At 37.1% G+C, this 72,089-nt stretch overlaps 1 long non-coding RNA gene across 1 annotated transcript; it reads right to left on the bottom strand.

Moving 5' to 3' along the window:
• Positions 1-49,412: 49,412 nt before the first annotated feature.
• On the bottom strand, positions 49,413-54,523 carry LOC120753425 (uncharacterized). The gene is made up of 3 exons (XR_005701097.2): positions 54,407-54,523; positions 51,241-51,398; positions 49,413-49,502 (listed from the first exon to the last, which is right to left on the bottom strand). It is a non-coding gene; the product is annotated as an uncharacterized LOC120753425 (long non-coding RNA).
• Between the last annotated feature and the right edge of the window lie 17,566 nt (positions 54,524-72,089).

Raw genomic sequence — 72,089 nt, 5'->3', positions numbered from 1 at the left:
AGCCAAGTGTCTTTGGTTGCTAATGCCCATTTGATACAGGGTAAAACTTCTCAGCTGCCCACTACTCTGGAAAGCTAGAATTCTGTCAGTATGTCTATTCTTTAAATCTCAGACATCTCATACAACTTTAAGATGTTAATTTCTGACAAATTTTCTTACCATCTTTATTAACAATTTTACTCTATATCACTTGTATATATATCTATGAAAGGTTGATGAATCATGAAGAAAGTCCTACAGCGATGGTACAGTGACTTTAATACTACAGATTGTGTGCACCTGTTTGTATAATTTAGTTTTTCAAATAAAAGTTATTTTTTCCAGCATCAGTTTGCCCCTGTTGTGACACATTTGTTGCAAATTTTTTTGTTTTGCGGAGTTTTTGTGTAAACCCAAACCCATGGTTTTCACCAGGCCTACTGCTGTTTTTCTTCATGAATCAGTTCAAAGAATGCCATGTAATTATTTTTTTACTCCTATTGAAACTGCACAGTAAAAAAAAAATTACATTTTCATCTTTATTTCCTGCTGTCCCAACAAACATCTTAATTAACATGTGTTTCAGATGTCTCTACACCTTCCTCACCTGCTTTCTTCTCATACCTCTGTGCTCTGCAGACCTTGTTTACTACCTTCTACTACTGTCACAGGATACTTTTCAAAAGATAGTAAAATTTTTTTCCTGTAGCTTTCCAAACACATGGACTTAGCTTCATGATATTAGATCTCCTTTACCTCCTTCTTCTAAGTAACATAAAGTGAAAGGGTCGCATCAGGTCCTGATTTACTTACGAATGCAGTCTAAATCATGTAATCCTTGGCAAATTGCTGAGCCCAAGATTAAAGCAGACTACTCTGCTCAGCAAGACTCTGTCTGCAATGGGAATTTGAAAAGTACAAGCCAGACATCTCCAGACATGCACTGTAAAAAATTTCATCAACATAAAATTTACATATCTGCTGAATAAATTCCCCGCCTGCCTTACATCAGGTGTTGGAATGCTGCTGTCATGAACAAGTGCGCAGATGAAGGGTCTTGGAGAACAGCAGAGTAAGAAATGTTTTAAATTAAGTTTTACACAGAAGTCTTGTCTTTTCTTTCACTAAAGGAGATGCTGGTAGTGTCCCTATGCTATCCTACATTTCTGTTACATAAGCTTAAGCATGTGGTCATTCCAGTCTACTTATTCACAAATATCTATAGATAAATAAATACATCAATTTTTATATAAACCTATAAAATTAAAAATGAGAGTAAAAAATGCATGAGCATTATTTTATCACAAGCTAGTAATTGTGTCTGGGAATGTGAGTTTATTAAGCAGTAACTGTCACAGAACCACACAATTTCAGATTGGTCGAGGTTTAAGGGGCCCCCACAAATCATCTGGTACGACACATGGAGTTACAGGCAAGATCAGCTAGAGCAGATGCTTCAAGACCACATCCAGTCAGATTTTGAGCATCTCCAAGGAAACATGACTGCATCTTTGGGTAATGTATTCCAAGGTTCAACCATCTTCACAGTAAAACAACTTAAATGAAATTTTTTTGTGTTCTGGTTTTTGCCCACTATCTCTTGTCCTGCCTCTGCATAGCATGAAGGATAAAATTACTCTGTCTTATTTATTCCCCCCACTCCCACCAGCTACTTACACACAGTGGAAGTTTTTTCTTTTCCAGGGTAAACAGTCCCAGTATTGCCTCTTCCTGACCATCCTTAAATGCTGTATAAGGCTGAGATGCTCAATTCCTTCTTTGTTTCAATCTTCACCAACAAGGTCTTCTAGAGCCCTGTGTTTAGGGAAAAAAAAGAGTCCAGGAGAAGAACCACTAGCTGTAAATAAGGATCTATTTGGTACTACTTTGAAAAAAATGACATAGACTAGTCCATGGCACCCAATGGAAGACAACTAAGGTGCTGAAAGAGATATATGGCATCCTTTCAAGGCCAATTTCTCTCATTTTGGAAAAGTTATGAAGAACATAAGAGATCTCTGAAAGCTGGAGAAAGTCATCAATCACTATAAACAATAAAAACTGTGACGTAAAAGTGAAAGGCTTCCATTGAAGCTTTTAAATTTTTTTCTCTGGTATGCTTATAATTTGCTGTAGATATTGTTTTTAGCAAGTAAAATATTTATAATTTGTTTATTATTCTATTATTGATTTAGACATAAGGTGAACATCCTTTGCTGCTGGTGTTCAAACTCTCACCTGAAGACCTTATTATACTGGTATTATATCAAAACTTTTTCATATGTTGACACAAAGTTTCTATGGTCACACACATCTCTGTAGTTCCAGCATTTGCTATTCCTCACATTCCATGAAGTGGAATATTTTAGGAAAATAATAAATTGTATCTGTTGAATGTCATTTTTTTTTTTCCCACAGATTTTGAGTCCTCATATTTTCCCACATTCTTTTATCAATTTTTTCTGCAATTGAAAATAAGTGTTTTTATGTACTGACTTTTACTCATTATCTGTCCATTTATTTAAGAGAGAGGGAAATGACTGAAAACTATTTTAATTCTGAATCCTGAATTTTTTTGTACATTACAGCAGTTTCGCAGAGTTCTGGGTTATAGTTCTTTCCAGATCATTCCCTATAAGCAGTTTCAAAACACTCCCCCAAAATTAATCTTGCATGTGTTTAAATTGTATGCAGTTTCTTTTATTAAAATTGTGTAAAAGTTAAGATACTCCAGCTTTATTCTGTTTTTTCATTATAGCATTTATTTATAGATTGAGTATTTCTAAAATAATTTCTGTTGTCTTCCTTTCTGAATGGAAGTTTCCAGTCCGCAAAAGATAATTTCAGGATATTCAGGTGACCATTTTAACATCATTGCAGCTTTTCTTTGGTTTTCAAATCTAATGTTACATCCATACACACACACACACACACACACACACACAAAAAAAAAAAAAAAAACCAACAAAAAACAAACAACACACACCACCAACCACCACCACCACCCTTTAGATTTCATGAACATCCATTTTAAACCAAAATATTAACTTGGGGGCTAATAACATTTTATTCACTGCTTAATACATGAAGAGCCTTGAGAAACTTTTAAAGACAACCATTGCAACTAGCATTTTAGGATGGAGCAGATGAAATAGACAAAATATGAAACTATGAGTAAAGGAAAAATTGATTCTAAGAACTCGAGGATGAGAGATTTGAACATCCATGGCAAACTGGAATTCATTGACCAAACTTTGTACTTAGTTTCTTTCAAAGAGGAACAAGATCAGTTCTTCTATTTTTGGTAGTGCTGTCCCTTTGCAAGTATGGGTTATAACAAAGAGTGTGTGGGAGATTTGGGAATAGAGAAATAAGAACATAGGAAGCACTGAATAGTCCAAACTGTGTCTAATTAACTGGTTTCTATGGTAGAATTAATGTAGAAGTTGCCCATTTCAAGACTCCTCAAGTTCAGTTTAGCTAGTCCTCTTAAGATGGTGTGACACCAAAACAGAATCATAATTTCCTAAGGAGTTTACCTGAAAAACATCCTTAGTAATTATGGATGAAAGTTTGTGATTTTTTTCTTTTGAATCATTATTCTAAATTCTGCTCATGTTCTACCTCCAAAGTATAAAACTGCTTTTACTTTGAAATTTCTAACCCCTGATTAGAATTCTGTTTTTATAAGGTATTTTTATTTGAAAGAAAGCATTTGACTTCCCTTGTTTTGTTTCCACACTATTTGTAACCCTTCCCAAGACTACTAAAGGGAGCATTTCCGTTCAGAGTAGAAGAAAGCAAATTGCTCTGTTTTGTCGATTAGTAATTTGTTTAGAGGAGGAAGAAGCCATTACTTACTGAATGTTCATGCATTTTACAAGTCCTTGTGGTTTTTCACTCCACCTTCTTCACTTTTCTATCTTGCCTGGAACTGATGGCAATATTCCAGAATGAATACCAGTGTTTGCTGATTGCCATTTCTGGTGGCCATCCATGAATAAATATTTAATTAAAAAATCCTACACATTGTCATTTTGTGTATTATGCAGTGTGGCACTGTAACAAGGACAGCTATTGCCAAAGATGTTGAAAGATGCATATAAAACATTTACATTATTTTAGAAATTATTCCTCTTTTGGTTTGGTTTCAACCAAAATGTTGCTGTTTAATGACTAAGTCAAAAAGTTGCTGAAGAGACAGCTTCACATCTGTTCTGATGTAACTGAAAATCAAAGAAAAAAGAAAAAAACAACCCACAATTTATACTGATATGTTCTATGAACATTTCAAAACAAAAATGTCCTTGGTCACACACAATCATGCCTCTACACAACTTTCTAACACTGTGGTGCAAATACATACTGTATTCCATGTATATACATTTATGAAGTACACTGAGGATGAATAGTCTATATAAGTGACAGAATTCAGAAATTTGAGTTATTCTTTTGATATTCATCTGAAAAATTCAATGAATATAAGTAGAGATCAGCTGAAAATTCCTTTGAAAATTACAGTACTTTGGGGTTTCAAATGAGATGAGAAATATTTCTTGGATTTACATAGCAGAAGCCTGCTTCCAAGACAGCTGCAGATATCAAACAGAATATAATGAGGGTGAATTAAATCATTCTAGGGAAATAATACCACATTCCCTCAATGAAGAAACAAACTATTTTAAAATACTTTCCCTAATGAGTTATTTTTCTGTGCTGATTCTCGAAGATGCCTATTTAGGGACCATTTATGCTGCAATAGGGTGTGCAGCACTTCACCCAGAAATCACTTTCAACACTTTGTATTTCTTTGATGAACTTATTTGCAAGATCAATAGAAGATACTTTAACAGGTAAGGGGGTTTATGGTTGCTATTTTCTTTTCTTGTTATATGAAGGCTATTACAGAAACTCTCTTTGGGATGCTCACTTTTAAAATTACAGAAACATAGTAATATTTTGTGAGACGCAGTTTGGTTTTATTCCTTTACATGTTTTACAGATTCTTAGGTCAAAAATTTAAAAGGGTTTGTCAAGTTCGAAATAACTAAAGAGAGATTTGCTAATCTCTGCAAATGAAATATAAGTTCCAGTACAGTGGTCCAAAAAGCAGTAGGGAGTAAAAACAGCTAAGCTGAGGAAACAGTAAAAAGGTTGTCCCTCATGAACAGTGTGGGGTATTAGTTGCACACCATGTTGATGTTTTTCAAGGCACAATTTCTGTAAGGCTCAATTCTCGGTGTCTTCTGTAAGAGGCAATATTTGAACTGATGTACTCATATACTCATGACATCCTCAACTGTTTTTGTTGGTCTTCTCTAACCCTGAAGTTGTAAATACCGCACAAGGTGACCAAAGGATAACTTCAGAGAAGGATCAAACCTGCTAAACTCTTGTGCCAGCAAATTCTTATTCCATGTAGCCAGCCTGTTGTAGCTCTGATTTGAAATGTCCACCTGGGCTTGGGGCTATGTTCAGGACATAAGCTGGGGAGCCCAGCTGGAGAGCAACCTGCTCCACCAGTACTGTCTCACAGCCCACAGTGAGACAGCTAAAAGGCAAGTCTAGAATCAAGAGCTTGAGCTTTTGCCCTTCCAGAGCATGGTGCTTGGTTTAAATCCAAGGTGGGAAAAAACATCTGCATGGGCTTTGATGCATGCTGAATGACCACTACTGAGTCCCCACAAAGCAAACTATTCCAAGAATCTGGTTTAGCCTGTTTCTTCCAGCAACTCAACTAGGGTGCTGGCATTTGAAGTCTGCATCTGTGAGGTTTTCAGGCACTCAGGGAAAATGTTCCTTTTCCTAACACACAAGTTTCTCAGACAGAAAACAAAACAGCCCGGCAGTTGACAACTTCCCAAGGTGTCCCTTAAAAAGACCATAGTAGGTCAGAATATGGATCCTTCATATTCTCAGTTGCCTCATCTGCCTGTTCATGTGGCTGAAAGCACTAAGAGACTAACACTTCTCTGTGAGCAATTAGCACAGACATATTCTCAGAAATAAAGAACATATGGTAAAACTTTACAGGGGATAATCTTGAAAAAACAGTGCCTTAAGACAAAAGACTTTATGTAATAATTTTTTTTCCTTTGCTTTTTTTTTTTTATTAAAAGGTTTTACAGAAAACTGCAGGGATAAAGAACTGTGGATGAATCTTCTTCAATTTTCAGCTTGTACTGCTGCTTCTAAATTGTTTTAATATTCAGGATGGGACAGATTCCTAAAATGACTCTGTGCTTTCTTAGACTTACCATGAATCCCTTTTGAGCACTCTTCACAATTTCTTTTGTGGAGGAGGTAAAGTATGGTTACTTTAGCTCTCATTTTTCTGGACATCAAAAATATAACATCAAAAAGCAGTAGATCAGCATTAGAAAAAACAGCATTTACCTCTCATTTCACCACAAGATGATCTGAAGATTCAGATCAGCCACTGTCTCAGAGCTGTGAGAAGTATGTTCACTTGAACATATTCGAGATTTGCTGTTTCACAGGATTACACTATTGGAATTATTTTATTTGGGGAATAGTAATTTTTAAAACAGTTGTTTCTTTCCTTCAGTTCCTTGCATGTGCCTGGTCCTCCACAGAAGTTAGTCCTAGGGTAGACCTCTCAGAGAAACAAACGAGCAATAATTTACCTAACAATATCATTGCAACACAGAGAACTGATACTAGTTGACTGGAATTGGCTTTTATTGACATGTAGTGACCCAAGAATAATGAATCTGCCTGTGCAAACTCTTCCACAGCTGCATGTAGAGGCTGATTTCTTTTTTTTTTTTCAATTATTTTTGGCCTGTCTCCACTCATCACAATCTGTCTGAACTTAAATAATTTTTTTTTTTAAGGAAATCCACAAAAATCAACGCCCCCTTAAAACAAGAAAAACATTAACTCAAATCTTTTTTTGCCACAGAACAACATCTAAGCTTTGTTTAGTTGAAGGCTGTAGGAAATTGGGAAAAACTACTGAGATGAAAATAAACATAATTCCCTTTTTTTCTCAGCAACATATTGTTGTAGTGGCTGTTGGGTAGTAAGAAAAAGAATTGCCTTAAAGAGATATAGAATATTTCTTATCCTCAGAAATATCCATTTTCATCCACTTGCATTAATAATACCCTTGTGCAATGGCACTTGCACTTCACAGAATATATTTCTTCATATCATAAGCAGAGAGATTTGTGATTCATCTGTACCAGTTTATGTAGATTTTACTTATGTGTGATGTTTTCATGATCATTGTATAAACTGATGGATTATTTCCTGTGTCATGGCTAGAATATCACCGTAGTTGAAGGCAAAACCTAACACAATAAACCAACAGAGCACAGCTCAGGATGCAGAGGGAAATGTCAGAGCAAGGCAATAAAACAGTGCTTCTGCAGAGACATAACTGTGATCGATATGCAGGCTTTCAGCAAGGGAGTTTTCATCCTGTGACCTCGCTGAATGAAAACAGCAGTCTGAAAACCAAAGAGCTGGAAAAAGGAAGATATTTTCATTTCTTGAGGGAAGTGACCCCCAAAATTATATACTTTATGTTCAGTTTCCAAGCACAGTCAATTCTAGGTGAAGTATTTTTTTAAGGATATGAGTGACACCTAGTTCCCAAGGAATGCACTTAGGACCACAGTGAAAGGGTTGAAGGCCTAGAAGTCTGATATAAATATCCAATGAACAGGACAGGGTTTTTTCCAAAGGGAGAAGTCTGTTCACTTCACACAGTTTCATCGGTTTGAAAATGGACACAGTGAAAGGCTGACTAATAGTAAGGTATTAAATTTTAATCATGATGTAGTCCATACTGGCATTCAAATATGCAGCAATTATGAATCCAGCAAGTTTAAACAGAGCAAAATGTATGCATACATATGTATAAACATATATATACAAGCATACTTTAAAATAAACAAGACAAAGTTTAGATTTACACTTGCTGCAACTGGAAAAATAATTAGACCTTCTATAAACAGCTATTTTCCAGCTTTGTCATATCACATACATTCAGACTGCTTTAGAAGTCAACTGTCTATGGAAGGCTCAAAATTCACAACAACAGTGGAGAAAGAGACAAAAAAATCTACATAACAAGGAATCAGCAAGAGAAAAGAAGCCAGAACTTCAGTAATGGGTTTGGTCCAAACTATGCATCTGCTTCATTCAGTCTTGAGCAAATGTACAGAATTTTTTTGAGATTTGGGGGTCAGCAGCTGCACTGTCTCTCCATGTTCTCTTTTTTATCTTTTCTTCCTTCTTCAGATTCTCTCCTTTCCACATAGCTCCAACAGGTTCAGAAATGAACCCAAGGTTTTTCTAATTATTCACCAGTTCTACAAAGAGGCACCCCTTTTCCCCCGTGTGCTGCAATTTGTGAAGAGCCCCTTGGCAGCACACCAGGGGTGCTCTGGCAGCAGGGGTGCCTCAAGCTCCAAAGTGAAAGGCAGCCACTGAGCAACAGCAAAAACAGCTCCTGCTGGAGACACATCTAGCTGGGGTGATGGTGGTGGGAAAGTCATTAAGGGAGAGACGGACAGATTTGTGTATGATTTAGCTAAAATTAGGATTTAAAAAGATCAGTAGTGTCTGCTTGTCAGCTTCTTACTGGATGGATGCATGATATTAGAAATAATTAAAACCTATGTAACTGTTACAATATGAACACAGGAATTAGGTCAGATCTACTCATTGTCTACAAATTTTAAGGATTACTCAGCTTGTTATTTAGAAGAAAAGCAATGTCAGGACCATAAAATCTGATTATGAGCCATTACACAAATTACCATGCTGTGAAGATAAGGTTTGGCTGATACCTCAGTTTTTGGTACCAGCGCAGTGTGCTAGTATCAGACCTGAGTAAAACCACAATGTTTTAAGAGACCAGTTTTGTTCCTAGATCTGAATTTGTGATTCACATTTTTCTACTTTTGTTTTTTTCTCTTTCACTTGCAGTCTCTGAGATTTCTGACATAACCCTTGAGATGGAAGTATTTCTGCTAAGCTTATAAATTAGTTATTACCTTTGCCCAGCTTCACTTCATCAGTTCCAGAAGCTCCTTGAGTGTGGTCTAGTGAGAAGTGTATTGCACTAGATTTTGAAATGCCACAGGGCACCTCAGACTGCATTTCTGTGACCATCTGACCAGAATGCCTAAATTTAATCAGGTAAAACTCAGTATGCCTCTGCTTTTCGCAACTGGAGAGAGGAAAGGAAGAAACTTCAAGTACAGATAAATCCTGACGCAGCCTTCAATTTTGTGGATGTTACCAACAAAGAGACACAAGTCCAGGTAAATGACATCAATTTTTTTCCCCTGATCCACCAGCATTGACGCTCCATTTTAAAATGCAACCAGATTTGTCAGTTGTGATTTGTACTTTGTGGAGCCATGTTGGCTGTCACCAATCACCTCCTTGTTTTCCATGTGCCTTAGCATAGTTTCCAGAAGGATTTGCTCTATGATCTTGTTATTCATAAAGGAGAGATGAGCCATTAGTTAACCAGATCTTCCTTATTTCTCTTTTTAAAAATGGGAGCTATAACTCCCCTTAGTTCACTACTTTATTATTGCATCCTTCATAATATAATTTTATGATTTATTATATTTAAATTGATAATCTCAAAGTTTTTTCAGCTCTTATTCAGAAAGTTTTGCCAGGAGAAAACATTTTAAAATTACCACCCCATTTTACTGTAATTGTAGTAGAAGACATCTCTGACCTCCTGGTAGCAATTTTAATTAGGTCTCTGAATGCCAGAGAAAATAAAAATGAATAAAGAATGCCATTGAAACCATTGAGCCAGAGTGGACTGGCTGACCCACACGACTATGGGCAGGCTAGCTAGACATCAGTCCTGGGGATGGTAATGAGAGGGCTCACACAGAATTCAAAAAATAATGAATATAAAGGACTGTAATTAATATAAGACAAAGAGTAAAAAAATAATGGAAACAATTGACATGCTTTCCAAGAAAATGTTTCTTGTCAAATGATTCTGTTTAATTATCTGAGAAAATTGCAGGTTTGATTATTAGAGGTAATGGCACCAGGCATCTGACATACAAGCACCCTCTGTTCTGATATTAAAGATAGGGTTTTATTTCAGATTTCAAAAGCTGTTCTCAGATGGAATGGCCAGGGAATATGGGCAAGGTTCCCCACAGACTCGAAAATGTTCAACAATTCTAGTCTTTATTCTGTTTGTTTGTTTGTTTTTGTGTGTTTGGGGGGGGGGGGTGTTTTTGGTGTGTTTTTGTTTGTTTTTTTTTGTTTGTTTTTTTGTTTGTTTGTTTGTTTGTTTGAAGTTATAAAATGATAAGACCACACTGGAAATCTAATAATTCATCATGAATTCAGAATAACCATGCAGATAAATTGGAGCCTTTGATAATTTGTCGAGTAAAATGTATGTTTAATGTAGCCAGTTTCAAACTTTTATGTCTAGAAAGACATGACAGCCATACTGGAGGAGGCTGTGAAGGGAAGGAGTGAATCTAAGATCAATTCACAAATCTCAAGGACCAAAGAAGGGAACATCAACTTCCAAGATGAGGAAGGGACAAAAACAGCATAAGAAATTGTAATGGTTTTACGTTTACTAAATTTTGGTCTTGGTACTTACTTTTTTTGTGAGAGAGAGACTAGGAGAAAAACAAAGTAGGTTTAACTTTAAAATTAACAAACAGTTTATTAACATATACTAAAAGAATAGAAAGAAAAGAAAGTTGGAAAAAAAACTAAAACAGAATGAAACTTAAAAAACACTCTTCTTTCCTCTTATAAATGGTTTATTATTTTACAAAACAACATAAAGAGACAAATCTTGTAATTTTTTAGTTTTACTATCTGACAGTAGTTTTTTATTAATTTATTAGGGGAAGAGTATTTTTTAGAGTCATGGATCTTACTGACAACTTAGAACAGTTCTCTTGTGGGTTTTAAACTGTCACAAAAACAGCCACCCGGAGAAACCTGCCTTTGTGACCCTCCCAGGAGCAGTTTTTTAAGCTGCTTATGGGTTATGGGTCTTAGACTTTTGCATACTGGGGTGTCACTTTTTAAAGATTAATAACTTTAAAGCAAAGGATTTTTTACTTTAAGGTACAGAGATATCTTCTCACTTCTTTACTGGCACAGGGGGGTTCTTATCTTTATTTTTGTTTAAGCACCTTATAGGATATTACTTAGTCTATTACAAACACTTTTGCTCAAGTCTACACATAAATTAAAACAATCATCTCCCTAAATGCATATCTTTTCTATGATTTAAAGGAATGATTTAAATATAAATTTTATTTTTATAGTTTAAGTAAGAATAAAACAACTAACTCTTCAACTTTCTGTCTTAATAGTCTTTTTACTCTTGCTACTGACTTCACGCTATTAGTCTTTATGTTTACTCTGTCTTTTCTTACTCTCTCAGAGAAAAGCTGAGTTCTAGAATCTTCATGTTGCTAAGAAAAATTTAAATTTGCTCAGTCTGTCTCACTCTCTGTAGCTCGTGGTGTTAGATGTTTAAGGCCGAGCTTTTGAGGGAGGAAGAACTTACAGAAACATTAGAAATTAAAGCACTTAGGCAGTCTAGAATTACAAAAAAAACTAGGCAAGATCATAAATGCCTTCTCAGCCCAGCCCTTGGTGTAAATCATGGTGGCTTTGGCCCAAATGGTGCCCATAGTTCGTATCAGGGGTCCAGCAGAGATCTCTCTCTGCTCCAGAGAAGTCTGAAGAAAGCAGCTGTTACAAAACAACAACCTCTCCTTCCACCTGCTTCACCCGGGAGCCGATGGAATCTGGCCAGGCCTCAGGCCAGCTCCCCCCAAAAGGGGGGAACAGCAGGCCCAGCTCGATGTTACCTGTCTCTCTCTCTCTAGCCAAAAGAAGAAAAAAAAAAGACTTATTTACAGGAAATTCACAAAGTTTTATATAGTACTTCTCAAAGTCGCAGCTAACAATTTCAGTAGTCAAAACAGACTCTAATATTCTAACTAACTCTCTGATAGGTTGATGTCTCTTCTAAAGAAATTCCTAGGTCCTGACCTAGAGAATTATTCTACATTCTTCTGTAACTAAAAAACTAAACTGTACTAACTTGTGACAGAAATTTTCACTGCACAAATAGACAGAATTAAATAAGTAGAGGAAAGCAATTTGTAAGAATGGTATGGAAAATATGCAAGGTAAAATGTTGTATTTTAAAAAGATAAAAGGTAATTATGACACACACATGCACACACATCTGTTCCTAAGAAATAGTTTAAAGTAAGAAAAAAAATCAAACCAAAAACCAAGGAATACAAGATCCTAAGGGTCTTCTTAAACAAAAATCTATAGTTACAAATTTACAATTATTTTCTTATTTGTGACTGCAAATGTTAAAAAGAAGTGTACATTATACTGAAAAAAAAAAATGGATTCACTATTTAATGTCTTATTCAATGGAACAATTGATTCCTACACAATGACTACGTTTAACACCTCTGGAAAAATATATAACCCAAAAGATACAGGAGATGAAACTAAGTAATCTAAGCATTCCTTCTTGATTTAACGCAATTCAGTATGTCAGACTATCCTCACTGACAGGACCTAGGATAATGAAACTATCCATAGACACAAAATTAATTTTAGAAAGAAACTATAACCCTCTTAGTGGGAAGGAAAATGAAATGCATGTAGAGAATATAATTGAAAAGACAGAAACAAAATCCATAACCTAGTGAATAGCTAAAGAAATTATTAACAATGTGTATTCTGCCTATTCTCTTGATCTTGCTTTGATTCTTAAACTATTTTTATCTAGAACTCTTGATATACTAACCTGGATTATTATCCAAGAAAAATGTAGAGATACAGCAATTTATAGAATGTAGGCTTCTGCAAAATGACTAATCACAGGCCAAGTGTATTATTTCAAGAGATAAAAGGAAAACTCATTCCAAAGTAAACAAGATTCATGTACTCATCCCACTTTCTTCTAAAGTTATTTTCTGACAGGAAAAGAAAGTGTCTGCCTTCTTCATCTTTGCTAATGCTTATTTTAGTACATGTATGAGGCAGGTATGTTTTATCAAGTGTTTTTCCATCTGGTGGTGGAGAGATTTGTTATTTTTTGTTTATGTTCGTTGACATCACTAAAAAGTAACAACCATGGTCAGCTACTAAATAAACCTTTAGGATCACACAGCAGAAGCACTCCACTATGGAGTTCGTTATTAATAAATGGATTTGTAATGTCTCACTGGGCTTTACCACAAGGGTAAATAATTGTCTGGTTTTGCCTTGCTGGCTGTCTTGAGTTCATCAATGTGGCACATTTTACTATGTTTTCCTTCTTTTTCTCACTCCAAAGAAAAATGGGATGGTTCCCAGCTGCAGAATGTAGAACTTAGTGCTTAGACCCATCCGCAGTTTACCTTACTGATGTATGTCTCCTATCATGTTCAAAAAAAGATTTTTTGATGGCTCTAGTGCACTTCACACATAGCAGATGAATGATTTTGATTCAGTGGCACCTTCCTGAAACCTACATAAAAAGAAACCAATAAACTCAGGCTGATTCTACATGGTTTTATTTTTTTATTTGCTTTTTTTTTCTCCTAATGGATGATTTTGCTCTCCCTGCGCCCCTCCTCCCCCTCCCCCCCCCCCCCCCCCCCCCCCCCCCCCCCCCCCTTCTCGTCTTTTAAAAACAAAATATCCCAGTTACAGGTGTCAAGATAAAAACATGTTCTAATTGAATGGGAAAACAGAGTAAACATAGGATGTTACCAATAGCAAATAGTACCAGATACGTACCCTTTCCCTTTCTGGCATGATGATTCAATTTCTTGGCAAGATTGTAGCTTCCACTTCTTCCCAGTTTTGTCACTCAAAAAAACCCCCAAAAAACAACACCACCAAAAGGAAAAACCCACAAAGAAACCCCAACAACCAAAAAGGAAGGAATGTTTCAAAACAGCGGCAGGTTATTTCCATCCTTTGAGATCGTAGAATAAGAGCCATTTTCCATACCTTACTTCCAGTGGCTCTTAGCCATCAACATTTAAGACTAAATTTTGTAGAATGCCTGAGTACTATTAAGGATCTGAAGAATCAACAAATGCTGTAAATTATTGTGCAGTGTTGATTTAGAAACAAAATGATAAATGATGTTCATAGAGTGTTCATATGAGATAAAAAGAGCACTTTCATCAGCTTCTTTTTTAATTATAATTTTCCATTTTTCTTTTAAAAGTTTGTTTATCAGCATAGAAGATGAAGCACTGGAGGGAAATGGAGGCAGCATGAATAGGAAAATATAAGCGGGTTAAGATTCTGATATAACTATATATAACATCCTATAACATCCTTAGCATGCCAGAAAATAGGGCACAAGAACACCTGTTCTTGTTCCTGAGGATATTTTACCCTTTCTCACCTTTCACCTTTCAGATTATTATTGAAAGTAATCTGAAAAATATAAGCCTTACATTTATTTTATTTATTACAAAAGTAAGATATTGTTCATTCTTTATTGCTGATCTCCATGATCAAAAGCTCACATGGCTTTCTGTGTTTGACAAGTGGAAAAAAACCCTAGTATTAAATTTTTTCCATATATACATTTTCCATAATGTGCAGCTTCATCAACATTAACATTTGTAAAATGCAGAATTATTTCCATTAACACTGAAAAAAATTAATCTCCCAATTCATTGTTTTAAGATTCACTTTAGAAATATAAAGTCAGATTGATGTGTAGCAATTACATAAAATCATTTCCTCATATAATCATATGTAAAGCTGCCAAAAATTAGTAACTTATCTCAGTTTGGGTCTCTTACAACATCCTCATAGACCAAAATACTACCAGTTCTCAATACCAAAGGAAATATCAATTTAGAATTTTTCAGGTGGAGGCAGTGGTGGACCATCATCTGTTTTCAAATGGTAGATATCAGCACATTATTTAAATGGGTAAAATCTATTTTTGTCACATTCTAATAAATATTTTAGCTCTTTTGCAATAATGAGATCAGTTTGAAGTGTAAGATATAAAACTTCAATGTAACTACAAATCTAATATAATCAAAATTTTCAATGTATCATTCAATCATTTTTTTTTCTGAATCTCTCTGTTATTTTAGGATATTGTTAATTAAGAATACAAGAAAATTACATTTAAAGGTGTTAATTACTTAGAAACCGTTTAAATAATTATGAAAACCTCCCTGAGAAGCTCAAGGATTGTGTCTAATTACACTTACCATGGATCTCCTAATTGACAGGATCTTTACCTCCTATGGATTGTGTTGTGTATCTTAACTAGGGAGTCCTGAGCCCAACAGCCCAAATCACTGCTGGACAGAATACGTATACAAAAGCACAATTTTTTTAAAAGCAGTTGATTTTCAGGTTAAAAATATTTTTTAAATTTTTTTTTTTTTTTTTTGTTATATTTGGCTCTTGCTGGGATTCTGATAATTCTGCAGCATAAACAAGCATTTATTAAAAAGAGTTCTTATAACATATGAGGTGGTTAGCATGACTGAAAATAGATCTGATACCAACAAATCCTTTTACCAGAGTAATTATGGGTCAGGACACCCTGCAGGAAGTAGAAAACTGGAAGCAGTTAGACTTGAAACAGAAGCAACAACAATAATTATTAATTAGACAAGATTACTTCTTCTACATAGCTATGTTTACAAATAAAACCTGAAGACTACTAGTAGAGTGAAAACACAGAGCTATGCCCCAAGTCAAACCTTGTGAAGAAAATTGCAGATTTTATTTCACAGAATAATAACATTAAATGCTTACCAGCCAAGGAGCATGATCTACTCACATACATGTTGCAGAAAAATGAACTGTCTAAAGGAAACTCTCCTGTCTTTACCAAAATTTTTGATGGAAGGTCTAGGAAAATGAGATTTACCTTTCCTTGTTTTGTTCCTCCTCCATGTCTGAAACTGCTTTAACTTATCTTTCTAACCCTGACTGGGAAAACAAGTATATTAGCAGCACATCACACATTTCGGGGTTATTCCAGGACCTGTGATATTAAGTGTTGCTCAGTTCTGACACAATAACCTCCTCCCTGCAATGAAAACAGGGAGGGGTGAAGGAGCTGAACATCTTCCATACAGGCACTGTCCTTCCATGCATGGCATGGAACAACTTTGCAGCCAGCAAGTACACCCAGATCTGGAAGCTGTCAGGTACTCCTGGGCCTCTCAGTATATAATGCCAGCCATGATTTATTATGCACTTAGCATTAATCCTGCACAGTATTTGTTGCCTCTAGGCTTACATCGGATACTCTCAGTTTGGAAGCAGAGTCCTGAGACACCGTCTTTCTGATTAATGTGAAATCTCCACAGTTTTCAGAAATACCTGGAAGAGGATGTTTTGTTCATATGAAGTAATTAAGTCCAGGTGGCTTCACTTTGCATGAAGCAGGCAGCCCAATGGCCAGTATTATGCCCCAGGGCTGAAGGTCAAACCCTAAGGCCTTTCATTATATTCATTATACCATACTAACTGTCGTGCATAAAACCCCAGTGGCCGTGCTCATCACTGAGGTACAGAGCTGTGATGCTGTAATTAGTGACTCACCTGACATGTGGGGCAGTTTCTCAGGCAGAAAAAATGGTCATTGATCCTCCACTCTTAGCTGGCTTATCTGTCCTAGTGAATGATTTGACCCAAGAAATTTCTAATCAGTCTCTCCATTTTTGACTCATCTTTACAAGGCACTGCAGTCCAGGAACACAATACAAAGAAGCTCTTTGAGGAAACCTCTGTTTCTCTGCAAAAGCTTTTTCGCTTGCTCTCCTATTACAATTATTGGAGAACTAATGTGAGAAATCCTCTCCTTGCACTGAATTTTACAATGTGGATCTGTTGATATTTAAACACAAATTCTAGGCAAAAGTGCAGGAACAGAGCAAGCATACAGGCACATTTCTACTACCTTTTGCTCTCAGCAGTTTGGAAGTTAAGGACTTCCAAAGCTAGAGATTATATATCTGGGTTTATATTTCTTTTGATGGATTTTTTTTTATTTATTCCAAAAGTATGTCAAATCATCTTTTAAAAACACATAAGATTTTACCAACTACATCCTCTGGCAATGGGTCAGTAATTAGACACTTGATTTGATAAATTTCTGTTATTTTTTGAGTCATTCTTGCTTCTTGACTTAGGAACTTGATCCATTTCAGGCTTCCTGAGGAGACACTGTTCTATAACTCTGACCATCCTTTCAGTTTGTCTTTCTGCCTATTTCACTTCCACTATATTTTTTTTACCTGAGTTCAGAAAATCTTGGTATAAAGATGTGACTATACCAAAGAGGTATGCAGTGGTATAACTACTCATAATTTTCTCTCAATCTTTTTCTTAAAACATTCTACTTCTGTCTTTCTACAGCTTCTAAGGATGGAGATAATATTTTTGAATCTTATTCAATTGCCTTAAAGATTTTCTTTCAAAGTTAAAATGGTCAAGTTAAAACTCATCATTAAGTATGTATAGTTTATCTTCTTTCTCTCTGAGAAAACTTACTTTGTGTTTATCAACGTGGAATTTCATCTTTTACTTGACTCAGCATCATGATTTAAATCAATCTTTCATTAATTTAATGTTATATAATAAAGTGCTGTAACGAGAGGATCAATCTAGATAGCATAAAAGATCATGGAAAAATTACTTGACACTTTCACTGAAGCAAAATTAAAAATATATTTTCCCAGTTAGTGTGTTTTAACCTTCAATGAAATTTTGCGGTGTTAAGGAGATTATCTTTGAAATATCTCCTCAGTTTGTATTTTAATGGAAAAGATAATTTCAGCTGAGATGTTTCATTAGCAGGTGCTGCATTTGAAAGTAAAGAAACAGCATGCAGGATTCCCAAAGACAGGATTCCTTGCATTGGTGGATGCCGTAAAATGTGCTTCAGGACACCTCCCTACATCTATGGCAGACATGCAGCAATGGCAAAATTAAATTAGGGCAGATCCTTTGACGATTAGGAAAGTTCATTTTATTTCTATTTTATTACAAAAAATCTTGCTGTTATGTGTGTTTTCTCTTGTGAAATGGGAGAAACAAACCATGAATAATTATGTCTTAAATCTAAAAATAATGTGCTAACAATCATGTACAAATCAAGCTGGTTAATGGACTCCTAGTTTATTCACAAGCATTAAGGACGGGTAAGCATTTCTCTTCATGGCCACAAAACAATCATCTCCCAGTATAATATTGATGCATTAATGGTATATTTTGAATATTGACAATTACAGATGAGTCACAAATCTGTTATGGATATGCTTATGAGGAAAAAAGCTCTTTCATTTTTCTTTCAGTCTGATAGGAGGAAGCTTCAACAACTCTCATGAGGTTTTAGGTAATTCAAAAAATCAGGATCTGGTAACCTTAAATAAGGTGCTCAATATTTGTCTGCAAAAACCAGTATGCCTGTAAAATTAGTCCTCAACACTGCTGTCACTCCATGGATGAGAAAAACCTGAGAAAGACAAGCAAAATCTATGTTCACCAATCAGTCATTTCAGTCTTTTTGATTCTCCTTTAAGAAGATTTTATATTTTTTAACCTCATATTTTGCAGGTTAAGAAAAAGATAGTGTTCTGATAAAATGAACATGCTATTGAGATTCCCCAGGCTTAGCCTGCAAGTCTGCTAACTGAGCCAGCAGGCATTCAAAATTAGTGAAAAAAAAAATCTGAATACATTTTCTGTCAAGAATATCATGGCTTAAAATAAAAGCCGGATATCATTTCATGCAAAAGTTGTAATTTCTGCATTTTATGTCATAAAATCTAAGATCAAATTCATTAGGGAAGTGAAGGATCATGTAGTTTATGTTTTAAACTAAAACCTAATAATTCCACTTACTAGTATGATGCAGTAAGCCACATTTATTACTCAATCCATTATGATGACAAAAATCTGAACCAATTAAGCAAATATTCATAATAGGAACAACTTTAAAGTATGCTTTGATGATAAAATCCTGGCCAAAGTCCAGGATGAAACAGAAACAGAGTTCCAGCCACAAAGAACAGAAAAGAACAGGTGGACTGGGTCAGCAAAACTGCTTACTCCACTTCTTTTCAAAGAAGTATATTGTATGCTGTTGACATGAAAAATCTTGTTTAGAAAATGTGCAAAGGCAGTAGGGACCAACTCAAGCCCAGCTCTATATAATCAAGCTGCTGAAAGCAACACTGAAAGGAATGACAGAAAATTCCCAAGTCCTTTGTAGTGCCTGTGATTTCAGAAAGAGGTTTTACTAGCGGACCCATTTGAGTAATAGGTAGGAAGTAGCAAAAATAAGAATTAAGTGTCTTAGCCTCTTATAACAACCAGATCTCTTCTGTTGCACCCAAAAAGTAGTGACTGAAAATATTAAGTGCAAAAGAAAACATCCATGTCCAATATATAAAAATCATTAGTATCAAAGGACCTTAGAAGAAAATTTCATATAATTTTACAAAGCCATTTTTTTAAAAAAGTGCTTTCTAAAACACAAACTAATATTCAGGAAGAAATACTCTAATCAAGAGTGAAAGCTTTGACAGTATAACAAGCTCAAAATTCTGAGATGAATGGAGGCTTCAGAAAATAGCAGAGGTCTCAGGAATTAAAACTTAATTGGAATTTTTTATATATATTTCTTCCTGGTAATCATTTTAGTGCTTTCCAGTTGTTGCTATTATATTTCAAAAAAGACTGGTGATGCAAATTTAATACCACAGCCATTGCAAAATCTTTTATGAAGATTTGCAACATATGTTGAATGACATTTTCCACAATCTTTTGTCAGGTGTCAATGTAAATTGCATCAAAATGCAACAAGAAAGCTTTAAAACAACTTTTTTCCATCAAACTCAGAGAAATACTGAGTTTATATGCTTATCCATCTTCTTCTGATTTTGTTTATATAATTTCCTGTATTGTTTTTAACATTATAGTGTTGATAATATTTGTCTGATTTGTTAAACGTGTTTGCTGCTTCCATGTGATATTCATTTTCTATCCTGTTCTACCACAGTGTGTGTGATTTTATGCACATACTTATGGGTTTATATCCATTACTTAGATGTAGCTCCACAGAAGTCTTTCTAAAACCGATATTTCTAATGATGCTCTCTTCCGGCAGAAGTTTTTTCCTCCTTCTTGAGGAGAGTCACAAGTATGGGCTCCTCATCAAATATTTCTCTTTGCCATGAGCCTAATGATGGAGATCCTATAAGAAAAAATTAAATGACCAGAAGACAACTATACATGCACACTCTCTTTGCTAAGGAAATGAGGCACAGATTACTTGGGAAGTACCTTGAGTCCACAGAAAGAGATCTCAGAGAATGTTCCAGAAGGATTCCAATTACTTTCCTCTCCTCATCTTCTATTCCCCTGACGCGAGATGTTCCAGGGTGTGAGACTGGCCTTGAGGTAAAAACTGCACAGCTGCAGGACTTCCCACTCCTCTTTGCTGCTTGAAGTCTCAAGAAATATGGGCTTCTCTTTCTTGCTGGAAGCCACAGTGGCACTTGGTACAGCTGCTACATCTTGTTGGGTGGCTGCTGCAGCGTCTATATTGCTCAGCAATCCTCCCCTTCTCTTCCACACAGCCCCAGCCTCCAGGGATTTCAAGGTCTGCACTCACTGTCAGCTGCAAGGCCTACCAAGCATTTTCTCCATCAGGAAAAATACAAAATGAGGTTTTCTCACATTTTATTTAAGGTAGATGTTTCAATTAAAAAAAAAAAATCCAACTATGTTATAAGAGTGTCAATGAGAGCAGGAATATTACCAGTGAAATCTTCACAGTCAGTGGCTACTTCTGCACTTTCCCTCTGCTGTTTGCCCATATGGAAGCAGGTACTCACTTTTTAGGTTTGGTCGCTGTGCTAGCCTGGTCCAGAAGTGGAAGCTTATCCATGATGCCTGCTAGCTTGTATTCCCCTTTTAAGAGCCCCAGAGGCAGAACATCACTGAGTGATATGAGATAGTTTCTCCATGAACCAATGGTTTCAAATAAAATGGAACACTTGGCACAGCCTGCTGTGTGGATTTTTTTTCCAAGATGTTGCAACTGGGTTTCGTTCATGCTGTCTGAACTAACCAGAGGTCCTGAGGAAGTGTTTAGTGTGAACAAGGTGAAGCCTCCTGGTGTTGACTTTCTGAACAGAGAACTAGCAGACATCACTACTACTCCAGCACTGGGGCAGGCAGCACTGTCAGAGCTCACCCTGTCACTGTAACCTTTTGTTTCACTGATTGCAGGAGAAATGCAGTTTACAAAGTACAAAGGCAACCCTTTCAACATAAGCATATCAATTAAGAGGCATTGTTTTCTTCCATTTTCTTCCCAATATTTCTTTGTGTTGTCTATCCGTCTACTCATCCTATACTGACTGCACATCTCCCCACATTTCCATGAGGAGGTTTCCCTTTTTTTTTTTTATTTTTCTTTATTTTTATTTTCCCCCACCCCCTTTCAGTCTATTTCTTATTCAGTTTCAAATGTCCATTTGTCTCCCACACGGTCAGTTTTGACTAAAGTACACTTTTTCAAACACTGTGTATAAGATTTTCCTCAGAATCCACAAGAATGATGGTACCCTCAGTCCAGGAAAAATTTGTTGACCGCCAATGAGGTCAGAAGAGGAGCCATTAGAAGAGCAGTTATATGTTATTCAAATTTTTGTTGCATAAACCTATTGACCTTTTAATAGCAGAGTCATTTAAAAAGAAAAAAATACACAAGCTCCATTGCCAGCAAGACCTGTGTGTCTGGTTCCGTCCCGCACCGGGTGGGAGATGACCTCCGGCTAGCTCGAGTCAACACAGCCACAGAATTGTCCCGGTTCGTTTCGGCTTCTCGGCTTAGCAGCTGAACCCCAAAAGTGTTGTGACAGCAACAGCAGCAGAAGAGAAAAGGCTGGCTCTCAGCTTAGCAGGTTAAAAGATGTTTATTAGCTCCAGAGCTGAGGAGCTGAGCGGCTGAGACGCTGAGACGCTGAGAGAGAGATGCTGAGAGAGTTTTTTCCTCCCTCCTACCCCCTATAAGCGGGGGGCGGGTTCCAGGGAGGATACTACAAGACAACAAATCAGTGGATTCAGGGGGTAACAAGGTGTGCCCACCCCAAGCCTTGGATCACTAAAATCCAAAGCTAAAGGAATTCCCCCCAGGGGGCCTATCACCTGAAGCCCTCTCCCTGAGATTTCGCAACCTGGGAGGGTTCCTCAAAGTGATAGACAGGCTGCCCCAGAGAGGGGGGTGGGAGGACTGACACAAAACACCTTGTTATACAGACAACACAAAAAGGGTTACAACATTGGGGATACAGTGAAATGAACCATAACATAAACTTCTTATAAAAACCTAATAAAACAGTTCTGCACCACCACAGACCTGGAAACCTCTCAGAAGCTCTGAAGGTGTCCACTTCCCACTGGAGCCAGCAGAAGCTTGTTTGCACCACACTGATGTGGTGTAAGATTGTTGGCGTGACACCGATATCTTACCACAGAAAGTTTGGAAAGGGACCAGAGAGCGTGTTCACAGACACAACCTCCTTATGAAGAACATTTAATAATCAGGCCCTGTGCAACAGGAAGAGAATCTAGCAAGAGCATTCTGCTGCTACAGTTGTGCTCTAAGGAAAAATCTCATCTGACAGGATGTAAGTGTCTTTCATTTCCTTCTTCCATAGAACAAGAAAGGCAAAAGTTGTGGAAAGCATACATAAAATAGCTAAACTGTAACATTTGTCATGTTTGGTCAGACATTCTAGAGAGCCGACAAAGAAACTGACAAATTAACTCATACAGGTATGAAGGTATGATGGAAAATAACCAACTTGGAAAACAGAAAAATGAAAATGTCTCCCAATGTAAATACGGTGACCAAAAAGGTAAATATTCATTATATTTCTTTAAATAGTCTCAAAGCAATGGAATGACACTATGCAAATAACCGAAGGAGCTTGTGATATTTCCAAAACATTTTATACAGGGAAATTTTTCGTTTACAGGGGATTACCTGAATGGCAAGAAATTGAAGGTTAAGCTCAACAGATTTGCATGTGAAAATTTCCAGTGCCACCTATTGTCAGAGACAACAGATAGGAATCAGTGTGGTGTTGCATGTCCTCAAATACACTTTTCCTTTGAAAAATTGAGAGAATAAATATCTGTATTTAATGTTAAAAATACTGTTCCAGATTAGAATTAAACTCTGGACAGGTACACACATAAATGTTCGTATCTGATTAAAGTCTTTATTTCCCAAGTCCTGCTGCTATCTATGAGCCTGAGACAATGACAGATAATGGTCTTCACAACTACCTTAAAATGAGCTGCCCAGTGCCTTTTGAGGGTTTCTGAGGCTTTTGTCTCATTTTATAGCATACATAGCATCCTTTGCTTTTTCCTGACATAATTAAGAAATGAAAGTCTTTACTGAAGCCTTGAACAGTGCACAGTCCTTGCCAGAAACTCATTTGCACTGAACCTTTTAAAGAACTCTGTTGATTGTTTGCCTTTTCATGGCAATGTATTTAAGTAATCATAATGTCTGAGTGAAAGTCTATTACTATCTGTTTACTTCAGTACTTTGACATTTGAATAGGAATTATCCTACTTAAATTTTTATGCCTCAGAACACAAAAAAAAAACCCAACAATGTCCACCCAAACAAAAGAAAAAACCCAAACCAAACCAATCAAAGCAAAAACCCCAACTAAATAATAAACCCCAAACAAACAAACTCAAAACCAACAGCAACAAAAAAAGGATAGAATTGTCCTTTGTTAGTAGTGATAGGTACTTAGGACAAGATTGTAGTCAAATTAATTATGGAACGTAAAAGCTCTTATTTCTTGCCCTAAGTCCTACCTTTACTTCTGCTGATACACAATGAGGGGACCAGACGGTTAGAAGGGGCAAATTGCCCTTCTGAGGTTGTTAGGAGTCCTTGCCATGGCAAAGGAAAGTATAGAAACAAACAGTCACAGTGTACACAGGTTGCAGAGCCTGGTGAGACTTGCTCACACCATCTGCAACAAATACACTTCACTCGAAATAATTCAGCAGTAGCTTAACACCTGCAAACATGAAGACTTTTTTAGTGTATTCCAGAAGAAAAAGATATAACACCAAAGTTGTGGGTTTGATCTCCATACCGGCTATTCACTTAAGAGCTGGGCTCGACGATCCTTGTCGGTCTTTTCCGACACAGAATATTCTGTTGAAAGTCACAGAACTGGGGCAGCATGAAGAGAGGTGAATTAGCAGAAAGGGTCTGGCAAAGCATGGGGACTTTCTAAAGCAGCTGTGCCCCAGATTAGCTGTTCGGGATCGTATGTATCCCAGAGGGTTGGGTAAAAGGAGACACTCACCAAAAAAAGTGCTTTGAAAACGGTGACAGTATTTTCCTAAAATCACTTTTTAAGTGTCTATCTTACTAATTTCCAGTTCAGGTTTTAATTAAACTTGATAAAAGTTTCCATGGAAAATGGAATAAATACCATGATGGTGGTGATTAAGTCAGAAAGGTTTTGCAGATATCTCAATCAGAAAATTCCATTTTTCAAGTAAAGGAGGAGTAAATATAGTCAATTTTAAGTGTCATACAATTTAACTGCACTTCAAAAGCTTGTTTCTAATAGTTAATAAACTAAAGAACTCAATTAACTGGGGGAAAATGTGCTGAAATTGAATATACGAAGACAAGTACCATACAGTACATTTCAAGACATATGAGAAAAAAATTTTGCACTGTAGTTAGGAAGCCAACCCTTTTTTGTGAAAGGGAAAGGATAGTGCCTGAGAAACTTAAAAAATAATAGGTCTCAGACATTTCAATGATTATCAGAATACAAAAGATTTTCAATAGCATTAATATGTTCCATTTTCAATGCAGACTCCTAAAGCCCTAACACTAGTGAAGCAATTAACATAGACTATCTAATAATAAATATTTTCAGGATTATTCATTGTATTTGTAAAATATAATAGCTAGAAAAGCATATATCTTTAAAACAGACCTCAAAATGAAGTCTTTAATATCAACCTCATTAGTTATGTGTGCTTCCTCTGCATTGAATGTTTTTGACAGCTGAAAGGCATTTCAGTACAGCCCTGAGGTTAATATGAATACAATTTTTTTCCAAATTGGATTTTAATAAGTATCAAATTAGAAATACATTTAGTATTTTTTTAATTTTTCATTAGTTTCCAGATCCAACCTAAAGGAAATATAATGAGAAAGTCCAGAGTTTTTGGAGCCTGAAGAACAAAGATGAAAGATGAATGACAAGAAGTTGATATGCTCTATTTAATCTATGGAAATAATTTGCAAGTAGTGAACATACACATGGAAAATCCACCTCCACTGATAATCTGTGTGCTATTTCATTCTTAAGTAAATTCTGCATGCCAAGGGGAGTAGCTATGACTGTGCATTTATCTGAGATGAGCAGGTATTGAGTAACCACACAGCAACCTCATAAACCATATAGATACAGCAGTCTAAAGGTATTAACAAAGGATTAATGCCTCCGTATGGGTGCTATACACTGTTTTTCACAGCATCCTCAGAGATTATGACTTTTCCAAGACTTTGGTGCCAATATTTGCTCTTTGTTGATGCTAAAATACAAAAATAATTATTCATTTATTTTTCATCACTTAATGCTTGTAAACAGTAATAAAGTCTGGTTGCAATCTTTGCTTCTCATCTTGCTTCAATACCATCAAACCAGCAAGATGAAGAAATCTAGCTGTTGTTAAATGAAAAATATAACTTTTAGGGATAACAGTAAATATTGTTATATTTATTCTGAGAACTCCTTAAGAATCCATGCAAACATGAAAATTTGGGTTTGGTTTTTTTTAAAATTTTGGTGGTGTTTTTTGGGGTTTTTTGGTTTGTTGGGTTTTTTTGGGGGGGAGGGGGGGTTGGTGGTTTTTTTGTGTTTGGGTTTTTTTGTTGGGTTTGGGGGTTTTTTGGAGGGGGGGAGGTTGTGGTGGGTTTTGGGGGTTTTTTTTGTTTTGTTTTTTGGGTGGGTGTTTTGTGGGGGTTTTTTTGTGTTTTTTTTTTTTTGTTTGTTTTTTTTGTTTGTTTGTTTTTTTTTTTTTGGTTTGGTTTTGTTTTGTTTTTTCTTGCCCAGGAACACAAGAACTACTATTGTTATGAGCAACCACATTATAAAATATTTTTCACCATCTGCTGGAGAAACACCTTGAAGCATGCTGCAGCTCATATCAACACTGCCATCAACAAAAATAACCATTCCAGAAGCATTCCCAAGTTCAAATAAAACAGTAGATCTTCCAAGATGACAATTAAACCTCTTAGGGAAAAATAAAAATGTTTTATTCAATAGACCAAGGCTTTGCACAGAGTATTTGGAAAAAGAAGGGAAAAAGACAACTGGGTAAGCAGGCTGCTGCAGTTCTGGCCATAGCTGTGGGCTTTGCAGTGACAGTCTCAGTTCCTGACTTCCTGATATACCAGACCTGTAGACTCCAAATTAAGCTGTTTTCACACATTTGAAAAAGAAGAAATTAACAAGACTCATGTAAAATGTTCATTGTATGTGGAAATAAAAAATTATTATATGGGGTAATCCAGCTTTTTTTTCTTAACATCTTTGGATTCTAGATGGCACATATCTGCCCTTCAACACCTCTGGGTTTTTTGGGTTTTTTTTTTTATGATCAGACATGGATACGTCTTTATGAATCTCTCATTGTGCACAGGTGCAAAAGACAGACCTGAATGAAGTGTCAAGGGCATTGGTAGTGCTGCGTGAGGTTAGAGCTCCACCTGACTCAGCACAGGGCTGGGAGCAAGGCACTCAGCCCCTTCTGAACATTCTGCCTTAGACCTGTGCTTTGTTGTGATGCCTGGTTTATTTTCCACTGCTATTTTACAAGCCAAACTGGGCATGGGTAGCTCACTGCCTATCTATATCCTCCTGCTCCTATTAGTTTGTCTTTTCTTTAAGCTTTTGATTTTTCCCCATCTATGAATTTTTCACAGGTATTTTTTTCTTCCTAAGTAACCACAAAGTTCTGGATTAATTTTGGACTTTAAGGAGTGAGAAGTCCATACATCATAAGAACACGTAATTTCCACCTTTCTGATAGCAAAAATGATTTCCAAATGTTCACATAACACGAACACATACAAAGACCAAAATATTAGACCAAAACATTAACTGAAGAGAGCTTGTAATATGGAACATGATGTGGTAATATTTCACTGACTCTAGTATTATATTTAAAAAATTCTGATTAATAAAATAATTTACATACAGCAAAAGTTACAGTTTTTCTTCTGCTACTTAAATATCACAGACATACTAATAATTTTTATTTCCATAATTTTATAAATGTAATAAAATCTTTTTGGGAAAATTTACTGGCAATTTTTGTGATTTGGAAAGCTTGCAGTCCCACCTGCAGCTTATCATTACTTTGGCACTTAATTTGTTTTTGACCTTTCCAGATCTAGATAATGCTGCCAGGCCATCAGCCAAGAATAACATTGGACTGAGATAAGCCACTATTCAAAATTACTGGTGGGATATGACACATCAAAATTGTTATACAGTTTGTAAAAATAACCTGTAGTGAGGGAGTTTTCAGTAAACAGGATTCACTGTCTGCTGAGGGAAGTGTCTGATAGGCAGTGTCTTACTATGTATGTCTTACTTATGCAAGACTTCCTCATTATTGAAAGCAAGAATACATGGGGAGTGCTTCTCTAGTCATTGAACTAATGACCAGGGATTCTTGTTCATGAATGAAAAGCAAAAAAGAGACAATGATGACTCATATTACAGCAGATAGACTATCTTGATGAGAACTCCATTAAATGATTTTTTTAATATTCTCAAAGGAAAATTCAAACTGAGAATTGACAGTTCAAAGAATAATTCCAATTAAGGTTTGGCTTAAAAAACCCTGTATCGTTGGCCAGAGCCAGAGCACGAATCTAGAAGATAAGCTGCAAAATAGGAAATTTTGCTGGGCCAGAAGAGCAGGGAACCAAGTTTTACTGAATGTGATCAAGTTCATCTCAGTCACAGAAAGAGTAAGGTGGTGGCATCAATGCACACAGCATGGCCAGCAAAGAGGAGGAGCTAAAAGCCATTACTCTGAGGGAACTGGAGCGGTTTATAGTGGAAAAAAGAAGGCTCAGGAGGACTTATCACTCCCTACAACTTCCTGAAAGAACATGAGACAGGTGTGGGTTGGTCTCTTCTCCCAAGAAACAAGAATTGAGACAAGGAAATGGCCTCAGGATTCAGCAGGGGAGGTTTAGGCTGGATATTGGAAAATATTTCCTCACCAAAGGAGTTGTCAATCGTTGTAACAGCTGCTCAGGGAAGCAGTTGAGTCACCGTATCTGGAGGTATTTAAAAGACATCTAGATGTGGCACTTAGGGACGTTCTTTAGTGGTTGACTTAGAAATGTTATATTAATGATTGGACTCAAAGGTCTTAAAGCTCTCTTCGCAACCCAAAAGATTCTATGATTCTGTATTTTTCTGGTATAAAGTATGTGGTTAAGTACCCTCTTGCACTTACCCTATCAACTGAAACCCTATCAAATCTGTATTTTTCAGAGAGAATTTTCCCTGGTCTTGAATTCCTATTGCTATCAATTATATTGTGGTTTAAAATCAAATTTAATAATTTAAGAAGATAGTTGAACATATTTCATAAATAATATTAAAAAAATTGTAAAGGACTTTAAACTTGGTAATTCTGGGTTTGTTCTAAATAAGAACAGGAATTTAAAAAAAACCAAAAAACCCAAACAAACAAACAAAAAAACAACCAAATCCCTGCTTATATTTTTAGCCAGTCCTGCTCTTTATTTTTTACATTTTCACCACAAATTTGTTTAGTTAAAGGAGAATTCCAAGAACTTGCATTACAAGTGATTTTTCGTTTAGGGAATTGTTTTTCTCAACCCCAGCCGTGCTTTAGGTTCCAATGTGCAGACACTCTATTAGCTCAGCATGTTTTTTGCCATGGTAATGTCAAGTGCCAAAAGCAGAACAGCAGCAGTCCTCCTCATGGTGTTACATCTGCAAGTGCTTAATGAATAGTGCAGCTTGTACATTTCAATACATTTTTAATTATATTTGGCAGAAAAAAGAAAGCATGACCTGGCTTTAAATGTATCTCAGCCAGATCCATGGTATTTTAGCAAGAAGCTGCCTCAATGGAATACAAAACCTGTCTAATTGTTTTAGAAAATTCACACTAAGATTAAGCTTTCTAGTTCTAATTTCTAAATGTTTCTCATAATATCTTGTAGATTCTGTGGTCTTTTGTTTTTTATTTTACCCAAGGATTTTTTCAGTCATGTCTTCTGAAGTGTCCACTGGTAATGAGAATGTTGCACGTTGTTTTTCAGTGAAAGTGGTTGTGTCAGTCAGGGAAAGTTATGGTATAGTCCATGACAGCATATTATGACTCTGAGATGGGTTTTGCCAGTAGTGTGTTGACTTAATTGATTTTTTTTTTTTTCATAAGCTGAGCTCCTCCTTTCCCTCCTACCTTTGGCTCAGTCTCCACTCACCACTGGTGGTGGAATTATTTGTAGAACGTAAGAAAGAGCTTTTCAGGAAAAGGTATCAAAAATATTTTTTCTCACTTTTGCAGGTGACTTTGGCTGCAGGATAAAGCAGAGGACTACACCTGTGTCCTGAGGAACTGATTTCTGCTGTACGAAACTCCTCATCCAGAAGTCCAAAGTCCAGAAGCCCAAAGCCCAGAAGCCACATGTTCTTCACAGCATCTGTCCCATACAAGTACTCTCAATGCCCTGGAGCTGAGAAGCTCACTTACTGCCTGGAGATGTTTTCTCCAGAATTTTTCCCGCTTCCAATTTTTCCAGAGATTAGGTTCAATCTGCTTTATAATCTTTTATCAGCATCTGTTCTGTCACCCAGTAGTATTAATTAAGAGCATTGCAATACATATCCATCTCACATTACTACAACACAGTGGTCACCAAAGCATCCATGGGCCCATCTGGACAGTGGCTGAAAAGCAGAAAATCTGAACTACAATATCCCCTTTTAATTAATTTCTCATATATTTTAACATTCTTTTACTGGTTGTCATCTTTTCTTGCATATCTATGAGGCAATTTTGGAGCTAATTCATTATTCATATGCTAGTTATTTAGATAAGCCTTATTGGGAGGTCTCTAGATGTTCATTCATATAATGCCATATCATTGATTTTTCTGTAATTTTTATTCAGCTTACTGTAATGAACGATAACACATCTTGCTTATTATTTGTCATCACTCATGGTTAAAAATCCCTGCTACTTGCTTGGCACTGCTACAGAAATGAGACTTTTCCAGTAGAGCCAATGGCCTACATCTAAGAATAGTTCCCCTGCTCCCTTCAGAACTACCTCCTGCCGTGAAATGTTCCTCAAACTAGACTGTGGTGGTGTGAGAATTGTTTTTATTAAGTTATTAAGTTATTTTTGAAAGATTTTTAAGTTATTTTTATAATGGTTGAGTCCACTGTATACCCCTGTGTTCTGCATTAGTTTTCCCTTATGAGTTAGGTTGTTTTGTCTACTGTAAAACCAGACGTTTTCTGTCATTCATTCCTTCCCTGCACCTGTCGCTGTCAATCCCCCCCTCTCTCCTCGTGGTCGCCCTGTCTGTCACTCAGAGACCCTTCCCTGGCTTCTAGAAAACTCCGGGAGGGGTGTCAGGTGATAGGCTGGGGCCCGGGAGACCCCCTCCCCTCATTTTGTGGTTGGTCCCCAGTTCTATGGTTTACACCCCCAGTTAACCCCCCGATTCCTGTGACTGGCTGACCGGTTGTCGCCACCCCCGTTTCCACCCCCCCTTAAAAACTGCCACGCGCCTGCCCTCGGGGTCTCTCCTGGACAGCAGGTGCAGAGTGCAGAGCCCCGCGCTCCCTCTGTTTCAATAAACCTACGTTACATCCTGCTCGGGAGAGTCCGCCTTTCATTAGCTGCCGCGGTCGCTTACGTCATCTGCGTGCCCATCGCTGGCGGTGGGATCCAAGTCCCCACAGGGAGGAAGCGGCGCGCTTAGCCTGTCGCTCCGACCTTACCACGCTGCCGCAGTGAGACACTGAGCTAGCCGGTGGCCGCGCTGGTCAGCGCAATTTCTGGATACTGTGACACTAGACCAATTACCATTCCTTACCTCTCATTATAAAAAGTTATAAAAAGTTTCATTATAAATGCTATTCAACTTCCTTATAGCTGTCTTCCAGAAAGCTGAAACATCATGACAAACCAACCTAACAAAAGTAAATATTGTCAAAGTGTGTATTTTTAATAATTCAGATAAAAATGTTTTGGATATGTTGTCTCATGTTTGCTCTTTCCATATGTATATATTTTGTTGCATTTATAGACAATAATTATAATCGTTATGAGGTTTTGGGGGGGGTTTTTTTGGATGGATAGAAAGCAGGTTTTTAGTCCACTGTCACACAGAAACCTCTCCAGCCTTTTAGTCAATCTTTAATTCCCTGCTTAATTCTGTATTTCATCAGAATATGAGGCTAAAATTGTATCATGTGGTATGCTCAACACAGGACCACTGTGTATTAGTGGGCTGTATTCCTTTCTTAATTTTTATATCTAGGGAACACCCATTTTGTCCAGAAATCCTTTGTGTACTTTGCAGATCATGCTGTTATAGGCACCATGTCACTGAGCCTTACTTTTTCTCCAGGCTTTGAGGAATGCAGCTCTTCCTCTGTAACATCATAATCTTTGTTTAAACAGTGTTTTCAACCCAGTATCTCTGGCAACTTTTGTTTTCTTGCTCTTTGTGATGAAATCATTAATTCCAATTGCCTGCTTTTCACAGGAAAATAGATTTATTATGCAACCACTGTTCTCTAAACAGAATGCACAGGGCTCTTGATTTTAACAACGTGCAGCCAGGTTATCAACTTTCACAGCTGATAACAATTTGCAGATAAAAATCAATCAGCTATACTTGAATGGGCTGTATAATTGTCCTAGCATGCTTAACTAGGCTTGTAAAGTCACCCTGCATCCAAAATTCCTGCTGTTTTTATTTACATAATCTTTTTTTCTTTTCTTTTTTTTAGCGATTTGAATACTCATGAAAGACAGTAATTCCTTAAACCAGAATTATTATCAAAGATAACATTGCATGATATGTCAAATTTTCAAGTTTTATGCCCAAAAACCCGCAACCAAACATGAAAATACATGCATTATCTTTCAGAGAAAGATACTTATGAGACTCTCAAATATTTTGAAAACTGTTTAAAAAAGAGAGTTATCAGATATTATTTTAAACCCCCTTTATAACTAACTTTCTCACTTTTTACTAAGTTACTCTATGTGCATGAAACTGATCCTGCATTCAAAATGTCTGGGCTTGTAGTGGACTTTGTTGTTATAAGAAATATTCTTTAGTACTTTATTTTTGGAATGTGACACAGGAGATTTTAAAAATCTATAAAGTCAATTGGATGATTTCTGTGAAAATGTTATGAGATACACAGCTGAAAATAGCTTTATAACAGTAAGTTTATATAAATCCCATAACATCAAAGAAAAAAGACATTAATTTAGCATTTTTATTAGAAAAATGAGTGACAAAGATGCGTGGAAGAAAATCCAGAGAGGCCTCAAGTGCGAAGTCTGATCATTTTATCAAGCTCCATCAGGAAGTGAGAAGCACTTGGGCGGGGGGGAGGGGGAATCATCCTACTATGCTGTAAAATAAGGTTTGCTTGCTGAGTTTTTACTTTCTTATATACTTTGTGGAGGAAATCAGAAAATGTTTTCTTCTGTGAGGTATCACAAGGGAATGGCATGTGCTGAGGTCTGCTGTCTCTTAAGTGAATGGATACAGATATATCCCTTCTCTTTCTCTGTAGTTATCTCTAGATCCAAGAGGTAAAACTAGTGCAGAAAGAAAACCAGTTTACATGCCAAAATTAAGCATGAGTTAAAGTACCCTGATGGACATGAATCAAGGTGTACAACACTTTGCACAATGGGATTTTTAAAATACTCCTTTTGCAGTAGATTGCTGAGAAATACTCAGCTGCCTGAGTCTTATTTCTCCTGCACCAGCAATGAGAACTGGGAATTTACTGTTCTCCCCTTCTGGAGTCCTCAGCCAGGTATGCAAGTAGATGGTTCATCTTGCCGGAGGAGCAGAACACCACACAGCTCCTTTAACACTGTGTGTCTCTGAGAATATGATGTAACTGATGCTTGAGAGGAAATTGTAATCAATAATACCAGATGTCTTTGGAACAATTACTCTTATTTATCAGTGGAAGTGAGGAGTTAATATCCTAAACAATATTGACGAAAAATATCTTCCACAGGGAGTTTTGCAGATAAATTTCACTTTGCACAAAAAATTATTTACCTGAACCATTTCAAGTACATTAATCCTACTGTCTGTGAATGCTTTTCTGTATTTATATTATGAGAAGGGCATGGATTAACATTCTTTTTATAATTTCTGATTTAATATATATTTTATTTAATATATATCTTTACCATAACAGATTTTATTGTCTTGTAAAAAACCTACTCCTCACTCTCTTCAAATTAATTAGTCCATCTGCTATCAATCTTCTCTTTTAGGGAAGTTCTTGATCTTCTACACTTCAATAATTATAATTTCCCTTCTCAGGACTTTTTGTATGTGTGAGAAATTTTAAATTGGACCCTCTCCTTTTCAATGCTTTCCTTTTCTCCACGTCGAATTGCAGCAGTCATTATCTAGTGTAATTACATAACAGCTTCAGAAAGTCTTTTTTTTTTTTTTTTTCCCTGCCCAAATCTTCTCAAACCTAAATAATTTCATCCTTATAAAGCCTTACAACAGGATGGTTTCTGTTTGATTGAATCAGTGAGAAACATTAGAGAATTAGAAAGAAGACCATGTCATCAATTACGAGTAGAAAATAATCAGAGGATAGTAATTTCTGTGGGTTTTATTACTACTCAAGGGATTTTGATTTAACTGTGAGATAATACAAGCTGTGCTGGGTTTGGCTGGGATGGAGGTAATTTTTTTCAGCATAGCTAGTAGGATATACCTTGGATTTGTGCTGGAAATAGTGTTGATAACACAGGGATGCTTTTTATGCTTTGCTGAGCAGCATAAAATATTACATTTTTTCCTCTTACACACAGCCAAGGCCTTCTCTGCTGCTCACCCCAGTTCACCACTGATGAGGCTAGGGAGCAAAAAATTTAGGAGGACACACATCTGGGATACCTGATCCCAGCTGAACCAAGGGATATTCCAGCCCATGTGGTATCATGCTCAGCGTGGAAAGCTGGCTGATGAAGAAGGACTTTCAGAGTGATGGTGTTTGTCTTCCCAAGTCACCATTACACATGACAGGACATGACAGACAGGCATTCCTGGGGATGGCTGAACACCTGCCTGCCCATAAAAAGTCACAAACTAATTGCTTGGGTTTTGTTGCTTTTATGCAAGGGTTTTGCTTTACCTATTAAACTGCCCTTATCTCAACCCACAAATTTTATCCTTCTGATCGTCTTCCATCCTACCAGCAAGGAATGAGTAAGCAGCTTATGGGGTTCAGTTGCTGGTGGCTGGAGTAAAAGAACAGAGCTTTCTTTCCCTGCTCCTCTGACTTTAGAAGGACACATCTGTAATATTTCATTTCACTAGATGGAACTTTGGTCCTCCAGTGACACTGGATCACACTAAAACTCAAAATATTCTTCCTATACATAAAACATTTTAAGTACTTTTGCTTATACATAAGCACACACAGGGGGATGAGGAAACAAATATAATTAGTTAATTTATCTAGAGAAAAGGCACAAGACAAACCCACTGTAGTTGTCAGGAAATTCTCTTTTCCTGTCTTCACAAACACAGAGAAAGTATTTTGAATACATGAAATGCCTCCAGAATATCTAGCCTTTTAAAGACATTTTGATCCAGAACAAAATTTGTGGCTGCTAGGGCATGCTTGACACTAATGTCCGGTATGGCTTTTGCTTGGTGCTGAGTTTTGGTGAAGTGCATTGGTGAATTTTCCTGCAAAAGGTTGGATACCAACACTCAATGCCCAACACACTTGAAACATCAGAGGGCTGAGAAGCCCCTAAGGGCTGTGCAGACTGAGTCTGAGTGGGGACTGTGGGATACCTGACTTACATAAAATACCTGATACAGCAGTTTCTGGGGCTGAAAAACTGTGGGATCCTAAAAGCAAAACTTTTAGATTTTATTATTTTAATAATCTCCCTAACTAAACAGCTAGTGAAGGGCAGCCTTTTGGGACTGTAGTTTTCAACTTGGATATTTATGTTTTTTTTTAAATTTAGCCATTCGTTTAGAGACCCAGAGACATAACTTAGAAATCACTATTACATTTTGAGATATTTAAGCATATTTCAATTTGGTCATCCTACCCATTTTGCTTTAATGTCAGTGCACATTGCAGACAGAACTGCAAATAAATGCAATTCCAGTACAGTTGACCCTTATGTATTGTAATATAAAACTTTAAAAGCAGAAAAATATGCTTCTCAATTTGTATATTTGGGAACTCCTCCCTCTACATAACAAAGATACCTTTCAATAGGACTTTATCTTTAAAGATCATATGGGTGAGGAGATTGAGTGCGCCCTTCATAGATTTGCAGATGACATTAAGTTGGGCAGCAGTGTTGTTCCACTGCAGGGAAGGCTCTGCAGAGGGATCTGGACAGGCTGGATCAATGGACTGAGGCCAATCACATGAGATTCATGGCATGGTGATGTTCCCCCAGAGGTTGGACTTGATGATCTTGGAGGTCCTATCTAACTTCAGTGATTCTATGTTTCTACAATTCTATACTTAAATTGCTCTTAAATGGTGACAAATACGTTAATTTTAATTTATTGTAATGAAAAAAGTTCATAATCATTGTCTGGGCAGTTTCACGTTGCTATTGTTTTTTTTGAAATAGATGGCTATCTTGGGTCAAAAACTCTAAAGTGAGAAACATTTCATGCAAAGGAAATCCTGCATTCAGTGATGTATCTGCAAAGTTGTATTTATTAGTTATAATACTATATATGTGTATATAGTATTATATATACATATACACATATATTTTGCACTTTTTTATATTTTATAGTATATGAAAGAAATACTAAATTCTCCTAATCATAGTGGAAATCTGATTAAATTTGAAAGTTTACATCAAGAAAGTAATGAAAGCTTCACGTTTTGAAAAAAATCCAAACTCATTTCCATTGTGAAGACCAAAGGAATGTTAGGATTACTCTTCCGTGAAAAAGAAATGATCATTACATGTCTCATGCACCTGCACAGCTAGAATCTCTCAGCAGCATTTTTCTTGTTCAACCAAGCATCCCTTGAGCTCTGACTTCAGAGCCTTTACCTCATCCTTTTTGCCTCCTGATAGACTTTCACTACCTGTGTGAATTAGTTATCTTCTGGAAACAACTTTCTCTGGTAAAGCAAAAAGGGAGTTTTACAAGATAGACTGGAAAATCTCATCTGGATGCTGACAAATGAAGCAATCAGAGGAACCTGAATGCTGGCCAGACTCCTAAGTATTTATTTGTGTTACTTGAGAATCTCAATGGATAATTAGGGTGCTACTGCCAAATTCTATGCATATATGTAATTTTATCTTTTGTGCTCACAGACACTCTTTTTCTGCACCAAAATTGCCTTGAGTCCTGAAAATTCCCAGCAGCATAATGAAGGATACATCCTCTCCTGGCCATGGCCATTGCAGGTGTTCAAGGGTCTATTTTTCTCCCATGGCTGTGCCTGAACTTCTCATATGAAAACAGCTGCTGAAAAATACTGTCCCTGAAACAGAACAGAGGCAGCAGATGGAGCAGGTTTGGGTTTTATCTTAAAGATGCTTCTGAAATGCATCTGGATTTTATTGCAGAAGATGTGTCAGAGCAAAGGACAGGCTCGCTGGGAAGGTATGTACAGGGGATTGCTGTGAAAAGAAAATGGGGGGGGCGGGTGGCGCAGGGGAAGGATCTGTTCTGCACTGCTCAGTGTAGAGGCTCTGAGCTGAGTGAATGACTGCTTCCCTGGGGAATATGTGATGTTTTCACCTTGCCTGGAGCCCATAGTGTGGGAACATCCCATACTGGACAAGAGGGCCTCTGGGACCAGGGGCAGAATGATGAATTCTCTAAAGTTATTCCCAAGAAGTGAGACTACATAAGATATTCTGCAGAGGTGCAAGTTCATGCAGAGTAGCATTTGGTCTTCCCAAATCAGCATCATCTAAAAGACACTTTAGGAAATAAAAATCTCACATATTTGGCAGCTGAGCCATGTAGAAAGGTTTCTAGTGTCAATAATTTCAGTGCAGCTGTCACCTCACCCAGCTTTTACTGAGGTTGCCATAATGGCACATTACTGAGACTTTCCAAATAGACTTATCTGGTCTTTGTGTGTGTGTGTGTGTGTGTGTGTGTGTGTGTGTATATATATGTGTGTGTGTATATATATACACACACACACACACACACTTACACATATACATACACACATATACATATACATATACACATACATATACATATACATATATTTAAATACATCAATTAAAATATTGTCAAAGTCAACTATGCAAATCAGTACCATTGAGGAAGGGCCATAATATGCCCATTTCTGAGTTAACCTGGTTTTGCTCTTATGGACAATGTTTTTGAAGATCAGATTATATGCCTGAAAAGTGGGAGCTACAATCATGCTTGAATACTATTTAAATTGTTGTTTCAGAAATGTATTTTTTACATGGTATAGGAAGAGGGTAAATTAAGGATATGTAATAAAAGGGTTATCTAGTAAAACAGGTTACTAAATAGCTGTCTCTGCCTACAGAGTTTCTCCATCCTTCCCCTTCTAATCCCATAAGGGAACTTTTTGGTTTTGTATTGCTTTGAGACTATAGTTGGGACATTTTTAAAATCTATACAATTGCTCTCCTTCAAAAAATTTGTCTTTGGAAACTGTTTCCTAGCAACAATGTATTTATAATTCTCAGACAAAGAAATGACATCTTACTATCTTACCATTCAGATACACTAATTGTTTTGGTTTTGAGGGGTTGTTTTTTGGGGTTTGTTTTGGTTTGGTTTGGTTTTTGGTTTTTTGGGTTTCTTTTTGTTGTTTTTTTTTTAAGACATGGAAATAGCGTGCACTTAATGCAATATTAAATTAGAAGGCTCAGAATTAAGAAGAAATAATGGCAAACATGACTGGTGTCATGGTTTAACAGATTGTCGGGGTTTTATTTGGGGGAGAGTCCCCGCGCTGTGGGGGTGGTTCCCTGTGGGGACCTGTCAGAGCCAATCATCTGGTTAGTTTAAAACAACCAATCAGCTGGCTATTTTTGAAGATTGACACATGGTTAAAACACTTAAAAGAGTTGAACACGCCTCTACGGAAAAACACATTTTTAAAAGGAACAAAGCCTGGGAAATGCTCTCTTGGATTCTGACCTGGGAAGAGGTAGCTGGCTGACCTGGCTGGGCTGAGCCTGGCCAGGCTGGGCTCTGCTGCAGTGCCAGCCAGGCCAGCTCTGCATAGCCCACGTGGCCAGGTCAGCGCGTGGCTCAGCTGAGATTCCTGCTGCCACCGGACCATGCCACTGCGACTATCCCAATGCCACAAGCAACCACGTGGCCAGGTGGTGCCACACAGCCAGGCGGTGCAGCACGGCCATGGCTATCTCAGTATGGCTCCCAATGAGCTTTATTTCCCTAGCTGCTTTTAGCCAGCTACAGTGCAAACAGAAGGACAAAAGCAGCAGCAGCAGTTTTTCTTTTTCCGGCACCTCGCATGAAGGAAACTCACAAGGGGCCAGTGGGAACCATGTGATCAGCAGCGAGAGACACAGCAGTTCCTCAGTTACGGAACCTGGACGAGATCAACCTTTAAGCACCGCAGAACTCTATAAAAACTGTTTCAATTGATAAAGCTGGAGAACACATGAACCTACAAATACAAATTCTCTCCTTAATCAAAAAGGAAAGGATGAAGACATGTAGAGAAAACAGCATGGGATACTGAGGTCTGTTAAGAAGGAACCAAATTCTAGATGGGACGTGATTGAGGAGATGCCTTAGTTTTGGGTTGAAACTCTTTTGTAAGGCCATGGGGAAGATATATTTGATATATATATATATCAGACTTTGTTTTTTCTCTGTAATTCATGGAATGCACTGAGGACATGTAGTGGTCTAACCACAGCCATGACCAGAAGCACCAGTGTTGAAATAAATAGTTGTTGCACTAGCTGTAATCCAATTAAAAGCTTGAAGAGAGAAAGAGAGGAGAAACTTCACCCCAGAAACAGAAGAAGAAAAACTCTGTTCCCAGAGATGGATGAAGAGAATTTTTGGTTTTTTATGCTAGAACAGCTCATCATTAAATAGCACCCCAATAAGTAGACATGGCCCATGAATGCATCTGTGGGAAGGCTGCAAGAGATTGAAGGGACTTCATGATTGCAGATTTCCAAGCGGCTGCTATTCATGGAAATTAAAAACCATGAGAGAAGAGTTTCCTGTAAAGAAGTCTCTATGACATTACAAGAGAGACTCCTCTTCCTAAGAGAACTGAAGAAAGACTGTTTTAGAGTTGGTAAACTGACTGAAAGTCCCAGGTTTTGTCTCTACATTGTCAGTGGGAAAGAAAAGAACGTGTGGGGGGAGCTGTTCTGAAGGATTTTTCTGATTTTCCTAATACTTTACTTTTAATTCTGTTAATAAAGTTCTCTTTATACCCTTTAAAGTTTTGAGCCTGTTTTGCCCTCCTCCTAATCCATGTCTCACAGGAGGAAATGAGTAAATAACTCCAGTGGGTGCATTGGCATTTGGCCAGCACTAAACCCACTGCAACTGGAAAAAAAACCCTTAATCATATATATTTGCATTGATAGATTTTCTTGTCAGTGAGGCTGTCGCTGCCATATAAAAATAAACTGATAGTTCCCAGACACATATGACTGACTAGCATTCATTACTTTTAAAAAGCAAGGAGGTAGGATAGGGTAATTTAATGATCTATTACTTTGAAGATGTCTTTTAATGGAAGTATACTTCATCTTCCTTTGTTAACAGCAGGAGCATGTCCTCTGCTTGCACATGAAGACAAGAGCTGCGCCTGTTGCCAGCTGGTGACTGTAAGTCCTTAATTCCACTGATCTCATACAATACTCTCAGAGTACTGTCAGGCATTTTGTCATCTTTTGCTCTGTGCTTGTAATGCATCTGTTTTAAAATACTTTCTCAGCATGAATTTTGGAGACACTAAATGAATTAGGCTTTAAAAATATTTCACAGAATCACTAGGTTGGAAAAGACCATCAAGATCGAGTCCAAACCATGCCCTTACACCTCAACTAAACCGTGGCAACGAGTGCCACATCTAGTCTTTTTTAGTGACTCCACTGCCTCCCTGGGCAGGCCAGGTCTTTTAGGTGGGGACTCCACCACCTCCCTGGGCAGGTCATTCCAGTATTCTATCACTCTTTCTGTAAAAACTTTTTCCTGATATCCAATCTGTATTTCCCTTGGTGCAGCTTAAGACTGTATCCTCTCGTTCTGTCAGTTGCTGCCTGGAGAAAGAGACCAACCCCCAGCTGTCTACAACCACCCTTCAGGAAGTTGTAGAGAGTGATAAGGTCATCTCTGAGTCTCCTTTTCTCCAGGCTAAACAACCCCAACTCCCCCAGCCACTCCTCAGAGGCCTCATGTTCCAAGCCTCTCACCAGCCTCATTGCCCTCTGGACGCGCTCAAGCGTCTCAATGTCCATCCTAAACTCAGGGGCCCAGAAGTGTATGCAGTACTCAAGGTGTGGCCCCACCAGTGCCACAGGGGAAGAATGGCCTCCCTGCTCCTGCTGGACACACTATTTAAGATTATTATTCATGCTTTGTTACTAAACAAGTGAAAGACTATTATTATCATGGTTTATCTTAAGCCAGACCATTTTGCCCTTCTGATAACTGGATATACTCAGCAGGATGGCTGTCCTAAGCAGTTCTTCAAAGCTCTGTGTTTGTATACAGCTGAGGACAAATATTGCCTGAAGGTATTGTGGAAAGCAATTCCTCTAATACAAAATTATTACTATTAGAATCAGTAACATTATAAGAGTATTCATTCAGAAGTGTAGATATTCAAATTTATTATGCTTTGGATTACACTTTCCTGTGTATTGACACCAGATCAGATCTATATTACCTGAAATCATTTGATCTTAAGTGCTCAGCTGTATCATTCTGGACTTCATATTTCCTCTTTATTTTCCTGAGCTTCCCTGTCTTTTTAATGCTAAATGAGGCAAACAATTTAAGTGTTTAGGCATTGAAGGCAAAATACATTGTGGTACTCTTGTGGGAAAATAAATTGATTTTACATGAGAGGAAAAAATTCATTATTGGTGGAAGAAAAAAATTTATTTCTGTATTTCCTTTTAATTATACAAATCGTGGTTCAAAATATGTCCTTAGAATATTACCTTGATTGCCACCTAGACATAATTATGCAGAAAGTGTTAAATAACTTTCATTTAACAGTGAATTTTTTTATTTAAAAATGCTCATAAGTATTTTCATCAGCCTCATTTGTTGGTACTTTTGATCGGGGAAGCAGGAAGAAAATTAAAGCAGGTGTCAGCTGTAAATTTTGAACCTGGAGAGTTGTGCTATCCATGAGTTGATCAATTGAAAAAAAAAAAATCAATAGAGGAAAATTATTTATGTTAAAATCAGATCAGCTTTTTAAAATATGGAAAGTAGTTTACACTAACAGTGTAAAATACCTCTTCTTTCCTCACCCTGATGTTGACAAAAAAAAGAAAAAAGCTATAGCTGTACGTGAAAGTCTATAGTGCTGCTGTTAGAATATTTTCATAACTTTATGGGGAAGCAGCAATTCTTAAACAAAAATCTATTTCATTAATAAGCCAGACACACTGATACTGTGAAGAGCAGAATGATGGAGCTGGCTGGAGTTTATTGAATCTTATTCCTGGTAGAACTTCCTATGAGCTATTTATTTCTCTTACTATTAGGAAATCAGAAATAACAAGTATCTGCAAGAGATATACAACAGTATGCTGGTATTGAGACATGGGTTGTCTCATGTCAGTGGTATGAATTTCCACTCTCTGGAAAGCTCAGTATCCCATTGACAAGAAGCTGAACTTTGTTTAGGATTCATCCACTACCACTAGCAGAGAGGATCCTTCTGAAATAAAATGAAAATCTCTCAGGATGAAATTCCCTTGTGGACCACAGCTAGTAATTACATGGCTCAAGGGCTAAAAATAGACCTTTGACAGTATTGAATGTGCTTACTAGGAAACTGGGTATTTAATTCAATTTCTTGCAACATTTTAAACATAAATTATTTGATTCATCCCAGAAGACTGGAGGCTATGCTTCTAATCTGCAAATCTCTCCCTCTCAGAGACAAAGCGGGAGCTGAATAACTCATGCCAGACCAAGCTAGAATATGTAGAATTTCACAGGACTGGACTGGCTGGCTTTTCATTAAACAGTTATTGTCTTCTGGAAAAGTTTGTGTTTCTCTCATCACCTTCTAATTAGAATAACTCTTACCTCCAAATTAGAAAATTAACTCATTTTTCTGTTTGTTAATGTGGTATGCCGAAAAAGTTGTGTGCATTTTATTCACTTCACTGATAGTTTTCCAACAAACTGAGCAATACACAGCAGACATGCACCAAAACTTTGGCATGTATTTTTTGCGTTATGGTTGGGACTTAATTTTACAAACTATAAAAGCACCTGAAGTGTTAACATGTTAATAACCAATTCTACAATAAACTCCATCACCTTTGTGTGTCTTCAGGATTTGAAGACATCAAGTATCTCAGGCTTTTGAAAGAGTGGTATTAAAGCTGGCAAGGACTTAATTTTCACAGTAATGCTTTTCCAGCAGAAAAGAACCCTTATCACTACGTTTTGAATTTTTCATGCTGAAACATATAGAGGAATACACGAAGGAAATTAGTTTTGCCTGTATTTGGCTGGCCAAGAAGCCGTGGTTAGTTTTTCACGTTCTCAAATGAATTTAGTCAAGCTTTTGTCACTCCAGCCTGGTTTATTTCAACACCGTCATTCTCGAAATGTCATGTAGAAACCACATCAACATCTGAATGAACATTGGATTTATTTGTTGGGGGCCACTCTTGTACAATATGCATTTATATCTAAAGGTGAGTGAAAATATTTCCTTCGAACTTCTCATCAATTTACACAGTTTTAAATATTTTGGGCTTCACACGTTTTGAAGTACTTCTGCAGACACACTAACCCAAACTGACTGAATGGTAGAATGCAAACTGGTTGAAGAAGAAAATTGATACCTGCATGAAACCCCTGGTAGATAGTTTCTAATTGTAAACTACTGTTAAGTGTTGCTTTGCAATGATACAGGGGACCTTTTGTTCCCTATTCACGTGTGATACGTATCTTGGCCGTATAGGGAAAGAGATCCCTAACCATCTTTCTTTCATAATAGAATGCTAAGCTGAATTCTGGGATATTAGAAATAAATTCTGTGTATGTACACATAGGGAAGACACCTTCTTACACAGAAAAAGAGAAGCCCTTAGAAATATCAATTACTGCCTGTTGCAGTGTGTTTTATGCCTAATGGTGTATTCTGTTCCCCCCTGTATTGTTGGTTTAGTCCCAAGTTGCATCCTCCCACCTAGTTATCTATCTTGTTCTAATTCTGCCCATTGATCCAGATTGTTCCCTGTCCCTCCTCCTACTGAGTTGTCAATCCCACCTTGTGCCAGGCCCCTGCCTTGGAAATCACCTTGGAAATTCCCTGTTACTGGAAGCCCCATTGGTTTGTGTGAACTGTTCCCCTTCCCCTGTGTTTCCTCATTGGTTTGTGTTTTGTAAACCCCACCCTGTGATCCTCCCCACTCCCCTCCCCTGTTGGTTGAAAATCTGTACCCTCTCCTAGATCCTCCCCTGTATAAAAGTCCCTGCACGCTCTTATACTTGGTCTTTTGTCCCTTGACCTTTCTTGGTGACAGGCCACCTTGGAATCTATATGGAAGTTCTCTCCTGTGGCTGTGCCTTTCCGCACGGGGTGGACACAGGCCTCTGGCTGGCTCATATCTGCACAGAGGCCAGAGCATTTTCAGTCCGGGTGTGCAAACAGGTTATCTTTACCTGCTGGGCTCGGCTTCTCAGCGGCAGCTGGACCAAATAGTGTTGTGATGAAGGCGGCAGATAAAAGGATGGCTCTTGGCTAAGCAGGTGTAGAGATCGTTTATTCAAGCCAAGCTGCGGGAGGTCCGCAGCTCGTCCAGACTGCCAGCCAGAGAGAGTTTGCATTTCCCTCTCTGATCTTATAAGCAGGGGAGGGTTCAGGGGAGGTTACAACAGGATAGCAAATCAGGGAATTCAGGGGGCAACAGGAGGTGTCCACTTCTAAGCCTCTGACCACTGATACAAAGGGCAAAGGAATTCCCCTGGGTCTGACCTATCACTCGATGCCCTCCCTGGGAATTTCCCAATCTGGGGAGGGGTTCCGAAGTGATAGACAGGCTGCCCCAGAGCAGGAGGGGGGAGAGGGGATTGACAATGATAGGTGGGGGGTGGGATGATTGACATGAAACATCTTGTTATACAGAAAGCTCAAAAGGGGATGGACTGTTACAAAACTGGGAGCACAGTGAACTGAACCATAACATAAAACTTCTTATACAAACTTAATAAAACAATTCTTGCACCGCCAAACTCTCCTTCATTCTTGTCTCTGCCCTCAGCACTTCAGCACACCACTGTGCAATAGAGACCAAGTTCTGCTCTACTGTCACTCAGATCGCATTGCGTCTGGGAACAGTCTCTCTCAGTGTGTTGTCGGGAGCTAGCGGGTGATTCCAACACCACTTCAACCAGCAATATTTCCTCTCTGAGAACAGAAAGATCAATGAGCATATCTTAGGAAACTGTCTTTCTAAAGCTGAAGTAAGTAGTCAGCAAAAGATAATAACGATGAGTAAATGTGAGGAAATGTTAATAATTGCTGCTAAAAGTAAAATAAGACACATTTAAAAAGTGGTCAGGAGGCTGACCACTTCAAAAATTAGAAGGCTGACTTGCTAAAGGCTACTCAGCTACAGACATATTCAGTAGCATTTATTTCAATGGAATTCACCATTACTGCAGTGCCCATGTATGTGCATGTACACATGTGTGGGGCTGTGTATCCCTCTGTATATATTTATATCTGTATGCTTACTACACTAAGTAGCATCCAATATAGGCCTCTGGTTCTGGAAACATGCCCCAACACAAAAATCTTTTACAAAAGCTGTGCATGAAGTTTTAATTACTGACACCTTTTATGGTTCAATTGGACTTTTTAGTGGAGAGGGTAGGGGTCTCATCCCCTTCACAATTGAGAGACTTCAGTATACCCAGATCATAGTCAGCTGATGGGACTCCTCTGTTTTCCAGCAACAGACAGCACTATTGGTTTTGAACAGTTTTAATATCATTGCAGTGTATTACAGGTGGTATATGAATGTCACAAGAAAGGAAGGAATTCAGACAAGATTTATTAAGAAGGGGACCTTCATAGCCTGAGTAATTTTTTCCATACCATCTCCAGTATTTGTATCAGAAAGCAACAAGTTTTCAAATCCCTTTTTAAATTAAACTTTGCTAAATATCCCAAATTAAGCACTTGTGCAGTGCTGCACAACTTATTTTCCTAGAGTTCAGGATTGATCTTCATTTCAGCACTTTCATTCAGGTCTGAATGAATCCACATTTGAAATCCGTAACTCATTCTCACATGGCTTATTTCTAACAATTTAATAGTGTTAATAATTTACCTAAGTTAAATTAGACAGCTAAAATTCCAGAGTATTGTAGAATACTTACATTTGTTACAAATTATTGCTTTTGCCTCCAGTACTATCAGCCATTTATTGTTAATGAAAGGTATTACTACATTAAGAAAGCAATTAATTTAGTGTCTTTTGTAAGTTTGCCATTAAAAAATTACTAATTCGTATTAGAGACAATAAATCAACATCATTTGACATAACCCACTCTCTCCCTTGAGTCAAGAATTAAGTAATTTTTACTTCATTACCAAAATCTGTGATTCTTCTAGGGACCTGCTCTGTTGTTAACTCATATCATTAATTATCTTTAGTGTTGAGGGAATTGCACCTGCAACAGGCAAGTAAACATCATCCTTAAAATTTTAGCACTGTAACGTGAATATTCTTTCATGACACTATTGAAAGGATTTGTATTTTCTATGCTATTTTTTCCCATCTCTCTTTAATAAAAAAATTCTATTTAATAGATCCCAGAGAGAATATTTCTACTATCTCTTCAGATTTCTGACAGATGTTAGCCCTTTGTTTACCCATGTGCTGTGAGTACCCAAGACATACCTTCACTGATGTTGACTTTTAAATGTTTTTTGCAACACAGTACTTTTTATTCTCCTCATATCTTACTTTTTTGGCTCTGAACATGGTAGACTCAAGTCAATCCCAGGGACAACTGTTCAATAGGTCTTTTAAACAACTTTTAAATATATCATTTTCCAAGTAATGATGTGCTCCAAACTGCTATGCCCCCACAGACATGATGAGACATGGATTGGAAACAGAGGCACACTCTCTTTTATAGAGATGACTTTGGGAAAAGAATAGCATTTTAGTCACAAGATTTAGAAGTTTATTTTGCCTGTCAACGAGGGTCACATAGTGTATATGCTGCTTTCTTTTTTTCTCTGAAACCATAGTTTTCAGATTTCAGGCTAAAAAGCAAATGCTTAATTATACTTCATAATATCACTTCAGGACATTTCACCATTCCCTTTGTAAGAAGAGACTTGGAGATCTTAAAAATGCTCCTTCGTGCTTTTTAAAAGTTATTTTATTTTACTATAGAATGACAAGAAAAACAATGTTCATGGTAAATGTGAGAATAAAAAGGCCTTGATTCTATTTTTTTCTTTATATCCCTTGATGTAATACTGCAGGCTTGCAGTACTTTGCCAATACACTTTTAAGTTTATATTTACAATTAGTGATTTCAAACATAAAAGCTATTGGCATCTTCATACAAGAAATAAAGTAGACCACCTCTGGCTTTAAAGAATTAACAGTTTAGGCATACTTACTTACATTTTTTCATCTGGGAAAAAAAAAAAAAAAAAGTATGTTAGTACTAATGCAATACCGTATTAGTACCTATTCAAAAAGATACATGAAGCTTAAAAATTTTGAGAGCTTGGAAAAAGTCTGTTCAACACTGCAAGTGTATCCATGGGAAACCCATGTATATAGGGTCAACTACCTTCATGAGTCAAGCCCCTGAGAGCAAATATGCTTCTCTGGCACTGAAAAGCAGTGTTCACTTGCAAGTCATGGAAAAATAGTGAGATAACAAAGTACTAGTGTTTTATCAGCAGCCTGATGACACCTTTTAACTAGAGGCCCAAAAAAAAAGCACTTGGTATATTCTAGGTGAATGGGGGAAATAAAGATAGGATGAGAGCTGAAGAAACACACGCTTCGCTCACCAAAACCCAAATGCAGTGCCAGGAAGAGGATTAAACCAGCCAAAAATCCATGAGTAAAATAAATGAATTGGGCATGTACAGTAACATGGCCTTATTATCCTCTCTTTACATGTTAGTTTTATGATATTTTCACTGTGAAATGAATTTCTGATCTATTTTGTGTGGCACAAACCAGACACAGATTATTACAGTGTTATTTTTGGTTTTAAAGGTACTCAAGAATCTGCTTAGTTTGTTTCAGCCACATGGTTTTTAATGCTTGAAGAATCAATTTACAGCATGAAAAAATATATTTGTGACAGAATATTTCAGTTGGTAACGACAGGCCTTGGAGCAAGCCCAGAGGTATGTAATAATGATAAAACCTTAAATAATTTCAAAGAGGAAGAATAAAAGTAGCAGTACACAAAATTCAGCTGCATAAAATATTAAGCTGTTCTAGTAAAGCTGAAAAGGACATGAAACATTGTAAGTCTACAAGTAGAAGATACCTTAGACATAAATTTTAGAGAAGAGACACCTCGCTTATAATTTCTGCAGGAGTCGAAACTAACAATAAAGGTTAATGTTCATTTAACTCTTCTTTTGGAGGAAAAAAGTTTCAAATAATAAAAAGTACAAAATTTGGGGTTTCACATAAATATAAAAACATCACTAGCAAAAATGCAGTAAGGAAATATTTTTCTTGGTCTGTTAGTGAGATGTTGCTTTTATGCCTACTGTGTATCCACATTTTCTGCAGTTATATAAAATTTTTTGTGTTAACAAATTGCTTTCTTTTGGTTTTGTTTTTATTAATTTAAAGCACTGGAAATTAAGGTTTGAAAGGACTGTTTCTGTTTAATAATGGAATGGATAAACTAAGTTCATAAGCATTTGGACTTATTCACCATCTAAATTCCCTGTGACATTTTATAGAATGTTAAACCTCAGTACTTGATGGCACTAAATACCTTGCAGGTGATATACAGAGAGATCTTAAACAAAATGTGAGATAACCATAGAAGTGAAAATGCCAGATTGCCTTTACTGAAAACAGAAAATGTTTAAGGTGATAATCTTCAAAATAAACCAATGGAAATAGGAATGCAGCATGTTACAATGCAGAAGCAGGGGCCAGGTGTTAGAAAGAGCAATGTAAATGTTCTGGAAATACTGTACTAACTAATGCTAGTAAGAAAAGAAATTCCTATTAAAATGTTATCTAAGGAAATTCAGGATAATACTCAAAGAATTTTAGACTAATTTTAGAGCTCCTTCAAAAAAGAAGTTAAATTCTTTTTTAAGAAAAAAAGTCTATCAAATAGCTTTTATTGAAAAAAGTTCAATCAAATCCCATAATCTATGGGATTCTGTAAAAAAGGGTGAAATTTTTATAGGCTATTAATTATGTATTTTTGCACACTTCTCATGAAACAGCTGACACATGGTAACTTGTTAGCATACCTAAGCTCTTGTACCTAAACCTTACTGCTCAATTCATTAGTTTTATTACTGTGTGAAAGTATTTAATTAATTCCAGTTAGTACTTCATACATGAATAATATAAGAACTTCAAGTGAACTGTATGGGGGGAAAAAAATTCAATTATATGTACTATGAGACAAGCAGAATATTTGACATAGGATGGTGAGATGTTCCTACCATACAGACATACATCATTATTATTGGTGGTCTAGAGTATGAGATCTTTATTTAACTGCTAGTATCTGTTTTATCATCATATATTAGTTTCTTACCAGAGCAGGTCTTTGTTGTACAACATTTGTCAAGAGAAGAGGAAAACCTCCATGTGCTGTATTGTTCCAAGAGTTCTCTTAACTGAAATGGGAACAGACAGAATGTTGAGTCAGTGGAGAATCAGAGGAGAACCTTCACCTGTTACATTGTTTGTTAGGTGACAGGCTTCTTCATAATTAAAGTGTATGAGAGATTTTCCATGAGAGATTATACCAATTTTTTACTTGATAATTAGGTTACAAGACAAAGCCTGAACAGTAATACAAAAATAACTGTACAGGATTTTGAAGGCACAGTTATTTTGGTCAGCAACTAAATGGAATGAAAGAAACAAGGGAGATTTTTAAGATGCTCAAAGCAGGATCATGGCAGGGACACATTCAACTTCTTTTATACAAGAACAAAACTTGGACTATTGAGCTGGTATTTCACACCTTTGAAGAAAGGAACGTTCTGTATTTAAGATTATTAGTGATCATAATTATGTATTTAGAACATAAAGCGCAAAGCTGTAGTCTGGACTGGATATGCATATTTGATTTATTGAATGCTTCTGCTGCAAGAAAATTCTCAAATATTCCTACTTATTTCAGAATTTCTGAAACAAATTTAAATCAGTACTGGTTTTCATTAATTTTACAAAAAATATTTATTCATTCCTTGTAACAGCAACAGAGAAATTCTGCTCACGAAGTTCCAGGATTCAGCTTAGGGCTCTGAAGTCTGGTATCTGCTGTAGGTTTGCTTCCAAGAGAGCTTCTCACTGGGTTTAGAGTGGTAAAGATGAGAAGCATACTATCCATTGAGGTAACAAATGATGGCAGAAGCTTTTTTCTAGGGATAAAAGCAATCCCAGACCTCATCAAATTTTCAGGAAGAGTTCTTAAAAAAAACGAACCAAACAAATTAGTTTATTTCATGCAGTTCCTGCAGTCCCGTGTCAGGTATACTTTTAAGTTGAAAGTATTAAACATTCTACAAAAACTATTAATACAGTCTCTCTTGTAGTTGCTACCACTCTGATTATATATATTTTTTTGGCAATTTCTATTATATATTACAAAATTCTTCATTTATCTTTTCAAGTCTCTGTCATCTTAAATTGCTTTGTAGGTCAGCAATTTAAAACTGAATATATGTGCTTGGATTCATGTCTGTTTGAGGCTGAGGTCAGCAAAGGTGGCTGCTGACATCCCTATACTACACACAAAGTGTGGGGGATGTGAGAGTTACATCTGAGCACCCAAAGGGATGATGAAAACAGCTACCTGAAACATCATCACTGAGAAATGTTGCAGAGCAGGATAGTACAGTACTGATGATGCTCTGTTCTATAATTTTCAAAACAAAACTTAGGAGGATCTAACAGTTACAGCCTCCTTCTTGCATAACCTCTCCTTCCATCTAAGTAATTAACTTCTCAGAAACATAAGCCTGAATCATCCTCATTCTTAGCACAGAGTAGATTCAGCAAAATGCAGCCCCTGGTGTTGTCCCAGACCACATCTGGGAGCACATTCCAGCTCTCTGAAGGACAGATTGTGTCTTAAGCATCTCCACATCTGTCTTGGTTGTCTGTCCTCACATCTTCAAATGCCACTTTGAAATAAACCCTGACCCAGGGGCAGAGATGGAAATCTTAGGTCCACTGCAGGAGTAAACACACCTTGAGCAACAACAAGAGAAAGAGGATAATTTTCTGTTCGCACACCACAAACACAGACAGCTTTGGTCCTCTCCATGATGTCTGGGCCATGCATGTGTTCGTCCTGGATATGTGTTCTCTTCAAAGCTGAGTGTGTTAGCAAAGAATACTCACTGTTTTCACCACAGCTGGCAGCAGGTCCACCAAGAGCAACCTGTTCCATTTTTGTGCAAGAGCACCCAGAATTTATGGTCTCACTGGAACTACAGCCTGAGCAAGCGTTGGGTGTTATACGCCTGTCACTGTGCTTTTCTTTCAAGTAGGCCTGCAAGCTAAAAGAAAAAAAAAAAAGTTAATTAATTCTTGAGTGACAGTTTGATGATATTTTCACAAAATTTTCAAAATAATTCACCCAGGTCTAGGTTATTTTCTCACAGATGATTGTTGTAGTTATAGGCCTTTATCAGTTGCCAAATGTGGCCAAAGCCACCACCAATCTCATCAGAGCACCAATTCACCAACACAAATCCAAGGATCTGCAAATATTCTGCAGTCATGGTGCTAGATGCCACAGTTCATGTGTGTTGTCTTATCTTTAAGGATTATAGCCACACTCCTTGGAAAACTGCAGTCAGATTAAAGAAGAAACTGAAAACGCTGTGTTTTTCAAGCACCGGAACTGGAGACAGCTCTGGGCTATCATCTCCCCCCACAGTAAGAACTTCTACTCCTGAAATTCTCTCTTGCCTTTTTTTCTTGTTTGATGTAGTAAATCAGACACCCAAGAGACAAAGGAGAACTAGGACAGACTTTTCAAATGCAACAAACAGAGAACATGTAGCTGGGTGGCCCAATGGCAATTCTCAGTGCCCCAAAGATTAGAGAACAACACTTTTTCTGAACTGTTACAGAGAGGAGAGGAGAAGAAGGGGGGAGCCAGGAGAAAAAAAAAAAAAAAAAAGAAATATCTGTAATTCCTTTTACTTCAGCTGAAGATGTTGCCATGGGAACTCCTGGCAGAGGAGAAGGAGCACTGGACCTGACAGTTTCTGGGAACTGCTGACTTGTTTCCTGTGATATTCAAATGAGGGGGGGTGGAATTTATTTTTTTTTTAAAAAATTATTTTTATTACCAAAGTCAAAGCTGTAAGTTGTCAGCTTTGCCTGCCATATTGCCTATTATCTTCATTCATTATTACTAGGTCACTGTCTTTGGAAGAAAAATGGAGTGGAAAAATCATTGGACGGACAGCAATTGAAAGCTTTTATGCTGCTGCTCATTCTCTATCCATCGAGAGTGATTTTTAAACAGACAGTAAACATCGGTATTCCTGAGAATTTGCACATGGTCCTGCCATGGTAGTTGTTAGATTGCCTGTCAGATGATTTGAAACTGTATGCTTTATATAGTATAACCTGTCAGAAATTAACACATACATATTTTCTGAGTAATAGGGGGAAAAAGCTTACCATTGTTTCTAGGGATATTCTGAACTGGTACACGAGCTCTGAACACAATCCAATCAAAAAGGTAAGCAGCAGTACACTTATTTGCGGTTCAAAAAGCATTCTTACCTTTCTATGTGAATTAAAGTATGAGCAGAAGACTTGAAATTATTAATTCATAAGATCAATGGGAGATGGAGCATCTAACCATTAATACCAAACATTGTATTAGTCCAGCCAGGCTTCAAAGTAAATTAAATATATAATGTAAAAATTGCTTTGGTGAAGGCTAGTAAGAAAGCATGATGCTGAAGGTGATAACTGAAATCAGCTGAAGTCTGGAAAATAGGCTACCTAAGCATATTCTAAGGGAAGAAAAGTTCTCGTAACTATATAGAAAACTCAATGATATCCTTACTACAAAGAAAAAGAGACTGTTAATTTACAAGTTTAACCTGACTCTTCTTATGCTCCTTCAGATTAATTTTAAAATATAGAATTGCTTCAGAGAAATACAAAAGATTTTGTCTGAGACTGTTTCACCTGGTGGCTTCTCACTGCTGGCTGTTAATATGGCCTAATAAAAGGATATTTAATCATTACAGCTCTAATTAGTCTGTTACTATTAATAAACTGGTAGTAGATTTTGAAGCTTCATCCTTTTGTAGAGGATGGTCTCTGATATTTGAGTTCTAAAAGTTCAAAAGCTCCAGTAAGGATCTGAACAAATTATAAATACAACTCTCACTTTTTCCTATTAACTACTATAAGAAGTGGGTGGGAATCCTGGATATATCCCAGGATATCCTGGGATAGCTGCTTATATTCCAGAAAAAACTTGTAAGAAAAACTTGTCAGAAATTTCAGTATCTATATTTTCCATTTTTACTTCTGCAATGATCACAGATCAGAAAGGAGGTATAAATAATCCTGTAGTGGAAAGAAATTACAAGAAATTATAAGAAATACTTCTGCCATGGTATTTATCAAGTTTCTTTAGCTCAAGGTTTATTAGCAGCAATTGTTGTCCTAGGAATGAATGCTATGGAAGTATTCAACCTACCCTCTGTCTTTAAAGGATGTATTATACTGCTGCTTAATTAAATTGGTAGCTTTTCCTAAACCCAAATTAAAACAGGAGCTCAAGCATGAAAAAACACTCATGTGAGGAACAATAATGTGGATAGTTGACTCCAGATTCTCAAACATATCTTTCCATATCTCACAAATGAATGCTGAGAGTTTATTTCTCACATATATACACAACTTAGAAGTTTTAAAAGGAAATCTCTACACCTCAGCTGCAGTACAGACTTTGAACTTAATGTTTCTCCTCCATTCTTGAGCATTTTCAGATTTATATTTCTTGTTTTTGTAACATGAACTACTTGTCTTGAGCAGTAAAAGTAAGAAAGAGAAATTGCATTTCACATTGGTATGTCTTTTTAAATGTCACATGACCGGGTTGAAAGGGGATATCGAATATCATCTAGTTCCAATCCCCCTGCAATGGGCAAGAACACTTTCAAGTATACCAGCTTGCTCAGAGCCTCATCCAACCTAGCCTTGAACACTTCAAGGGATGGGGCTTTCACAACTTCTCTGGGCAACAAGTTCCAGTGCCTCAGCACCCTCACAGTTAAGAAATCTAATCTAAACCTACCCTCTTTTGAAATGAGCCAAGACATAGACTTCTTGTTTATCACAGCACAAGAAGGGTCCTGGTTCATTCCTTTTTACAGCTCAGCCATCCTGACTCCAACTATTCACTGACTCTGGCTGCAGCAAGCGCCTGCTGCAGGTTTCCATTGCAGCCTCTGAGTGCTGGTTATTTCCTGCTAAGCTATGACTGCAAGTATCAGTTTGCAGACTCCGAATGCAGGCTTTTACCTACCTAGACTGTGACTGCAGGTTCCAACAACAGGCTCTGACTGCAGACCCAGAGTGGCCTCACAGCAGTGATTATCTCTCCCTACCATCCTTCTCCTTCATAACCCCCTCATGAGGTAACATTCCCCCCTCCCCCCCCTTATATCACACTTTATTGGATATAGCTGTGACTCATCAGGGGTTAGGCTGTATTGGATAATTAACACAGCTGTTACTTATCAGGGACATGGTCACCTGTATTCCCTTCTCCAATGACCTACCACATTCAGAATTCATAGATTGATATTTTGATACTCAAACTGTCTACCAGTATCAGAGTTGTGTAATGGTCACAACTCAGCAAACAGAGGCCCCACCATGTAAAGACCAGTGTCTGACAATGAATTAAACCTTATAATTTTTCACAGAGGTGGCAAATTATACTCATAAAATATCAATTACATGTCATATCCTACTCGAGTGCTACTGTAAACTTATGACAGTATGTAATTACTATCATCAACTATCTGTCCAATTTTTTTCCTATTATGGGCTATTATTTCCATTTAAATATGAATTTGGTTATTTGAGTCCTTGATAGATCTAAAAAAAATGATAAACACCCAATCTCACATGATTCTCTTCATTTCATAAGCAGGCAAATTTCACTTTCTGAGCAATGATCTCATGCTCCCACGTGCACTTTCATTATTCTCCTATATATTGTGTCAGACCTCCCTGACAGAGGTATTTATTGGACTTACAAGAAGGAATTGATGCTGATTAGAATCAAAACAGAATAAATCAAATTCACCTGTAATAGTCTCAATAAGTACCATTGTGAATTCCTCTTAAATAAATAAATCTATATGGGAAACACATAGTGTTTCATTCTATGTGTAGCAATGGTTGCTTATGAGTATTTCACTGAAGTAACAGGAAAATAATTAAATAACCTTCCATGGAAAGTGGGAATATTTAGAGAAACAGCCTCAACATTACCTGTAAAATGAATTAAAAAAAAAAAAAAAAAAAAAAAAAAAAAAAAAAAAAAGAGCTGTTTTTAAAGAAAAGAGAACATCTTTGAATTATTAAAGGGAGAGGTTGGACTCAAGTGAAGTGTCTTTTGTCTTTGTACTGAGTCAGAGGAGCATTTACTTCACCCAAATCTCCAGCATCAGAGAGAGCTTTTACCAGTGGAAGTTATTTCTTGTGAGGAAGTTTTTGGTGGGTTTTTGTTTGTTTGTTTGTTTGTTTGTTTGTTTGTTTGTTTGTTTTAATCTAAAGAGCAGTGCTACACTGAGCAGAAACTGAAAAAAATTCTCTTCACTTGAGGAATCTCTTATCTTGCTTTAATTTCTAATGTCTCCCTCCACTGTTATTCTTACATTTCCTCATAATTAATTGGCAACAACCTTACGAATTACTGACTGCACAATTGTTGCCTTTTTGGCGCTGGTATTTTTCATCTAATGAAGTTCTGACTTTTACAATTCGCCACTAGTTGTAAGAAATATTTTTAGTACATTTCTAATTTTAGAGATAAAAATTTAACTTTGTTCTTTATAATAACCAGAAAAAGGAAAGCAAGCTCTGGAAAATTATTTTAATTTATTTGGTTTTCAAAAGATTACCACATTTCAAATTAAACATACCCACAAAATATGTCAATGAGGGAAAACAAAGGAAATGTACAAATGTGAATTACACATGTTTTATTACTGTTATTGTAGCTTCCCTGATTTTGTAGTTTTGGGTGTACGATAGTCCCCACAGTGATCATTATTGTAGCTATAAAGTTGGTGCTGTTATAGACAATTAAAAGGTATGGAAAATAAAATCTTTTACACCTAAATATAAATGAATATAAAATACATCTAAATGAGTTTTGAAAGTACAGTTATTAAAATATAGGCATTCCAGAATTTAAATCAATAAAATTTGGCCTCTTTGCTCTATGGTATAGTCTTCAGTTATAGGATCACTAATTTTTTTTACAGTTTCACATATAACAGTGAAAATTTCTTTCACAAAATGCAAGCTTTTATATACGTAATGGTCTCATATTTATGTAATTAAAACTGATAGTTAACTTTATTCAACCTAGTTCTCTTTCATTAATCATAACAGAGAAATTCATATTTTACACTTTCCCATTCAGGTTTCCTGAATTAAGAATTCCATAATCCGCAAGCCATACTTTTCTGGTGTGGAAAATAAGTCTGTCACAAACGAGATGATACACAGATCATAACAGATTATTCCATCAGTTCTGTCAGACTCTGTAAAATATTTCATTTAATGACTGAGCACCAGATTTTAATATAGAGAGGCTCTAATTGGTTCTAAATTTCTGAACCACACACTGATTCAGTTTAGTTTAAAGACCTGTCTTAATGAATGCTGCTGAATCATTCTTACATATATTGTGATATTATACCAGGTATTCATTGTAAAGTGCAATCAGAAAGGCACTTTTTAGGTAAGAATCAAAAGTGCACTTTCTAGGAGTGCCATGTCACAGTACTCTGAAACACTTTGAGCTTTGAAGAAAGGATATTAGAAGAATAAAAATGGGAAAAAAAAAAAAAAAGGCAAAAGAAAATGGAGTGGAATCAGTATCAGTATGGGGTTGATGATTCAGTCTGCATCTTTCTTGACGTGACTTAGATGGGTTTGTCCTTAGCCATCAGAATTTGGGTGAAAAAGACAAAACTGGATGTTCAATTTGCAAAATTTCCCTATGACTGCTACTCAAATGCCTAATTCTAGAAGTTGTGTTTGTGTCAGGAAGCTTTAGGCTTCCAGCAGCAATAGGTAAACAGAAACCTAGTTTTTTTATTTGTGAGCTTAACCAGTCATATCTAATCAAGCACAAATACCAGGAGAATAGTCTTGCATAGGCAAGCACTGTAATAAATTCATATGATTTTGAGATCAGATAGGTAAGTGAAGGTCAGAATGAAAAGCAGGACTTCGGAGGAAGGATTTTATTTCTGTACGATTTCTCAGGATCTACTAAGACCTTTGTGGATGTTTGTGTCTTTTTCCATGTTGCAATCAGGTCTGATTCCAGAATGTTCTCAATCTCACAGAATTCAAATTTATATTAAGGAAAAATGCACATTCATTTACGTAATAAACATGCTATATTCCCCCCGCTTCTCTTGTTTATTTCTGTGGTGGTCCCTGGATGATTCACTCCCTTGGAGAGTGTGCATCCCCTAGGCTGCCTCAGTTTACAGTGACTCGCCTTTGGGAAGTCCCTTTGAAAGATTTTCTTTTAGCTCAAGGTGAGCAAAAGTATTTCAACCCATGAGCCTTTGCAGTTCTATGCTAATATTCTATACCCTATTGGTTATTTTCCTTGTTCCTGGTTGGTCAGTTTTGGATCTTTTCCCTGATTGGTCCCTTTCCCAATTCCTTTCCCCATTGGCCAAGTTATGAAACCCCGCTCCTAGCTACTCTATATAGTCTGTCTCCCCTGGGGCCAGCCAACTCTTTTCCCTCCAGATCTCATGGAATAGAAAAGCTCTCCTGGAGATTGAAAAGACCCGGTCTCACTGCTTTTACTTCCTGCCTCACCCTGCGTGGCAAACAAGGCTCTGCTGCTCAGGCAGCCTCACAAAAGAGCTCATCACTCTGTACCTGAGAGTGCACCAAAAACCTCATCACTCTGCGCCTGAGAGTGCCTGTGTCTCCATCGATCTAGGTGTCTTTTTAAAGATGCTTCTATCGAGGGAGGTTGCAGCACCTTCACCACCGGACCAAACCAAGACATAATATCTTCATTCATTTCATGCTTTTGTTTCAAGAATGTTCATGTCAAAAGTCTCTCCATTTATGTCTGATCCTGGGTCTGTCTAGGTGGCATTAATGTCTTTCAGAGAAGCCCGTATGCTACTGTATTTTGGTTTTGTGGCTAAAACGGTGCTGAAAATACGCCAGTTAAGAGCTTTAGTTGTTACTGAACTGTGCTTGTGCAGCATCAAGGTCTTATCTTTCTCCTACTCTGTCCTCCACATGAGTAGTCTGGGAGTGGGAAAGGCTAGAAGGGACAAAACCATGACCCAAAGTGACCAAAGGGCTATCCTGTACTACCCCATCCCAACCAGTCCCATTTCATATGATGTCATCCTTCACAATAAAAGCTCAAGGAAAGGACTGGGGGGGGGGGAGGGGGTGTACATATGTGGTTACAGTTTCTTTCCAGGTAACCATTGTGAGTGGACCAAAGGTCTTCCTTTCCGAGATGCGGCTGGACAACTGCCTGTTTATAAGAAGTACAGAAAAGTGCCTTTTTTTCATTCTTTATTCAAGTGTGCATTTTTTGATTCACTTTATTTTGATCCATGAGTTTTCTTACCTTCTTTCTCTTTTTTCCCCATTCCAGAGAAAATGAGAATGAGTGTGCTCCCCATCAGTTTTGGACTACCCAGTCTTCAGAGAGTTGGTGATACTGTAGTTCAGCAAAGGTGGCCACTGAGATGACTAAAAGATTGGAGCATCTCTCATATAAGGATGTGTCTGGTTCCATCCTGCACTGGGCGGGAGCTGACCTCCGGCTAGCTCTGGTCAGCACAGCCACTGAAGTTCCCAGTTTGCATCGGCACCCACGCTGTTACCTGCTGGATCGGTTTGTCAGCGGCAGCTGGACCCAAGAGTGTCATGACAGCAATGGCAGCTGAAGAAAAGGCTGTCTCTCAGCTGGTTAAAAGATGTTTATTCTGGCCAGCTGCGGGAAGTCCACAGCTGGTCCAAATCTCAGGCCAGAGAGGCCAGAGACCAAGAGCAGAGCTGAAGAGAGTTTGAATCTCCCTCCTATCCCTTTTAAGTGGGGGAGGGGTTCCAGGGAGGCTACAACAAGACAACAAATCAGTAGATCCGGAGGGTAACAAAGTGTGCCCACCCCCAAGCCTCTGACCAACCACCTCCAGAGGAAAAGAATTCCCCCCATGCTACCTATCACCTGAATCCCTCTCCCTGAGATTTCGCAACCTGGGAGGGCTCCTCAACGTGATAGACAGGCTGCCCTAGAGCGAGGGGGGGCAGAGGGGATGTTACAAGTCAGGTGGGGCGTGGGAAGACTGACACAAAACACCTTGTTATACAGAAAACACAAAAGGGTTACAGCATTGGGGATACAGTGAAATGAACCATAACATAAACTTCTTATAAAAACCTAACAAAACACTTCTTGCACCGCCACATAAGGAAAAGCTGAGAGAGCCTGGAGAAGACAAAGTTCAGTGAGGAATCTTATCAGCGTATGTAAGTACCCGGATAAAGTTATAAAGAAGAGGGAACCTGGCTCTTTTCAGCAGGACCCAAGTACTGTGAACAAGGGGCAATGGACACGAACTAAAACACAGGAGGTTCTCTCTAAAAATCAGTAAACACTTTATTTTGTGAGGGTGACTGAGTACTAGCACAGTTTGTCCAGAGACATTCTAAGATCTCCCTTCTTAGAGACGTTCAATACCCTTCCTTGGAAACAGTCTGTAGGTGGCCCTGCTTGAGCAGAGTATTTGCACCAGGTTTCCTCCATAGGTCTTCTCTCTCCTCAGCCAGTCTGATTATGAGTGGTTGTGTTGGTGTCTGGCTGATAGCTGACTCAACCTACCACTCCCTCTTTGAATTCTTAAATGCACACAAAACTTACAGGAGTCAATGGGGGCTGAAAGAAGCCATACATAATCAGTAGTTTCAGAGACAATTCTGATGTTGTAGAATATGAGTCTTTCTGACATTGTGAAATAAGGCAGGTAAGGCCTTACCTCCTCAACTAATGTTATCTGCATACTTGGATTCCTATTAATTGCCATAATTTTTTTTGTTGCCATGAAATACCTTGTTTCAGTGTAGGATATGATTTTCTTTTTCTGTTCAATTGTGTGCCTCTTGACCAATCAGTTCCCTCCAAGTTGCATACCCTGGCTCTGATTCACAGCTTAGTTTCAGGAACTTAGTCTAAAATATTTAGGCTTCCTATTGGCTATATGGATGAAATTTAATATCTTGTGGCAAAAGGCATCTAGATCTCTGTCCCCTTACAGCCCTAGGCTCTAAGAAATAATTTTCTGGCATCAAATCTCAGAGGAAGATTGGAGAATTATCTTCAATTAAAAAAAAAAAAATATTGTAAAAATTTAGAATCAATTACGATCAACTGTTTTGTGGCTGTGTATGGCTGATAACAGGTATTCCCATAGATATGAGACATTACTGACTTACAGTTATTGCTCTTATCCTTTGGAAATGGGATAGGAACAGATTGAGGAGATGGAATTGTCTCAGGTTTCTTGGTAGAAATTTATTGTACCTACCCCAAAAATATCTATTTCTTCACTTTACTCCATTCAGTTGGCTTTACTGAATTGCCCACTTTCCTGATTTTCCTGCCCTCTTGCTTTTACATGCATAAAGTTACTTTGGGAAAACCTGTCTCCTCCACTGGGAAATCAGCAGTGGCAAATTAACCATTATTTGGCAACCTTTCACAGATGATGCCAGCAGAATTTCAGCCTAAGTCAGTAAGAACAAGGCAATTTAAAAACATTAAAAATGCATTGACAGCAAAGAAATAAAAGCGGCCACGCAGGTACAAGCCAGAATAGTTTAAAAGCTTTTGGAGAAAACCAGGCTTTTTGTTTACTATTAAACACCTTATTTTGCACAGAGAACTCTGTAAGTAAAGAAAAGCATAGTAATGTATTCTCTACTCGAGTTATTTTTGGGGAAAGAGGTTTGTAATATTTTTGTTTGATATAAACAGGTATCAAAATAAATATTCAAACTTAATGAATACATTACTAATTTTTATCTTATTAATGATGGTTTCAGGTCTCATCTATCATTTAACAGTCTTCTGAAAGCTATTGTCTCTCACATGCAGACATAAGAATTTCATCTGAATTTGCGAAGCTATCCATTATACATGTAGAGCTGTGCTGTGACTACTATGGGGGAATGGATTAGCGCGTGTGTAAGGCAGTTTTATAAATATTTGTCCTGAACTGGGACCTCATTACAGTGTTTACTACAGGAATATGAAATTCTAGGCTTTTTGCCCATTGGTTCCTTTAGGAATGCATTTACTGCTGTTCTTAAAAAGTCCTATTTATTTCTACATTAGTACTACTCTAATGTGGATTTTTGGTAATTTCCATCTCTTTGAAATGATGGAATTACATCAACTAAAAATGTGTATAATATATGAATGTGTAAAAACCAGGAAAAATATTTAATATCTATAATAGATGTGATAAATTAAGATTTGATAAATCATTTATAAATGAATTTTTCTTTCTTGACAACATAGGTGATTTCAGTGTTTCCAAGCACAATAATTTTTTAAATGGTTGCTGGCAGGCAATTTATTAGGGTGTTTACTTGGTATTTAAATTTTCCATATTTAGCTGGGTCATCTGCTATCTTTGATTTGAAACATAGAGGGAATAAGTAACAGGATAAAATTGCTTATTTCTGATCTTTTGAGGGTTGTGTCAATGCCTGGTGAGATACATGAATTTTCTAACCCTTAACTATATGTTATCATAGCACAACCTGGCATTGCACTGCAAGTTAGAATTTTCTGTGTGAATAAATCAGAAAAAATCACAAATCTTAGTTGTGGGAGGAAACATTATAAATTAAAGAGACTATGTCATGCAGTCCTCTGTTTGTCTTGTTTTCTGTTGTTGATTTTTTTGTTTGTTTGTTTAACTTTTCTAAAATTGGTTCCTGATATATTGATTAAAGAGAATGTTCATCCACTTACTCAGCCTTAATTTTACAAAGATAAGCCAACTGGGCCTTTTTAGTTGCCACAGAGCACCATTCTAGGTCTTTTTAATAGCAGTTCTTTAAGAGTTCAGTTTTTCTTAAAGTATCATGACCAGCTTTTCATAGGGTTTTCTCAATAAGCTCTTTCCACCACCTTTTGGGTTGGTTCCCATTATGCAGGATGCCTCAGAACAGCTACATAAGTAGAATGAAGGGAAGTATCCCTATCTACCTTTTCCACAGCCCGTACACAGCAATAGGTCATAGTCTCACTGACAAATCAGTTACAGTCGTCTTTTAATGTTCCTTTGACATTTTCTGCTGGGTAACCATGACTTTATTGCAGAAATTCATATCAGCCATTGAATATATGACCTTTTTATTGGGATACTCCATATGTATAATTCTTGCCTACAAGACACCAAATTTTTCATGTTGGATATTTTCACCTTCTTTTGTACCAGTTGTACTGCCATTATTCAATTTTAAGAACACTTTACAGCCCTTTTACACAATTTTTTTCTTTTATCCCTTTGTCCTGTTCCAGCAGTACTGACCAGGATCATCATTCAAGCCTAGGTTTAATAAGCATCCTGTGTTTCATAGATATACAGAATTAACTCTAGAAAAGCTATATGAAATAGTCAAGTCTAGCACCACCAAATAACGTAAAATTAAATAAACTTCTTCTGGTGTTTAATTTAGTTTAAAGAACCTCATCTTTTAGTAAAAACTAACTGCAGATCTCAAGAAAAATCTCCTTCGTTCTAGAACTCTGTTCCTTTGCACATCTAAATTAAATCTGTGGCTCCATGTCTGAGACTTTTTAAGTTACGAAAGTTACCAGAGGCATTTTTTCTGACTCTCCTAACTTAAGTAAAAAACAAACAAACAAACAAAAAAAACCGAACAGCGTGCAGAAATCAGTTATAAACAATTTGTCTAAATCATAATTCTGTGATTCTAAGTATTGCAGGTATTGCAGGAAGAGGAGAAAATCGGTTTCCCCCCAGCAAATTAACCAGCCTGTTTAGGGAATATTATATTAGGTTGAGTGATAAGAATATGTAAATCCCATATCTTCATGGGAGCAGCACTGTTTCCACTTTATGGGGGAAATTTAATTTTGTTCATCTCAAATTCATAGAAACAGTGAGACATATACCCTCAATGATCACTCTATCCTGAAGATTGTATATGTCTATAACCTGCAGATTATTTCCAAACGTCACAGCTTGCAAGGTTCTTCTTTTCCAACACTTAAAAATTATTTTGCTATTTAGTTTAGGGCTCCTCAGTGGCCAATTCCGTTTCTGCAAGAAGGAAATCCTTCCAGGGTGGCTAAACGAAGCTGCCCAGACCCAAGTACTGTTTATGCTTTTTTAACAATGTGCAAATATTGTTTGTTATACAGTCTTACAGTTAGAACACAATCCAGTTTTGTATAAACTAATATTTTTTTGAGTTGTGAATTATTTGAAAGGTGAATTGAAACACCAGTAAAGTGTTTGCCTAGAAACGTAACTGACAGAAAACCACAAAAACACTGGTATGACTGCATCCAAAAATCCACAAATTCTTAAACATTTATCATTACATTTTCATTCAGAAAGAAAAGTATATTACTTTAGCCCAATTCATCCACCTTTTCCAGAAAAATTATTGAATTTACAGATACCTGCAGGGTTACAGAAGGATAGAAACCTGAGAACAGAATTGATAACATTTTTTTTTGTTTGGGCTTGGTTTTGTTTGCTTTTTTTGGTGGCTTTTTTGTTGTTTGTTGGTTTTGGTTTTGTTTGTTTGTTTTTCCACAAGGAAAATCATATTAAAAGGATTTGGACAAGACTATGAATGCTTGAAGAATTCTGTAGTCCCTGGTTCAATTCTTAGTTTTATTAGGAGCTTTAAATTCTGTGGATCTACTGTGTCCATCCCTATCTCAAAGGAAGTTGTGATATTTTGTCTGTGTAAAAATAGCAAGATGTAGTAGAACTCTGTGAGATATTATATGTGCTATGCTTGAACCACAGATTTATTTAATTTACATATATTCTTTTATTAATTGAAATAAGAACAAGCTTTATTGAAACATAAGAATCGATTTATACTCTTAAATAGCAAAACTTAACAAGTTCAAACTGCACACTGGAAAGCAATATAAGCATTCCCCTAAGAGAAAAATTTGAATATTATAAGGAAAATTAAATTTCTTTAAAGCATCTTTTATACTTGAAATCTCAAGTTTTTGTGTGAATATCTCCTTTGTTTATTTAAGAAAGCTAGTTACCATATATCTTTGCCTCAAAGAAAATTAGGAGCAACTGTGCTGGCAGTTTTACAGGAGTTGAGCATTTCATCCTAAATGTCTGTACATTCTGACTTCTGGTATTACATCTAAAACCAAATTCCAGTAAAGAGAAAATTTTCTTTGCATATTTGCTTAATAAGACGTTAGGTTTTTTGTTTCTGAAAATGTTTTTTACATCTCTCTAATCAACTTCTATAATCACATGCATTGACTTTGTCAAGGTCTAACCCCAGCTGGCAACTAAGCCCCACTCAGATATTCCCTCACTCCCTCCACATCAGGGTGGGGAGGGAATCAGGAAGGCAAAAGTGAGAAAACTCATGGGTTTAGTTCAAGACAATTTAATAGAGAAAACAAAAGCCATGCATGCAAATAAAATTTGACAAACATTTCCCATGGACAGGCAGGTGCTCAGCCATCACTAGGAAAGCAGGGCTCCATCATGCATAATACTGACTTGGGAAGACAAATGCCACCACTCCAAATGTCCCCCATTCCTTCTTCATCCCTCAGCATTATATACTGAAGATGACTCCATATGGTCTGGAATATCCCTTGGGTCAATTGGGGTCATGTGTCCAGGTTGTGTCCCCTCCCAAATTCTTTTGCATGCCTGGCCTTCTTGCTGTTGGGGTGGTGTGAGGAGCAGAAATGGCCTTGATGCCATGTAAGCCCCATTCGGCAGTATTGAAAATATCCCTGTATTTTTAGCGCTGGTTTAGCATAAATCTAAAACATAGACCCATACTAGTGACTATGAAGAAAATGAATCCTACCCCATTCCAAACCAGCACAGTCTCCATCTCAGGACATCAAAAAATCTGAAAGAAAAAAACCTCTTACATGTAAGAGGTTTGTTAGGGAAGACAGTTTGGATCGATTCTGCTTCAAGTACAGAGGATCCCATCTGTGGGATTGTCCTTGCTCAGGGACCAGGCTGCACACGGTGGGTAATGCAGAAAGATGGAACCACACGATGTGTACCCCAGGGAGGTTTGATTGTTGGGTGAGAACCGTGTGTAATTATCACTGTGTGCTGAATGGTACTGCCATTGTATGTAGCTGTATATTGCATATTGTTTTTATATAGATGTATGTGTGTGTAGAGCTAGAGTATAAATTAGTTTTAGCAAATTGACGATATGGGGATAAGGGGTGGAATGTCCTAGGGTAACTTTATGATGCTTGTATCCCCAATTGTCTGTTCTGTTTGTGCTGTATATTGAGTCCTGTGCCTTTAAGACTGGTTCTAAGAGCAGAGAGAAGCGCGGAGTTTGTTTTGAGAAAACTACCTGACTCCTCCACATTCTTCTGCTGACGGGGTGTTCGGCGGAGGCTTGCAGAGACTGCAGGACAGAGATTTCCTTTGCTTTTAGTTAGTTTCAGCTAGCTAGGGCAGAGAAGTTCCCTGGACTGTTTTTTTGTTTTTTTCCTTTTTCTTGGAAAAAGAAACATTCTGAAGAAACATTGTTTTTTGGTAGCTGCTTTTTAGGAGAAGCACTGGACAATTCGAGTGGTTGATCATAGTTCATATCTATGTCCCTCTTCCTTTCTGAGTTTGTAAAGGAACGCAGTAGGTATGATTACTCCCGTTTTTTGTGTATTAGACTTTAATAAGTAGACATAATAAACATTCACCTGGTATAAAAGAAATTTTCACAACTTTCACAAGTTGTATCAAGGAAGACCATCAGTTCTTCAAGGACTATTTGCTTGGTGTGAAGTCACAGTGCACAAAACTATTCCAATTTAATTCCAAAGTACACTCTGACTTCTTTTACCTTTGATTAGTCTCAGACAAAAAGAAGTTCCACCATTATTGGAAATGACATAATTAAGAGCTCCTCCAATATAATTAAGAGTCCTCATGCTTAGATTAAATGAAATTTATTTCATGGTGAAAGCACTAAAATCTAGAAAATGAAAGGGTCAATGGAAAAGAAAATTAAATTAAAATAACACCCCCACCCCTCATGGAGATTGAATTTTTTTCCTTCACTGTGATTCACAGAAAGGCTTTAGAAAGCTGCTAAGGTCTTCAAAAGGAACATTAATTTAGCTGTTGACTATACTAAGGTATTTTCTTCCCCCTTCTGTAAGAAAATACATAAAGGCACAAAATTTCAAGGAAGACAATAAAAATAATTAAGAGTGTAATCCATATGATTGCATCACCAGCTATAGCATTCATGTATTTTCCTTAAATAAGATATATAATGGTTTGTTCAGTGATTGCATTTGGGACATCAAAGTCTGATCTTGTGACCTCTGAGAAAACAAAATTCCTTTAATTATTTCTCCTGCTAATCAGAGTATTCCCTTATCCTCCTTTAATGAAGAGCAAGTCAGTGTTGCAGGGCACCCTCTTCTCCTCCCTTTCTTTAGAAACTATTCTGCTACTGCAGCTTAAAACCAAAACCAGTGTCAGTGCAATTTCTCTCCCTCAGGGTAGCCAATCCCTGTAGTTTTATGTCCCAATTCTTCGCCCAGAACATTTTGACTATTATCATCAAATTTTGACATTTTTGTATTCTGCTAAAGATCAGTCAAGATGTTCATACAGTGTTTCAACCTAACAAGTGAAAGCAAGCTACTTCAGGCCAGAATGTTTTCCTTCAGAATTTCCTTCTTCTGTTCAAAGATGGCAAAAATATTTTTTTTAATGCTACAGTTCTTTCAAATTAAAGCCATCAAGAAAATGCCAAGAAATGTCATATAATATTACAAAAATATAATAGATATGGACAGTAGTTAGACCATTTTTTCCCCCTCTTTTCATCAGTTTCTACTTTCTAAATAGAGCAAAAATTACACATTCTTTTTCCCTGGTTAGGGAAAATTACACTTCAAAAATATCTCTGCTTTGTACAAATGTTGCTCTCTTCAGGATTATTTGTTGAAATAAAAGAATGTTTTCATTTCTTCTCATGTATTATGGAGCAATCTAGAATAAAGTAGATTTTCATAATCAGTAGCTTTCCTTATTATTACCCTTTACCTTCTAAGTTATATATGAAGGCCAACAAGTTTTATCAACTGTTGTGTACAGTTATGAATGGGACATATTTAAAAACCATTTTGGGTTTTATGCTTCTCATTTTGTTATCTTCAATTTAATTTGTAGCACTATTCATCTTTCTGTGGTGTCAGTTAAATGTTATAATGAATTTGTATTGTACATGTCTCTTGCAACAGAGTTTTATGAAGGATCTTACCCTTTTTGGTGTATTGGTAAGAACGGTTTTAAGTCATTCATATAATTTTGATTCAGTCAGGGACTGAAATTCAACAGAGAAATACCAAAGATCTCACTGAGAGCTGGAGTGAGCCTGCAGCTGTACCATCACAGGGTCAGAGACGCACAGCACCCATTTCTTGCCCTCTCAGCTCATACTGCCCCAGTCCCTGGAAGTAATGGCACCAGTTTAAAGCATCCAAATTAAATGCTGGACATGGGTGAGTGCATGTTTTCCCCAGGGTAAGCAAGCTCTGACTCTCCAAAACCAAAGTAATTAGTTTCTCCTCATGGAGTCAGTAGATTGGCAGAGTTTTGGTGGATTCTTGTACACCTAAGGTCTAAAAAGCAAAGCATTTTCATTCCCAATTCCAACATGTGTCAAAAGCTTTATATAATCTCTTCAACTGTTTTGATGTTAGCAAAAATGCCTACCTGCTCTTTTCTTCTCTAGTGGCAGAGACAGAGAATGGAAACTTTCAAACTATTTTTTTTTTTTCCCCAAATAAAAATTATGAACACCCAAAGTTTATTAAGCAATAATTATAATGCCATATTTATGACTTATATGAAGTCATATCTATTGTTTCGATGTCACTGAGACACACAAAGCAATCACACGCAGACAAGAGATTTTCGTAGAGGTTCTTCTGATCCAGCTCCCAGCTGAAAGAGCAGAGAGAAGAGAGCCCCTTTGTTTATTTTTTACTTTTTATACATTTGTGGGTCTAGCAGAAGATTGGCTTTTTGGGGTTTCCACCCCTCAGCCTCAGTGGCCAGATGAATTGTCAGTTACAATTGTTTTCAGGTTAGAAATATGCAAACAAAGGACAGAGAATGAAAAACAAAGGATTTGTTTATGTTACATCTGTGGGAAAGGTAGAAAACTGCTCTTAATATTGTACAATAACTAAAAAGATCTGACTCCATTGAAGAAAATCAAAAGGCTCAGAAAAAACAGGGTAACAGTTCATACCATTTTCTACAAATGAGTTTTCTTTTTTATTTTTTTTTTCCTGTTTCACCAAAGTTTTGTAAGCACAAAAGGTATCAGAAAACTATGATCTTTTTTACTCTCTTCCATGGAAACATTTTATCACAAACTAGGTAGGGACAAAAATGAGACAAGCAGACAAAATAATTAGAGAGAAAACAGTTTGAGGTGCCTCTGTTCATAAAAACAGACTGTCTGTAGCTAATTCATATTACTCAAACTTCACAAAATTCACGCCATAAATTATCTATCATCTCCCAGAAGGAATATTAATTTGCCTGGATTTATATTCCATTGTCTAAAAATTGTTTGCAGTATTATTTACAATAAAGCTAATCACTCTGTATACCAAAGAGTGAATACAGACAACAGCAGTGGTGTTAACCTGTGATGTAATTTTGAAAATAGTGTTTTGGATTATTAGCCTTCAGTTATCTCATTGTGCAGTGTGACCTGATATACACTTATCTTTTATATTTAAGAATATTCACATTCTTCCTTCCACTGTGATAGAATAACTTGTATTATATTCCCAAGCGGAGCTATAAAGTGGTTGGAGAAATAATAATTTCAAGAAGTGATCTGCTAAACATATACAAAGATATAAATGAGGTGAGTATTGAATCATTATTTAAATTACTTTTTTTTTTGTCTGTAATTGTAAAAGGATGTCATATATGTGCCTAGTATAATGACAATATAGTAAAATATTAAAAGCTTTAAAGTTACTATTTTATGTTTAAATATTGAATGTTTCATTTTTTACCAGTGAAAGACTGTAATCAAAAGTTATCTTTAAATTTAGGTTGGCTCAATCAGGCTATTTGGCCTCCTGAAATTAAAAATCAATTAGTGCAAGATTTGTTCTAAATTAAAGCAAATATTCATCTCCAACACATGTTGGAGATGAATAGATCCAGAGCAGCCCTGCTGAGAAGGATTTGGGGTGCAGGTGAGTGAGAGGTTGGACACAACCCAGCCATGGGCACTCACAGCCCAGAGAGCCAAATGTGTCCTGGGCTACATCCAGAGCACCATGGGCAGCAGGGGAGGGAGGGGATTCTGCCCCTCTGCTCTGCTCTGCTCTGGTGAGACCCCACCTGCAGTGCTGCATCCAGCCCTAGGGTCCCAGCACAGGAAGGACATGGACCTCTTGGAGGAGAGCCACAAAGATGCGTGGAGGGATGGAGCCCCACTTGTACAAGGAAAGGCTGAGAGAGCTGGGATTGTTCAGCCTGGAAAAGAAAAGGCTCCATGGTGACCCACTTGCAGCCTCCCAGTAAATGAAGGGAGTCTACAAGAAAGATGGAGAAGGACTTTACAAGAGCATGTAGTGACAGAACAAAGGTGGAATGGTTTCAGTTTGAAAGAGGGTAGGTTTAGATTAGATATTAGGAAAAAATTCTTTACTGTGCATGTGGCGTGAAGCTGAAACAGGTTTCCCAGAGAAGTTGTGAATATGAAATGTGAATGTGAAAGCTGAGCTTAATTGAGCTCTAAGCAATCTGGTCTAGTGGAAGGTGTCCCTATCCATGGCAGGTGGACAATAACCCATCCAAATATCATCTTCTAATAACTATTTTCACATGAATTAGGGTTCTCTCAATATTCATCTGTTTCTTTAGTTGATTCCCATTTCTTTGCAGGAACTCTTGCCCATCTCTTCCTAAAATACTACTTATAAGAGTGAAATGAGAGCATATGGAACTTTTTAGCTTTTCTGAAGTGTATAAAGATATATTTCCCTTTTTCATATAGCTGACAAGCCTTCTTGACAGGAGTGAACTGCTTGTGCCCTATCCTCCCTCTCTTCCTAACTTAAAGGGGATTGGAAGGGGGGAAAAAAAGCTATCTAAACCATATATCTCTCTTTCTTCTCTCCCCAACTTGTATGACTATACCAGCTAGGTAAGAAAGCAAGAATTATTTCTTAGTCTAAACTGGAAATCATAAACTATTCCCAAATGACTTCCAAAAGTGATTGCTATGCTTTACCTCCCACTTGGAGGATAGAAGCTGACTGGGAGAGGAGCCTTCACCTTGATGAGCGACCATGTAAAGTTGCACCTGGAACTATTTTACCTGAACTCTATCCAGCTACTTGGGATCTCAGAAGTCACATGCCATGGAAAGACCACCTACCTTTTGCACCACTTGTCCAAGACAAGGACTCTACCTTGTATTGGCTTGTCCTTGTTACAACCTGACATAAAAAAGAAAAACTACTGATAACAATCTGTAGTTATTTTTTTTTTTTTTTCAAAATTACTGTAATGATGTTTTCCATTGGCCAAGGATTTTTAAGGTTTTTTTAGACTTTTAGGATTTTCTATTTCCCCTGTATTGCCCTCATTTGACTTGTACAAATCTGATTTTTCACCTCTTCCTTAAACTTCGAGGCTGGAATATTTATTTAAGCAAAATGAGCTATTGAGGCTACACTTGTTTATTCAAGGACCAAATTTGAAGGCAATAATTTTAAATTCACCAGATCTACCTCAGCTATTCTACAGGATCAGTCCTGCAAAACTTCCCATCCACTCCCACTACGGTCCAGGGAAACTGACTTGTGCAGACCTCTGTAGGCATCTCCAATTGAGCTCAAGGCTCTTCATACGTGCACTTCACAAGACTGTTGTAAGGATTAATTAGTTAGTGTTTAGAAAGAGCTTCATAAAAGTAAAGTACTAAACATTATTGTCACATTAAAGACAAGCTGGAGCCCCTTGGACAGAGTTATTGTATTATATGGGCTCTTTGTGCAGATAATTATACATCATAAGACATTCATAATTATATCAGTAATTCATGTTACTCAATCCACATTATGCATGCCTTCTACAAAGCTCCAGCTGTTATGTGATCCATTAAAGGTAGGATCTCCATGTGTTCAGAACACAGTTTCAAACCAGTATAATGCTTAAAAAATGACTGACCTGAGCATTGGGATGTCTTTATAAAATTTTAGGTGTGGCTCTGTGATAATCTGTGAGTGTCACCACCCATAATATACCACACTAATTAGTAAAGAAAGGGAGTTATTTCCTTACAGACTGCTATTTTGACAGATTCTCAGAAATACAAACAGATTAAGTTGAAAAGTATAAAAATACTGGCTGGACATGCTGAAGAAAAAATTTTGTTGTTTTTAATTTTTGAGTGTCTCATTTCTTTCTCTTTTTCATTTCTAGTTACCAGAGTAATTATTCTTCACTCTTTAAATAGCCAGCTTTTAATGACAGCACTGCAGTTTTTTTAAGGAGTCTGCAGATGAAACAGGGTGAAAGGACTTGAATGAGTTCTTAGGCAGAATAAATTTTTTTCTACTTTTTTTTTTTTTTTTCTGTGTGTATTTACAGTTTATGAAATCTCGCTTGAAATTA

Source organism: Hirundo rustica, chromosome 5, assembly GCF_015227805.2.
Source record: "Hirundo rustica isolate bHirRus1 chromosome 5, bHirRus1.pri.v3, whole genome shotgun sequence".
In the NCBI taxonomy this organism is placed as follows: domain Eukaryota; kingdom Metazoa; phylum Chordata; class Aves; order Passeriformes; family Hirundinidae; genus Hirundo; species Hirundo rustica.
Note: the sequence above shows the minus strand (reverse complement) of the source record. Positions and strands in the feature narration are given on the sequence as shown.